The following is a 55000-nucleotide window of genomic DNA, read 5'->3' as shown; positions in this document are numbered from 1 at the left end:
CCTGCTCCCCACCTCTCCCCGCCCCTCATCTCTCCCCTTCTCTCTCCCCCCTCTCTCTCCCCCCCCCTCTCCCCCCCTCTCTCTCCCTCCCTCCCTCCCCCCCTCTCTCCCCCCCCCTCCTCCCCTCCATTAGCGTAATGGAGGGGGGGGGGGTAGTTAGTGTGTGTGACGCTGCATGCTGCCTCCCCCACCACAACGCACGTTGGGGGAACAGATCCAACGGGTCTGCACTTGGTCTAGTAATTTTATATGTTTCTATAAGATCCCCCTCATCCTTCTAAACTCCAGTGAATACAAGCCTAGTCTTTTCAATCTTTCCTCATATTACAGTCTCGCCATCCCAAGACAGTATCCCGTACCTGCCTTTTCTCCAAGAGAGAGAGGAGAGAGAGAGAAAGAAGGAAAGAGAGAGGACTGAGAGAGAGAGAGAGAGAGACTGAGAGAGAGAGAGAGAGGGAGAGAGAGAGGGAGAGAGAGAGATATATATATAGAGAGAGAGGGAGAGGGATAGAGAGAGAGAGATTTGGAGAAAAAAAGGGTGTGAGAGGGAGAGAGAGAGAGGGAGAGATAGAGAGAGAGAAAGAGAGAGACAGAGAGAGAGAGAGAGAGAGAGAGAGAGAGAGAGAGAGAGAGAGGGACAGAGACAGAAAGATAGGGAGAGACAGAGAGAGAGAGACAGACAGACAGACAGAGAGAGAGTGCTGGAGTAGTTCAGCAGGTCAGGCAGCATCTAGGGAGAGAATGAATGTATCGAGACCCTTCTTTGGTTTAGTTTAGTTTAGAGATGCAGCAGGAAACAAATCTTTCACCCGGTGGAGTCCGCGCTGACCAGCTCATTAGGGGATGATTTAACAATTTTGCGGAGGCCGATTAATCTACAACCCTGAACGTCTTCGAAATGTTGGAGGAAACTGGAGCACCCGGAGTAAAAACCCACACAGGTCAAGGGGAGAACGTACAAACTCCGCACAGACAGCACCCGTAATCAGGATCTAACCTGGTCTCTGTTGGTGAGGCACAGAATGATATAACGGTTTCTTCCGCCATTAACACACCCAATATGTGCTAGTAATGTCCTGTTTGCCAGCTTGTTGACCCTCTGTGTTCCCCTCCTGCAGGGTTTAGGAGCCGTTGCTGTGGACGGAGAGACGGGGACGTGAGCGGCCATTGAGGGCGGCCAGGGTGCCGGTGAGCCCCCCATCTGCTTGGTGTGCGGGCTGAGCTTCGAGGGGCTGAGCTTCGATGGAGGACCACATGACGGGGCACAACAAGGAGAAGCGTTATGAGTGCGACGTGTGTGGCAAGGCCTGGCAGAGCCCGAGCAAGCTGGAGATCCACCGGCGGGTGCACACGGGAGAACGCCCCTTCAACTGCTCAGAGTGCGGCAAGAAATTCACCTGCTCCAGCAACCTGCTGCAGCACAACCGCGTGCACTCCGGCGAGAGGCCCTTCACCTGCTCCGACTGCAGCAAGAGCTTCACACGCTACAGCCGCCTGCTGCACCACATCCGAATGCACTCTGGCGAGAGGCCCTTCACCTGCTCCGACTGTGGCAAGAGCTTCAAGACAGCGAATGACCTGAAGATCCACTGGCGGGTGCATACCGGTGAGAAGCCCTATGACTGCTCCACCTGTGGCAAGAGCTTTGCCCGGTTGTGGGGGCTGCGGGAGCACCGGCGGGTGCACAGCAGTGAGCGGCCGTTTACCTGCTCCGACTGCGGCAAAGGCTTCAAGTCGTCGCCGGACCTGAAGGTGCACAGACGCCTGCACACCGGGGAGCATCCCTACACCTGCAGCGACTGCGGCAAGGGCTTCACCCGCCTCAGCACCCTGCTGGCGCACCAGCGCACCCACACCGGCGAGCGGCCATTCACCTGCACCCAGTGCGGCAAGAGCTTCACCCACTCCACCAGGCTGTTGGAGCACCAGCGCACCCACACCGGCGAGCGTCCCTTCACCTGCGCCCAGTGCGGCAAGGGCTTCACCCAGTCCAGTCACCTGCTGTTCCACCAGCGCACCCACACTGGCGAGCGCCCCTACACCTGCGCCCAGTGCAGCAAGGGCTTCACCCAGCCCAGTCACCTGCTGTCGCACCAGCGCACCCACACCGGCGAGCGCCCCTACACCTGCAGCGACTGCGGCAAAGGTTTCACCTGCTCCACCAAGCTGCTGTACCACCAGCGGGGGCACGCCGGTGAGCGGCTGTTCCCACTGTGACAAGAACGCATGGGGGCTGAGGGAGCACCAGCGGATACACACCGGAGAGAGACCCTTTGTGTGTGATGAGTGTGGAAAGGGTTTCATCCGCATGACCAGCCTGTGGCAGCACTGGTGTGCCCACAGTGGTAAGCGTCCCTTACCCTACCCTACCTGTTCATTCTCTCCAGAGATGCTGTCTGACCCGCTGAGTGACTCCAGCATTTTGTGTCCTTTTTTGCAAACCAGGATCTACAGTTCCCTGTTTTTAAACATAGAAACATAGAGAGGTGCATAAGAAGGCCATTCGGCCCTTCGAGCCAGCACCGCCATTCATTGTGATCGTGGATGATTGTCCCCAATCAATAACCCGTACCTGTCTTCTCCCCATATCCCTTGACTCCACTAGCCCCCAGAGCTCTATCTAACTCTCTCTTAAATCCATCCGCTGTGGCATGGAATTCCACAAATTCACAACTCTCTGGGTGAAAAGGTTTTTTCTCACCTTAGTCTTAAAAGGCCTCCCCTTTATTCTAAGACTGTGGCCTCTGGTTCTGAACTTGCCCAACATTGGGAACATTTTTCCTGTACCTAGCTTGTCCAGTCCTTTTATAATTTTATATGTTTCTATAAGACCCCCCCCATCCTTCTAGACTGCAGTGAATACAAGCCTAGTCGTTTCAATCTTTCCCCATATGACAGTCCCACCATCCCAGGATCAATCTCGTGAACCTACGCTGCACTGCTTCAATCACAATGATGTCCTTCCTCAAATTAGGAGACCAAAACTGTACACAATGCTCCAGATGTGGTCTCACCAGAGCCCTATACAACTGCAGAACTTCTTTAATCCTATACTGAACTCCTCTTGTTATGAAGGCCAACATTCCATTAGCTTCCATGCTGAGAGAATGGAGCAGCTGGGCTTGTACACTCTGGAGTTTAGAAGGATGAGAGGGCATCTCATTGTAACATATAAGATTGTTAAGGGTTTGGACACGCTAGAGGCAGGAAACATGTTCCCGAGGTTGGGGGAGTCCAGAACCAGGGGCCACAGTTTAAGAATAAGGAGTAAGCCTTTAGAATGGAGACGAGGAAACACTTTTTCTCACAGATTGTTGTGAGTCTGTGGAATTCTCCACCTCAGAGGGCGGTGGAGGCAGGTTCTCTGGATGCTTTCAAGAGAGAGCTAGATAGGACTTAAAAATAGCGGAGTCGGGGGATATGGGGAGAAGGCAGGAACGGGGTACTGATTGGGGATGATCAGCCATGATCACATTGAATGACGGTGCTGGCTCGAAGGGCCAAATGGCCTTCTCCTGCACCTATTGTCTATTGTCTTTCTTCACTGTCTGCTGTACCTGCACGCCAACTTTCAGTGACATTGCTGCCTCGCCGGAGCCACCGACCCTCGCTGCCTTCCCGTTTATCTGCTGAGCGGCACCTCCTACGCTTCACCCGTGTGCCATTCCACTCCCCGCGGGCCTCGACCAATGACTCTGCAGCTCTGGCCACTCCACCGCTCACCTGTGGGCCGCAGCCGTCTCCTTACCAGAGTCCTTGGCTCAACACCGGGCCTGGAGTCTCCACGCAGCAGATTCTCACACCACGTGTCTGACTGTGCGTGGTCTTAATGCTCCCCCTCCTCCAATAGGGAACCTCAATATACATCAGACAGTAGCTGCAGGAGTAGGCCATTCGGCCCTTGGAGCCAGCACCGCCATTCAATGTGATTGTGGCTTGTTATCTACAATCAGTACCCTTACCACCAGGGTCACTTACGATGGCAGCTCCACCGGCAGTCTGTTCTTTCTTTCATCTTTTTTTAATTTTTAGTGTTTGTTAAAAGTTTGTTTTAATGTTCTCCGGTTTGGCTAATGTGGGGGGAGGAGGGGATCGGGGAAAACCTTTTTTCAAGTTCTTACTGATTTTCGCATCGCATTCTCCGGACGCTCTGCGGCTTTCCATGGGTGGAGCTGGAGGCCTCCTCGGCCTTCCATGGGTGGAGCTGGAGGCCTCCTCGGACTGTCGTGAGCCCCATCGGACTTAACATTGAAGCTGATCCCGTGCCTGGGATCGCAACCACCGTGGAATCAACATCAAGGGCTCACAGTCTCGGGTGAGGCCGAGTCGGGAAGGTCCAACGTTGCGGAAGGTTTGACCAGCCCCGACGCGAGGTTGGATTGCGCGGCGTGGTGAGCTGACATACCCCCGATGCAGGAGCTTGTTCGCCTCGACGTGGAGGGCCAAAATGCTGCCGGCTACGGGAGTCAAGGTCGTGCCCTCAACGGAGGGCTCGAGGCTCCCGACCGTGGAAGAACAAAGGGATGAGACTTGAACTTTATTTTGCCTTCCATCACAGTGAGGATTTGGGAGGAGCCACCATGGTGGATGTTCATGTTAAAATGTGTTTTGGGTGATCTGTTACTTTTTATTTGTATGACTGACTTGTTGCAAAACAGACTTGGCAAATAAAGTACTATTCTGATTCCGATTCTGATTCTGATTTCCATTACTCCCCCAATCTGGCAACCTCTCATTCCCCTTACTCCTCCAAGCTGGCTACCTCCAATCCCTTACAGCCCAAAGCTGGCTGCATCCCGTCACTTACTCCCCATCCCATTCCCCTTAATCCCCAAAACTGGCAACCTCCCATCCCTTACTCCCCCAATCTGGCTATCTCCCATCCTTTACCCCCGCAAGCTGGCTACCACCGCACTGTGACAGGCTGTGGGTCGGCAGCGCCCACACACATGGAGCGAGTGAAGCGGGGCCGCAGCTCCGGGTAGAGAACACACGGGGCTATTACCCCAGCAACATCCCCGCCAGCTGCAGCAGAGTTGGGGACAGTCTGCTTCCTCAACCCACCCAGAGTCACTGACGCCTGCACCCACACGGGACAATCACACCCCCCCCCCCCCAATTCCCCCCCTGACGGGATGATTCACCCACCCCGCCACACAGGGTGATTCCCCCCTCACCCACGGGGTGATTCACCCCTCACCCCAGACCCCCACACCCCCCCCGACCCCCACACACGGGGTGATTCACCCACCCCGACCCACACACGGGGTGATTCACCCACCCCGACCCATACACGGGGTGATTCACCCACCCCAACCCCGACACACACGGGGATTCGCCCCCAAAACCCCGATCCACACGGGGTGATTTACCACCCCCACACGTGTGCCGGGCTCAACCCATGTCCACACGTATTGGCCGCCGTGTTTCAGCCCCGGGAACAGACGGCTCGGGGTCCGCGAGTGTGGAACGAGTCAGCGTGAAGTCCGGATGCTGGGACAGAAGATGGGCCGGCTCTACTGGCAGCCATTGTAAGCAAAGATCCTATAGATTGTAAGTGCTTACCTGACGTTCACCGCTTGTACTCCAGATGGCGTTGCGTAGCAACAGTACGGGTCACGGGTCGTGACCTCGACTGCCGTGCTGCCTCCCTATAGACAGGTGTTTAAGAAAGAACTGTAGATGCTTGAAAAATCGAAGGTAGACAAAAGGGGTGATTCAGAAACTCAACACGGGGTGATTCACCCCCTCAACCCATGAGGCAGCACCCACCCCAACCCCCACACACGGAGTGATTCAACCCCAATAGGACCCCGTTTCGGGTTCACCCCCCAGCCCAGACCCCCACACGGGGTGATTTACCCCTCCCCTCATGTGCCGGGCTGTCTGTATTGGCCGCCGTGTTTCAGCCGCGGGAACAGACGGCTCGGGGTCCGCGAGTGTGGAACCAGTCAGCGTGGAGTCCGGATGCTGGGGCAGAAGAGGGCCGGCTCTAGGGCCATGAAAGCAAGGACCTATAGATGAAATTGGACCTGAAGTCAATTGTACTCCATACCGTTGGGGTAGCAACAGTACGGGTCAACCTCGACTGCCGTGCTGCCCAGGTGCGAAAAAAAAATTCGAAGGTAGACTAAAGTGCTGGAGAAACTCAGCGGGTGAGGCAGCATCTATGGAGTGAAGGAATAGGTGACGTTTCGGGTCAAGACCCTTCAGACTGATGTGGAGATGGAGGGGCGGGGAAGAAGAAAGTAAGAGGCGGAGACAGTGGTCCGTGGGAGATCTGGGAAGAGGAGGGGAAAGGGAGAAAGCAGGGACTACCTGAAATTGGAGAAGTCAATGTTCATACCGCTGGGGTGTAAACTACCCAAGCGAAATATGAGGTGCTGCTTCTCCAATTTGGCGGGACTCACTCTGGGCATGGAGGAGACCCAGGACAGAAAGGTCGGATTTGGAATGGGGGGGGGGGTTGAAGTGCTGAGCCACCGGGAGGTCAGGTTGGTTACTGCAAACTGTGCGGAGGTGTTGGGCGAAGCAATCTCCAAGCCTGCACCTGGTCTCACCGATGTAGACCAGTTGACACCTACAGCAGTGGATACAATAGATGAGGTTGGAGGAGGTGCAGGTGAACCTCTGCCTCACCTGGAAAGACTGCTTAGGTCCTTGGATGGAGTCGAGGGGGGAGGTAAAATGACAAGTGTAGCATTTCCACGGAAGGGGGTGGTTTGGGTGGGAAGGGATGAATTGACCTGAGATTTACAGAGGGAGCGATCTGCGGAAAGCCGAAAGGCGAGGAGATGGGAAGATGTGGCCAATGGTGGCATCCTGTTGGTGGCGAAAATGTGGGAGGATTATCTGTTGTACGTGACGGCTGGTAGGGTGGAAGGCGAGGACAAGGCGGACTCTGCCCTTGTTACGAGTGGGGGGAGGGGGTGGGGAGTGAGACCCAACATTTCCCCAACCAATCCCAAGCACACATTTACAACAGGACCTAGCTCCTTCTGCAAAAATCTCATACATATTAACAATTGAAGGCCATCTGGACATCAACTTCTATTCAACCGCTTCCCAGGCCACAGACTCTCTAGAGCCATGATCCTCATGGTCTTGACAGCTTTTGCAAAAGATGACAAGCAGGTTTTACAGAAGCAGAAATCCTACATTTTGTCAAGTACCCAACATTTCTGACATTATCAATCTTGTTGAGTCTCATTGGCTGTAACCTAGTCACTGAGCCCGCAGCTAACAATGGCCTGTTTCTTTTAACATTGTTCTTTTTTTGCTTATTCTCGGCATTTGCTTTGTTCTGTCATTTTCACACCTCTCCCTTCCATATCTCTAGTATCCCTCTTCCCTGACTCGGTCTGAAGAAGGGTCTCAACCCTTTTCTCCAGAGATGCTGTCTGACTTGCTGACGTATTCCAGTTTTTCGTGTCTATCCTCTTTTTTCCCTCTCTTCCCTGTGCCTCACCTGAACGGGGCCCGATTCCCCGTCTTCCCCTTTCCCCAATATCCCTTTCTCTGGCTTCACATTTTGTTCATTGTCTCTCACAGCTTTTCCCACCTCTTCCCACTGTTCTTCCCATCTCTGGCCTTTGTCCTCCCATCAGTCAATCACCCCGCTCCCCCTCACCTGTATCCATCTATTACTTAAAGATGGACACAAAAAGCTGGGGTAACTCAGCGGGACAGAGAAGCAGCATCTCTGGAGAGAAGGAATGGGTGACGTTCGGGTCAAGACCCTTCTTCAGACTGGATAAGGATAGGGGTTATTGGGTGAGAATGTGAAGCTGGTGTGACTTGGGTGGGGGAGGGATAGAGAGAGAGGGAATGCCGGGGCTACATGGAGTGAGATGAATCAATATTCATACCACTGGGCTGTAAGCTGCCCGAGCAAAATGTGAGATGCTGTTCCTCCAATTTGCGTTTAGCCTCACTCTGACAATGGTGGAGACCGAGGATAGAAAGGCCTGTGTGGAAATGGGAAGGAGAATTAAAGTGTCCAGCAACCGGGAGATCAGGTTGGTCCAGGTGGGCTGAGCGACTGTTCCGCAAAATGATTGCCCAGTCTGCGTTGGTCTCACTCGCCGATGTACAAGAGTCCGCATCTTGAACAACGTATGCAGTAGATGAGGTTGGAAGAGGTGCAAGTGAGGCTTTGTCCCACCCTCACCTCTCTTCCAGCTTCCTTCCCCAACTACACTCAGACTGAAGAAGGGTCCCGACCCGAAAACTCACTTATCCGTGTACTTGAATTAAACATCATACCCAATATTATGTATCTGTACACTGTGGACAGCTCGATTGTAGGACCCCCACACCTTTCATAGAAACCTAGAAAATAGGTGCAGGAGTAGGCCATTCGGCCCTTTGAGCCTCCGCCGCCATTCAATATGATCATGGCTGATCATCCAACTCAGTATCCTGTACCTGCCTTCTCTCCATACCCCCTGATCCCAGTAGCCACAAGGGCCACATCTAACTCCCTCTTCAATATAGCCAATGAACTGGCCTCAACTACATTCTGAGGCAGATAATTCCAGAGATTCACCACTCTCTGTGTAAAAAATGTTTTTCTCATCTCAGTCCTAAAAGATTTCCTCTATATCCTTAAGCTGTGACCCCTTGTTCTGGACTTCCCCAACATAGGGAACAATCTTCCTGCATCTAGCCTGTCCAGCCCCTTAAGAATTGTGTACGTTTCTATAAGACCCCCCCTCAATCTTCTAAATTCTAGCGAGTACAAGCCGAGTCTATCCAGTCTTTCTTCATACGAAAGTCCTGACATCCCAGGAATCAGTCTGGTGAACCTTCTCTGAACTCCCTCTATGGCAAGAATATCCTTCCTCAGATTAGGAGAACAAAACTGTATGCAATACTCCAGGTGTGGTCTCACCAAGACCCTGTACAACTGCAGTAGAACCTCCCTGCTCCTATACTCAAATCATTTTGCTATGAATGCTAACATACCATTGGCTTTCTTCACTGCCTGCTGCACCTCCATGCCTACTTTCAATGACTGGTGTACCATGACACCCAGGTCTCGTTGCATCTCCCCTTTTCCTAAACGGCCACCATTCAGATAATAGTCTACTTTCCTGTTTTTGCCACCAAAGTGGATAACCTCACATTTATCCACATTATACTGCATCTGCCATGCATTTACCCACACATCCTGCCTATCCAAGTCATCTTGCAGCCTCCTAGCATCCTCCTCACAGCTAACACTGCCCCCCAGCTTTGTGTCATTCGCAAACTTTAAGATGTTGCATTCAATTCCCTCGTCCAAATCATTAATATATATTGTAAATAGCTGGGGTCCCAACACTGAGCATTGCGTTACCCCACTTGTCACTGCCTGCCATTGTGAAAAGGACCCATTTACACCTACTCTTTGCTTCCTGTTTGCCAGCCAGTTCTCTGTTCACATCAATACTGAACCCCCAATACCGTGTGCTTTGCGTTTGTATACTAATCTCTTATGTGGGTCCTTGTTGAAAGCCTTCTGAAAGTCCAGATACACCACATCCACTGGTTCTCTCTTATCCACTCTACTAGTTACATCCTCGAAAATTCTATAAGATTCGTCAGACATGATTTACCTTTCATAAATCCATGCTGACTTTGTCCAATTATTTCACCACTTTCCAAATGTGCTGCTATCCCATCTTTAATAACTGACTCTAGCAGTTTCCCCACTACCAATGTTAGACTAACTGGTCTGTAATTCCCCGTTTTTTCTCTCCCTCCCATTTTTAAAAAGTGGGGTTACATTAGCTACCATCCAATCCTCAGGAACTACTCCAGAATCTAAAGAGTTTTGAAAAATTATCACTAATGCATCCACTATTTCTGGGGCTACTTCCTTAAGTACTCTGGGATGCAGTTGATCTGGCCTTGGGGATTTATCGGCCTTCAATTCATTCAATTTACCTCATTACTTCCCAGCTAACCTGGATTTCACTCAGTTCCTCCATCTCATTTGACACCCGGTCCCCTGTTATTTCCGGCAGATTATTTACGTCTTAGTGGAGACAGAACCAAAGTAGTTATTCAATTGGTCTGCCATGTCCTTGTTCCCCATAATCAATTCACCTGTTTCTGACTGCAAGGGACCTATAACCATATAACAATTACAGCACGGAAACAGGCCATCTCGGCCCTACAAGTCTGTGCCGAACAACTTTTTTTCCCCTTAGTCCCACCTGCCTGCACTCATACCATAACCCTCCATTCCCATCTCATCCATATGCCTATCCAATTTATTTTTAAATGATACCAATGAACCTGCCTCCACCACATCCACTGGAAGCTCATTCCACACCGCTACCACTCTCTGAGTAAAGAAGTTCCCCCTCATATTACCCCTAAACTTCTGTCCCTTAATTCTGAAGTCATGTCCTCTTGTTTGAATCTTCCCTATTCTCAAAGGGAAAAGCTTGTCCACATCAACTCTGTCTATCCCTCTCATCATTTTAAAGACCTCTATCAAGTCCCCCCTTAACCTTCTGCGCTCCAAGAATAAAGACCTAACTTATTCAACCTATCTCTGTAACTTAGTTGTTGAAACCCAGGCAACATTCTAGTAAATCTCCTCTGTACTCTCTCTATTTTGTTGACATCCTTCCTATAATTGGGCGACCAAAATTGTACACCATACTCCAGATTTGTCTCACCAATGCCTTGTACAATTTTAACATTACATCCCAGCTTCATTTGTTTTAACTCATCTTTTTCACTTCACATATCTATAAAAACTTTTGCAGTCAGTTTTTATGTTCCCTGCCAGTTTTCTTTCATAATCTATTTTCCTTTTCCTAGTTAACCCATTTGTCCTCCTCTGCTGGACTCTGAATGTCTCCCAGTCCTCGGGTAGGCTGCTTTTTCTGGCTAATGTGTATGCTTCATCTTTTGTTTTGATACTATCCCTGATTTCCCTTGTTATCTACGGATGCACTACCTTCCCTGATTTATTATTTTGCCAAACTGGGATGAACATAAGAGATTAGTATACAAACTTAAAGCACACGGTATTGGGGGTTCAGTATTGATGTGGATAGCACAATGACACGCAGTGACTGGTGGGGTACCACAAGGCTCAATGCTGGGACCCCAGCTATTTACAATATATATTAATGATTTGGACGTGGGAATTGAATGCAACATCTCCAAGATTGCGGATGACACGAAGCTGGGGGGACAGTGTTAGCTGTGAGGAGGTTGCTAGGAGACTGCAAAGTGACTTAGATAGGCTGGGTGAGTGGGCAAATGTTTGGCAGATGCAGTATAATGTGGATAAATGTGAGGTTATCCACTTTGGTGGCAAAAACAGGAAAGTAGACTATTATCTGAATGGTGGCCGATTAGGAAAAGGGGAGATGCAACGAGACCTGGCTGTCATGGTACATCAGTCATTGAAAGTAGGCATGCAGGTGCAGCAGGCAGTGAAGAAAGCGAATGGTATGTTAGCATTCATAGCAAAATGATTTGAGTATAGGAGCAGGGAGGTACTACTGCAGTTGTACAGGGTCTTGGTGAGACCACACCTGGAGTAAAGTTGTTCGGCACGGACTTGTAGGGCCGAGATGGCCTGTTTCCGTGCTGTAATTGTATATGGATATTGCATTGAGTTTTGGTCTCCTAATCTGCGGAAAGACATTCTTGCCATAGAGGGAGTACAGAGAAGGTTCACCAGACTGATTCCTGGGATGTCAGGACTTTCATATGAAGAAAGACTGGATAGACTCGCCTTGTACTCATTAGAATTTAGAAGATTGAGGGGGAATCTTATGGAAACGTACAAAAATCTTAAGGGGTTGGACAGGCTAGATGCAGGAAGATTGTTCCCGATGTTGGGGAAGTCCAGAACAAGGGGTCACAGTTTAAGGATAAGGGAGAAGTCTTTTAGGACCGAGATGAAAAAAATCTTTTTCACACAGAGAGTGGTGAAACTCTGGAACTCTCTGCCACAGAAGGTAGTTGAGGTCAGTTCATTGGCTATATTTAAGAGGGAGTTAGATGTGGCCCTTGTGGCTAAAGGTATCAGGGGGTATAGAGAGAACGCAGGTACAGGATACTGAGTTGGATGATCAGCCATGATCATATTGAATGGCTGTGCAGGCTCGAAGGGCCGAATGGCCCACTCCTGCATGTATTTTCTCTGTTTCAATATAACAATTGTTGTAGTTCATCCATGCAGCGTTTAAATGCCTTCCATTGCATATCCACCGTCAACTCTTTAAGAATCAATTGCCAGTCTCTCTTGGCCAATTCACGTCTCATACCCTTAAAGTTACCTTTCTTTAAGTTCAGAACCCTTGTTTCTGAATTAATTATGTCACTCTCCATCCTAATGAAGAACTCAACCATATTATGGTCACAACCATATTATGACCCAAGCAGTCGTTCCAGGTGCGACAAAGGTTCACCTGTATCTCCTCACAACCTCATCTACTGCATCCGCTGCTCTAGATGTCAGCTGATTTACATCGGGGAGACTAGGCGGAGGTTGGGCGATCGTTTCGCCGAACACCTCCGCTCAGTCCACAATAACCTACCTGAACTCCCGGTGGCTCAGCACTTCAACTCCTCCTCCCATTCCCAATCCGACCTCTCTGTCCTGGGTCTCCTCCATTGCCAGAGTGAGCAACACCGGAAATTGGAGGAACAGCACCTCATATTCCGCCTGAGTTGCTTACGTCCGGATGGCATGAACGTTGAATTCTCCCAGTTTTGCTAGCCCTTGCTGTCTCCTCCCCTTCCTTAACCCTCGAGCTGTCTCCTCCCATCCCCCTGCCCTCGGGCTCCTCTTCCCTTTTTCCTTCCTTCTCCCCCCCAATCAGTCTGAAGAAGGGTTTCGGCCTGAAACGTCGCCTATTTCCTTCGCTCCATAGATGCTGCTGCACCCGCTGAGTTTCTCCAGCATTTTTGTGTACCTTCGATCTTCCAGCATCTGCAGTTCCTTCTTGAACATATTATGGTCACTCTTGCCCAAGGGGCCATGCACAACAAGACTGCTAACTAACCCTTCCTCATTACTCAATACCCAGTATAGAATAGCCTGCTCTCTCGTTGGTTCCTCTACATGTTGATTTAGAAAACTATCCCGCATACATTCCAAGAAATCCTCTTCCTCAGCACCCCTGCCAATTTGATTCACCCAATCTATATGTAGATTGAAGTCACCCATTATAACTATTTTACCTTTGTTGCACGCATTTCTAATTTCCTGTTTGATGCCATCCCCAACTCCATAACTACTGTTAGGTGGCCAGTACACAACTCCCACTAAAGTTTTCTGCCCCTTAGTGTTTCGCAGCTCCACCCATATCGATTCCACATCCTCCAAGCTAATGTCCTTCCTTTCTATTGTGTCAATCTCCTCTCTAACCAACAACGCTACCCCACCTCCTTTTCCTTTCTGTCTATCCCTCCTGAATATTGAATATCCCTGGATGTTCAGCTCCCAGCCTTGGTCACCCTGGAACCATGTCTCCGTGATCCCAACTATATCATAGTCATTAATAACTATCTGCACATTCAACTCATCCACCTTATTACGAATGCTCCTTGCATTGAGACTCAAAGCCTTCAGGCTTGTTTTTACAACACTCTTACCCCTTATACAATGATGTTGAATTTCCCTGTCTGTCTCTCACTCTGAAACAAGCTAAAAGTTTATATCAGCAGAGATAAGCAATGTTCAATATTGAAGGCTGAAATGGTTTCAGATAGTGAGGATTGGTGAAGAATAGCCTGAAACAAATTGTAACATTGTTAGCGATCAAAAAAGTATGTTGTGCACAGTGTGTATAATCATTGTTTAAGAAGGAACTGCAGATGCTGGAAAATCTAAGGTAGACAAAAATGCTGGAGAAACTCAGCGGGTGAGGCAGCATCTTTGGAGCGAAGGAAATAGGCAACGTTTTGGGCCGAAACCCTTCCTCAGACTGAGGTCTGGTGTGTAACAATTGCCCTTTTTCTTCTGCAACATTGGTGACGGCTACATTATAAAAAGGTGACAGTGTTCACTAGGATTTGCACACAATTGAATCAATAGATCTTATTTTGTTCAGCTAATCCATTATTTGTCAGTCATAACTTGCAGAAGAAATCGTCAGTCTCTTCATAAAGGCAAGAGTGGGCATGTTGCTATAGAAACTCCTCAGAGGAAAGACCCTTGTAGGAAAGGAAACATTTCCTAATCTAATCAAATCCATTAAACAAATAAAATACAATATCGGCCAAACTATATTGCCAAGTGCAGGAACAATCTTTGAAGTTGTGGGGAGGCGTCTGAATGCCCTACGGCTACAGATATGCATGGAGGGTTGGCATTTTCTTCATTATTGATAGTACAACCTGAATTCTGAAGAATTCCGAAGAACATAGTGAGGCCAGGAAAAACTTGCTTTATTTTTATCGAAAGGCACAAATGTGTCAAGACTTTCTTTAAAATCACTTTAAAATGGTTTTAAGTTTTTGTACCAGTGGCAGCCAGCTGGTATTGTGAGCAGTCAGCTGTGTGCAGCTTGGCTCACTTTTGCATTTTCACTTGGGTACAGTATGAATGAGAAGATGCTGGTCTGCTCCTCGACAGGACCTGAGGATGCCGGTCGCCAAAATGGCCACCGAGGCCTACTACCATGTGGCTGCCGCGGCCGGCGGGAAGCGACGCTCGACCTGCTGACCGCCGTCAACAGCGAAACATCTGCTCGAGTGACGACTCTGCAGCCTGACCGCTGTCAACAGTGCCACCTGTGGTCGACTGGCGTCTCTGCAGCCTGACCGACGTCTACATTGCCTGGTCGATTGGTGTTACTACAGGCTCCAGTTTCAAGCACAGCTACTCCAACCACTTTGGACTTTGCTGTTTGCTCAGCGTAATTTTTTTTCCCCACTGTACACTGTAATCACCTAGCTTAATATTACTATTAGTTTCTTGTTGTATCTGCATTGTTGCCAACTTTCTCAGTTCACGATCGCCTGCTGGTTGACGTGACTGGTCTACACCTCATCCATCTTGCAGCTTTTGCGTTGGTCTCCTTGCACCACTCGGTGTACCTCGGGATGGCCCACAGCCAGAGCGTCGACTGCGCCTGTGGACCCCACACCAAGAGCTGCCCTCGACAATGCTAGTGCAGTTTCCGGTAGAAGGTGAGCGCGCACTATTTCTTTTCGACGTCTGCCCTCACGGTCTGCCTGTAGGTTTACGAGTCAGGCTGCCACGTTTTGTCGGCCTCCTCGCTTTCCTGCCTCCGGTTCGGGAGGGGGGGGGGGGGGGGCGGGCGGTCCTGTGGCGGCACCCAGTAATTGGGCCACTAGCTACACAAACCCTCAGCAGTCTGGGGTAGGGTCACGTGACTGGGCAAGGGCAGAGAGGAGTTGTCATGGGGGCATAGGGGTGTGGCCTGGTATATATAACGAACCCTGGGACAATCCTCTCTCTATCTTCGTTTAAGAAGGTACTACAGATGCTGGAAAATCGAAGGTAGACAAAAATGCTGGAGAAACTCAGTGGATGAGGCAGCATCCATGGAGCGAAGGAAATAGACAACGTTTTGGGTCAAAGCCCTTATTCAGACCAGTGTAAGTCAGCGGAACCATCTAGGCTACACCATTACATTATAAATAAAGTTATTATTATTATTATTATTACACCATTACATCAATGACCCCATGGACGTCCCTGGCCAGTACCTGCTCCGAAAGCAGTGGACTATCCACAACCACTTGAGGACAGGCGCCGGATGCTATGGAGTAGCAATGAAGAGGTGGGGCCTCGTAGACAGCACCTCCTGCGAGTGTGGGGACCCAACACAAATAGTGGAGCACAGTCACAAGTTGCCCCAAACACCGGTTGGCCGCCGAATGGTGAACGAGGTCTGATTGCCCTGGATGATGACACGTTGGCCTGGCTCGCCTCAATGGAGCTGCAGGTCTAAAAGACATACGACAGAAGAAGACTGATGTGAGGGTGGGGGCGGGAAGAAGAAAGGAAGAGCTGGAGCCAGTGGGCTGAGGGAGAGCTGAGAAAGGGAGGAGAAAGTAGGGACCACCTGACTACCTGTCAGCTGCTCTACATCGGTGAGACCAAGCGTAGGCTTGGCGATCGCTTCGCTGAACACCTCCGCCTGGTCCGCAATAACCAACTTGATCTCCCGGTGGCTCAGCACTACAACCCCCCCTTCCATTCCGAATCCGACTTTTCTGTCCTGGGTCTCCTCCATGGCCAGAGTGAGGACCACCATAAATTGGAGGAGCAGAACCTCATATTTCGCTTGGGCAGTCTGCACCCCAGTGGTAGGAACATTGACCTCTAATTTCAGGTAGTCCCTACTTTCTCCTCCCTTTCTCAGCTCTCCCTCAGCCCACTGGCTCCACTTCTTCCTTTCTTCTTCCCCCCCCCACTGCACCCTCACATCAGTCTAAAGGGTTTTAACCCAAAATGTTGCCTATTGCCTTCGCTTCATAGATGCTTCCTCATCCTCTGAGTTTCTCCAGCATCTTTGTCTACCCTCTCTCTTCTCTATTTTACTTCGAGAAAACCAGCTCTTCTCTCCAGGGGTGAGTGTCCTTCCACCTCATCATGGGCTCAACTCGAGCCCATGAGGCAACAGCCTCGCAGCAGCATCAACAACTTTGTGTTAGAGGACCAACGTGCATGTAAACCGAACCCTTTACACCTGAATAAAGTAACCCATTTGTTCACCACGTTTGGCGCCTTACAATATTAATTATAATATTTTTATATAATATAATTATACATAATTATATATGATTACAGTTATATTCATGGTATAATAATATATGGTTTAAATAGACTGCAACACGGAAATAGGCTCCCCATGATGTAATATGGATATTGGACACCAGATGGCGCTTACTTTTTCGATCTAATTTTCCAATTAATTTAATTAATTAATGTGCAACTTTTGACACTGACGAGTTACGACTTCCTTCTCAATTATATTTGATTTAAATCTGCAAAATTTAATGTAGTTCCAAGACATGGGTCACGAAAGGTGATTATATTACAAGGTGAGGGGATCAGAGGGTACGGAGAGAAGACAGATACGGGATACTGAGTTGGATGATCAGCCATGATCATATTGAATGGCGGTGGAGGCTCGAAGGGCCGAATGGCCTACTCCTGCACCTAATTTCTATGTTTCTATGATACAAGGAGTGAGAGCGTGTGTGAAAAGATAATGCGTGTGAGAGATAACGTGTGTGTGAGAGAGCGAGCGTGTGTGAGTGCGTGCGAGAGAGAGCAAGGTGTGTGTGTGTGCGTGTGTGTGTGCGTGAGAGCAAGAGGGAGGGTGTATGAGATAGAGAGAGCAAGACAGAGGGTGTGTGTGTGTGTGTGAGAGAGGGAGAGGGTGTATGTGAGGGAATGTGCGTGTGTGAGGGAACATGAGAAAGAGGAAGTGTAAGTGTGTGAGAGAGAGTGACAGAGAGAGGGGGTGTGGGAGAGGGACGGAGGAGATGTGGGGAAGGGGGAAGCTATTTATTTCTGCCTGGGAGAGGCACCGTAGGGAAGGGGTGTCGAGGTTGTGTGTGAGAGACAGGGAGCGAGAGAGGGAGTGTGTGAGGGAGAGGAGGGGAGTGCAGGGTGGAGAAAATTTGGGAACAAGTGGGGGGCGGGGAGAGAGAGGAGAGAGAGGGTAGATGGGCACGTGCAGCTTCAAGAGACATTGGTCAGGTAGCATTTGGAGTATTGCATACAGTTCTGGTCACTCCATTACAGGACTGATGTGGAGGCTTTGGGGAATATGCAGAGATGGTTAACCAGAATGGGTTAAAAACAAGGAACTGCAGATGCTGATTTACTAAAAAAAAAAAGGACACAGCAGGCAGCATCTCTGGAGAGAAGGAATGGGTGATGTTTCGGGTCGAGACTGAAGAGGGTCTAAACCAGAAAGCACTGGGCCCGCCGGTGCTGCCGCAATCCCTGCAAGCTGTCAAGCTCACCGCAGTCATGGCCACTGGTGTGTGTGCACGCGCTGATGAGACGGGGCGTGGGAAGCCATGGCAAAGCACACTCCACACAACGGGCTGGGGAAGGGACGGTCGCCATCGTGCAGCCGCTGGTGGGACAGCAGGCTGTTGGAGCGGGCAAAGCCCTTGCCACACTAGGTGCTGGTGTAGGAGCACTCGCCAGTGTGGGTGCGCTGGTGCTCCAGCAGGCTGTTGGAGCGGATGTAGCCATTGCCGCAGTCACTGCAGGTGGCGGCCCGCTCCCCGGTGTGCAGGCGCCTGTGCACCTTCTGGTCCCTGGACGACTTGAAGCCCTTGCCACAGTCGGAGCAGGTGAAGGGCCTTTCGCCGGAGTGCACGCGGTTGTGCCGCAGCAGGTTGCCGTAGCGGGTGAAGTTCTTGCCACAGTCGGAGCAGTCGAAAGGGGACGTTCTCCCGTGTGCACCCGCCGGTGGGTCTCCAGGTGGCACGGACTCTGCCAGGCCTTGCCACACATGTCGTACTCATAACGCCTCTGCTTGTTGTGGTCCTCCATCGAAGCTCATCCCGCACACCGAGCAGATGGGGGAGGGGCCTCAACGGCAAACTGGCCACCCTCAATGGCCGCTCACATCCCCGTCTCTCTGTCCACAGCAACGGCTCCTAAACCCTGCAGGAGGGGAACACAGAGGGTCAACAAGCTGGCAAACAGGACATTACTAACGCGTGAACAATACGGAAGACGGAGGATTATTTCATTCCAAAAATGAAGAAAGATTCTAAGGGCAGTAGGAGGCAACCGTGGCTGATAAGAGAAGTTAGGGCTAGAATAAAACAAAAAGGAAAGTATAACACAGCAAAGAGTAGCCGGGGGCCAGAGGATTGGGAAACTTTCATAGGACAACAGAAGGAAACAAAACGGGCAATACAGGCTGAAAAGATGAAGTACGAAGGGAAGCCGGCCAAGAATATAAAGGACGATAAAAGCTTCTTTAGATATGTTAAGGGAAAAAGAGTAGCAAAGTCAAATTTGGGTCCCTTGAAGGCAGACACGGGTGAAATTATTATGGGCAACAAGGAAATGGCAGAAGAGTTGAATAGGTATTTCAGATCTGTCGTCACTAAGGAAGACACAAACAATCTCCCAGATGTACTGGGGGAAAGAGGATCTAAGGGGGTAGAGGAACTGAAATAAATTTTCATTAGGCAAGAAATAGTATTGGGTAGGCTAATGGGACTGAAGGATGATAAATCCTCTGGACCTGATGGTCTGCATCCCAGTGTCCTAAAATTAGAGCACATGGTATTGGCGGTAGGGTGTTGACATGGATAAAAAATTGGTTGGCAGACCGGAAGCAAAGAGTAGGAGTGAACGGGTCCTCTTCAGAATGGCAGGCAGTGGCGAGTGGAGTGCTGCTAGGCTCGGTGTTGGGGCCGCAACTGTTTACCATATATATTAATGATTTGGAAGAGGGAATTAGGAGCAAGATTAGCAAGTTTGCGGATGACACAAAACTGGGTGGCAGTGTGAACTGTGAAGAGGCTGTTAGGAGGTTGCATGGTGACCTGGACAGGTTGAGTGAGTGGGCAGATGCAGTATAATATAGATAAATGTGAGGTTATCCACTTTGGCGGCAAAAATAAGAGGGCAGATTATTATCTCAATGAGGTTAGGTTAGGTAAGGGGGAGGTGCAGCAAGACCTGGGCGTCCTTGTACACCGGTCACTGAAAGTTGGCTTACAGGTACAGCAGGCAGTGAAGAAAGCTAATGGAATGTTGGCCTTCAAAACAAGAGAATTTGCGAGTCAGTGTGGGGGAAGTGGTGCAAGGGATGAGGGGGCGCTGAGCATCCAGGAACCACGTTGAGCTGCCCTGCGCCATAACGTCAGCCTCACACACAGACGTGCGTACAACCGGCGCCCTGACGTCACCGCCAATCCGAGGGGGATTGCCGGCCCGCCCCCTGCCATTGCACAGTCACGTGGTGTGGGGGCGGCATGCATCATGGGAAAAAGATCACAGTGCTGGAGTCACTCAGCGGGTCAGGCAGGGTCTGTGGAGAGAAGGAATGCGTGACGTTTCAGGTACAGACCCTTCTTCAATCTGATGGGAGGTACAGAGATAAGGATGTGTAAGGATTGAAAACCGGACAAAGGGAATACAGTTCAATGAAATTGTAGAATAGACCATTGTTGGATAGATCAAAGGGAGGCCACCATCACAGTCAAAAAGGCCCAACAGAGGGTGTACTTCCTGCGGCAGCTGAGAAAACACAATCTGCCGCAGGCAATGATGGTTTTATACTGCCATCGTGGAGTCTGTCCTCACCTTCTCCATCATGGTCTGTGTAACCGCTGATGCTCCCGCCGCCCCCATGCATTCTTCAAATGCTTCCAGCAGTGGGAGCAGCCGCTCGTCGGCGTGGGCCCGCCGGTGCTGCCGTAACTCCCACGAGCTATCAAACGCCTCACCGCAGTACAGGAAGTCGTAGGGTTGGCCACTGGTGTGAGACAGGGCATGGGAGGCCATGGCAAAGCTCTCTCCACACACCACGCTGGGGACGGGACGGTCGCCAGCGTGCACCTGCTGGTGGAACAGCAGTTTGGAGGAGGTGGTGTAGCCCTTGCTGCCCTGGATGAAGGTGTAGAGACGCTCGCCAGTGTGGGTGCGCTGGTGGGACAGCAGGCTGGAGGAGCGGGTGTAGCTCTTGCCGCACTGGGTGCAGGTGTAGGGGCGCTCGCCGGTGTGGGTGCGCTGGTGGGACAGCAGGGTGCCGGACAGGGTGAAGCCCTTGCCACACTGAGTGCAGGTGTAGGGACGCTCGCCAGTGTGGGTGCGCTGGTGCACCAGCAGGCTGCTGGAGCAGGTGAAGCCCTTGCCACACTGCGCGCAAGTGAAGGGGCGCTCGTCGGTGTGGGTGTGCTGGTGCTCCAGCAGGCGGATTGAGCGGGTGAAGCCCTTGCCGCACTGGGCGCAGATGTAGGGGCGCTCCCCGGTGTGGGTGTGCTGGTGCTCCAGCAGCCGGTTGGAGCGGGTGAAGCCTTTGCCGCACTGGGTGCAGGTGTAGGGGCGCTCGCCGGTGTGGGTGCGTTGGTGGGACAGCAGGTTGCTCGAGTGGGTGAAGCCCTTGCCGCAGTCACTGCAGGTGTAGGGGCACTCCCCGGTGTGCAGGCGCCTGTGCCTCTTCAGATGCGTGGACGACTTGAAGCCTTTGCCGCAGTCGGAACAGGTGAAGGGCCTCTCGCCAGAGTGCACGCGGCTGTGGAGCAGCAGGTTGGCGCAGCTGGTGAAGCTCTTGCAGCACTCAGAGCAGTCGAAGGGGCGTTCTCCCGTATGCACCCGCCGGTGGGTCTCCAGCTGGCTTGGCAGCTGCCAGGCTTTGCCACACACATCGCACTCACAACGCTTCTCCTTGTTGTGCCCCGTCATGTGGTCCCGCATCGAAGCTCAGCCCCTCGCTCAGCCCGCACACCGAGCAGATGGGGGAGGCTCACCAGCACCTTGGCCGCCCTCAGTGGCCGCTCATGTTCCCGTCTCTCCGTCCAAAGCAACGGCTCATAAACCCTGCAGGAGGGGAACACAGAGGGTCGACGATGGCAAACAGGACATCACTAACACGTGAACATTACTAGCGCTTGAAGGGCGGTGGGGGGGCAGGGGATAGTGGGGGGAGGGTGATAGGAAGGGGTGAAGGTGAGATGGGGAGAGGAGGGGGTGAGGGGAAGGGGAAGCAGTTGTGATCAAGGACAGTCAAACGACCGCGTCGAGCCGCCCTCCCGCACGGCCTGTGCTGTGACTGCCTTTGCGGCAGAGAATTCCAGATTCACAACTCCCTGTGTTAAACAGTTTTTTTCTCATCTCAGTCCTAAATGGCCTACCCCTTATTCTTAAACTGTGACCCCTGGTTCTGGACTCCCCCAACATCGGGAACATTTTTCCTGCATTTAGCCTGTCTAATCCACTAAGAATTTTATGTTTCGATAAGATCTCCTCTCATCCTAAATTCCAGCGAATACAAGCTCAGTTGACCCATTCATTCATCATATGATAGTCCCGCAATCCCGGGAAATAACCTGGTGAACCTATGCTGCACTGCCTCAATAGCAAGAATGTCCTTCCTCTAATTTGAAGACCAAAACTGCACACAATACTACAGGTGTGGTCTTTAGGACCTTGATAGCAATGTCATCACGGATTTAGTAGTGCTGGACTTTTCTAAAGCATTTGATGTATTCCCACACCAGAGACTGCTTCGAAAGCTTGATTTTTACGGTGTTCCAACACGATGGATTTCCAGTTTTCTGACAAATTGTCTACAGCACGTGTGTGTGAATGGACAAAGCTCTGATTGGCGTCCAGTGTTGAGTGATACACCTCAGGGCTCAGTACTTGGCCCACATCTGTTTTTGCTTTACATAAATGACATCCATGAAAAAGTCACAAGTACGATTAGACTATTCGCTAATGATTGTTTGCTGTACCAACCAATTATGTCAGCTGATGATGAAGATGCTCTCCAAAAAGATCTCGATACTATGGTTGAGTGGTCACAACAATGGGGCATGCAGTTCAACCCTTCCAAATGTGAAACTATGCGTGTCACCAGAAAGAGGAATCCAGGCAAAACATCATAGAAACATAGAAAATAGGTGCAGGAGTAGGCCATGGTGACCGATTGGGAAAGGGGGAGATGCAGCGAGACCTGGGTGTCATGGTACACCAGTCATTGAAGGTAGGCATGCAGGTGCAGCAGGCAGTAAAGAAAGCGAATGGTATGTTGGCTTTCATAGCAAGAGGATTTGAGTATAGGAGCAGGGAGGTTCTACTGCAGTTATACAGGGTCTTGGTGAGACTACACCTGGAGTATTGCGTGCAGTTTGGGTCTCCAAATCAGAGGAAGGACATTATTGCCATAGAGGGAGTACAGAGAAGGTTCACCAGACTGATTCCTGGGATGTCAGGACTGTCTTATGAAGAAAGACTGGATAGACTTTGTTTATACTCTCTAGAATTTAGGAGATTGAGAGGGGATCTTATAGAAACTTACAAAATTCTTAAGGGGTTGGACAGGCTAGATGCAGGAAGATTGTTCCCGATGTTGGGGAAGTCCAGGACAAGGGGGTCACAGCTTAAGGATAAGGGGGAAATCCTTTAAAACCGAGATAAGGAGAACTTTTTTCACACAGAGAGTGGTGAATCTCTGGAACTCTCTGCCACAGAGGGTAGTTGAGGCCTGTTCATTGGCTATATTTAAGAGGGAGTTAGATGTGGCCCTTGTGGCTAAGGGGATCAGGGGGCATGGAGAGAAGGCAGGTACGGGATACTGAGTTGGATGATCAGCCATGATCATATTGAATGGCGGTGCAGGCTCGAAGGGCCGAATGGCCTACTCCTGCACCTAATTTCTATGTTTCTATGTTTAAATTCCATTTGGAATGTTTTTGGAGGACCAAGAAACCAACAAGGACGCTGCACTGCCGCCTCCCGCCGTCAGGAGGCGCTACAGTCGGAGGGCCAGAGACGTTGCACCGCGGCCTCCCGCCGTTAGAGACGCTACACTCGGAGGGCCAGAGGACGCCCAGACCTCGGGCTCTGGTTCCTCGGTTCCCGGCTGCATGACCGTTCTCGGGAAGGGGGGAGTGGGTGGGGAGAGGGCGCGGGGCCGAGCGGCGGCTGCGGTTGTTCCCACCTGGAAGGTACACAAAAATGCTGGAGAAACTCAGCGGGTGCAGCAGCATCTATGGAGCGCAGGAAATAGGCGACGTTTCGGGCCAAAACCTTGTACCCTTCTTCAGACTATTCCCACCTGAGCTGCAGGCGATGAGCGGAGGCCACGTCCCGTCGACCCACCTCACGTGACCTGCGACCAGGTCCCGCCCCCCCAACTGACGGGCAGCGCTAGCGACCAATGGGTGCAGGTTCCGCTTTCTCCCAGACGTCACAATGCATCGGTTCCCGCCCACAGACGTCACAAAGAATCGGTTCCCGCCCGCTCCTTGCGTCCGACCAATCAGAGCCGCGTCCCCACCGCAGGTGACAATGTCCTATAGATCGAACCGTAGCCCCGCCCCTCGGACAGACAGCACGTTCCGCCAATCGGAGCCGCCCATTCCGCCCTAGCAACGGTTGGCACGACGCGGCCGGCCCCGCCCCCACGGCTCCTTCACCACGTCGGGGGGGGGGGGGGGGATGGAGGGGAATCAATCACAGCAGCTGCAGAGGCTTCAAACCTGAAATAAAACCTCAAAGGGAGCCAGACTACAAGATGCTGCAGTAACTCAGCGGGATGGGCAGCATCTCTGGAGAGAAAGAATGGACGATGTTTGAGGTTGAGACCAAAGTTTTGGAATAACTGATTGGAAGGCGTTTGCAGCCCAGGCCACCCTTGACTCCCACACGGACATTGATTCCTATACATCCTCTGTTTAAGTATGTTGCAAAACTTACCTTCAGCGGCGCTGCAGTTCTGCTGCTACCCAGGTGCGCAACTTTGGCGCCTTTGAGAGGGGGCGGGTTTAAAACGCCGTTTTCTCTAGGCTATTGAAATCGAGGTTGTTCAGCTGCTTAGTTGCTCATGAAAAATCGCTGCGACATTCGTTCACTGCAGTTATTTTAAAAATAAATTGGATTATTTAATTGCTGTAGTAGATTAAAAATCATCCTCTAAAGCCGCGTACGCAGACAACGGGACAGATCTCACGTAGGGGACAAGGCAAGGGTAAGCTGTTTATTTTGACATTAAAAAGTGCTTCTTAAGATCCCTTTATTCAAAATTTTAAGTTGCGAGAGGTGACTTGGGGGCCGATCTGAACCGGCAGCGTTTTTCATGCCGACATGGAGTTCAAATTCACTGCAACCGCAACGTTCCAAGCCATCGCGTTCCAGAAAAACCGACTCGCAAGCTGATTTAAATGGCCATTAATTTACAACAATTAAACACTAAATTCCTTCCATTTGGCCTATAAATTAATGACAATTAGATTTAAAAATCATGTTTTATTGTGAATTCTTGTGTGAATGTTCTTTGGACCTTAGGCTATTAGAAAATGTTAATCTTTTCTTAAGAAATGGATAGATGTTTAGATCTAGTAATTGAATTTTGGAATTAGCTACAATTGGGTAACTAACTAATTATATGCTTTAATTTCAAGTCATCCAAGTAAGATTGTTTAATATTTGTTTCAGAATGCTTCAATCTATAATAACTGAAAATCTATTTCAGTTCTCTTCATTTTTAATAAAGTTATGGCCATTTGACTGTCCTTGATCACAGCTTTTGTGTTAAGTCAATGGAAAAGCAATAGGGAACAAGATTCTAATTTCCGAGTATGAAAATGGCCATAATTTTTTTAATACTGAAGATATGAAAGTGAATTAGGTGTCAAATTAAACTTCTTTTTATGCTTTATCTGATGGGATAAATTGCAGACTTGATTTTTTAAATCTCAACATTTTGTAACATTGCTACTCTGTTCTGGACTTTATAAACTGCACCATCAACAGTGTCACCTCCCTCAAATGGGTACCATATTCCCGAATCAGAAGCCATGGATGAACAGCGAGGTCAGGCTACTGCTGAAAGCACGGGACACCACTTTCAGGTCAGGCGATGCCCGAGCCTACAGTTCATCCAGGGCTAACCTGAAGAGGGGCATCAGGAAGGCCAAGCACTGCCATAACCTCGGGATTGAGGAGCACTTCAACAACAACTCCGACCCCCGACGCATGTGGCAAGGCATCCAGGCCATCACGGACTACAGACCCTCCAACATCACCCCCACATCCAGCAACGCCTCCTTCCTTGAGGAGCTTAACCACTTCTATGGCTGCTTTGACAGGGACAATCTAGAGATGGCCATCAAGGCTGTGCTCCCTGCCGATCACCAACCCCTCACACTCACCCCTTACGATGTGTACATGGCACTGATAATGCACGTAAGGCTGCTGGCCCTGACGGCATCCCCGGGCGCGTCCTCAGGGCCTGTGCTGCGCAGCTGACAGACGTCTGGACTGACATCTTCAACCTGTCACTTGCCCAAGCAGTTGTGCCCACTTGCCTTAAAGCCACCTCCATCGTGCCGGTGCCAAAACACTCCACTGCGGCAAGCCTCAACGACTTCCGCCCAGTTGCACTTACCCCCATCATCACCAAGTGCTTCGAGAGGCTGGTCCTGGCACACCTCAAAGGCTGCCTACCCCCCCACATTGGATCCCTATCAGTTTGCCTACCGCAAGAACAGGAGTACGGAGGATGCCATCTCAACGGCACTTCACTCCGCCCTCTCCCACCTCGACAACAGAGCCACTTGCGTAAGAATGCTGTTCATCGATTACAGCTCAGCATTCAACACCATTATACCATCAAAACTGATCACCAAACTCGGTAACCTGGGCATCGACCCCTCCCTCTGCAACTGGATACTGGACTTTCTAACCAACAGCCCCCTCCTCTACTCCTTCTTCACCTACGACTGCACACCTGTACATGGTACTAACACCATCATCAAGTATGCAGATGATACAACGGTGGTCAGCCTCATCAGCAACAACGATGAGTCGGCCTATAGGGAGGAGGTCCAGCTCCTAGCAGCATGGTGCGCTGACAACAACCTGGCCCTTAACTCCAAGAAGACCAAGGAGCTCATTGTACACGCACGCACACCCCCATCTACATTAACGGGACGGAGGTTTCCAGCTTCGGGTTCCCGAGGTTCAACATCTCAGATGACCTCTCTTGGACCCGCAATACCTCAACTCTGGTCAAGAATGCTCACCAGCGTCTCTTCTTCCTGAGGAGACTGAAGAAGGTCCATCTGTCTCCTCAGATCCTGGTGAACTTCTACCGCTGCACCATCGAGAGCATCCTTTCCAACTGTATCACAGTATGGTATGGCAACTGCTCTGTCTCCGACCGGAAAGCACTGCAGAGGGTGGTGAAAATTGTCCAACGCATCACCGGTTCCTCGCTCCCCTCCATGAGTCTGTCCAAAGCAAGCGTTGTCTGCGAAGGGCGCTCAGCATCGCCAAGGACTGCTCTCATCCTGTGAGGCGGAACTTCTACGCTCCTCCCACCAGCTACTATGACTGTACCATCGAGATATTCATCCTTTCCAACTGTATCACAGTATGGTATGGCAACTGCTCTGTCTCCGACCGGAAAGCACTGCAGAGGGTGGTGAAAATTGAGCCAGCACTGCCATTCAACGTGATCACGTCTGATCATCCACAATCAGTACCCCGTTCCTGCTTTCTCTCCATATCCCTTGATTCCGTTAGCCCAAAGAGCTAAATCTAATACTCTTGAAAACATCCAGTGAATTGGCCCCCACTGCCTTCAGTCGCAGAGAATTCCACAGATTCACAGCTCTTTGGGTGAAAAGTTTTTCCTCACCTCAGTCCTAAATGACCTACACCTTATTCTTAAACTGTGGCCCCTGGTTCTGGACTCCACCATCGGGAACATTTTTCCTGCATCTAGCCTGCCCAATCCCTTAAGAATTGTATTCGTTTCTGTAAGATCTCCTCTCATCCTTCTGAATCCCAGTGAATACAAGCCCAGTCTTTCTTTCATCATATGTCATTCCCCCCACCCCGGGAATTAACCTGGTGAACCTACACTGCACTCCCTCCATAGCAAGAATGTCCTTCCTCAAATTAGGAGACCAAACCTGCACACAATACTCCAGGTGTGGTCTCACCAGGGCCCTGTACAACTGCAGTAAAACCTCCTTGCTCCTAAACTCAAATCCTCTCGCAATGAAGGCCAACATGCCATTAGCTTTCTTCACTGCCGGCTGTACCTGCATGCTTATATTCAGTGTCTGATGTACAAGAGGGTCTCGTTGTACTTCCCCTTTCCCTAATCTGACACCATTCAGATAATAGAGTGCTGGCGTAACACCTTACACTTATCTCTGTGTCTCCCTCACCTGTGACTCTCCAGAAATATTGCCTGTCCCGCTGAGTTACTCCAACATTGTGTGTCTTCCTGTGAAGAACATGGATAGGGGATGTTTTTTGGGTCACAACCCTTCTTCAGACCTGAAACATCACCTATCAACGTTGATCAGCGATGCTGCCTGACCCATTAAATTACTCCAGCTCTCTGTGAAACGTCACCTATCTATGTTCTCCACAGAAGCTGTCTCTAGCACCTTGTGTATTTTTGTGCATGAACTAGTGTCTGCAGTTCCTTGTGTCGAACAAAGATAGGCACAAAGTGCTGGGGAAAAAATATGGGCAACGTTTAAGGTTGGGTCACTTGGCTACTTGACAAACTTTGTTCGAGTTGAGAAATGTTGTTCTCTGATTTTAGTTAACTATCCAACAACCCACCTCCCTTTTATTGATTGCAGTATGAATATTGATTTCTCTAACTTCAAGTAACCCTTATGTAATGAGCTGACTCAAACACATTAAGATACAACACATCCGTATCTGCATCAACCCCAGAGATCTTAACACTGCCATCAAACTCCCGCACTACCCAATGTGAACGATGGAAGAAGTTGCCGCCCAGATATTGCCTGCGCAGCATGCAACATGCGCAGTACGCCAATCCTCCTGCACCATTCCCGTTTCTAATGACATTTGAAATATTTCTGTCATAGCACCTGCTATTTCTACACTAACTTCCCTCAATGCCCTAGGGAATATTCTGTTAGGACCTAGAGACTTATCCACTTTTATATTGAAAAAGTGTGTGCATGCCACGATCTAGGCCTGGTTTACTTTGGATGCGCTGTCCAGAAACTTGGCCTCACTGACGAGCCCACTCAACAGCTACTCTCTCAATACGAAGAACTGTTTAACGGTAAGCTTGGCACGTTGCCTGCCAAATACCACATTGCTGTTGTGGTTAGGGAGGAGGGAAATGAGAGATATAGACGGTGATGTGGAGAGATAAAGTACAATGAATGAAAGATTTGCAACAAAGTGTAGTCAAGATAGCTATTGGAGTCGGTAGGTTTGTAGTAGATGTTGGTGAGCAGTCTGTTTCCTATGATGGAGACGGTGAGATCTAGAAATGGTATGGAGATGTCAGGGATGGTCCGCGTGAATTTGAGTGCAGGATGCAAGTTAGTGGTGAAGTGGATGATGTCAGTGGGTTCTGCATGGGTGCAGGAGGTAGCACCAATGCAGTCGGCACATGTAGTTTGTGTGGAGTTCATGTGTGTAGTTCATGTGCACAATACACAATAGGTGCCATTCGGCTTTTGAGCCAGCACCACCTGTGATCCTGGCTGATCATCCACAATCAGTACCCCGTTCCTGCCTTTTCCCCATATCCCTTGACTCCGCTATCTTTAAGAGCGCTATCCAACTCACTCTTGAAAGCATCCACAGGATCGGCCACCCTGCCTTCTGAGGCAGAGAATTCCAGATTCAAAACCCTCTGTTTTTCTTCATCTCCGTTTTAAATGGCTTCCCCCTATTCTTAAACTGTGGCCCCTGGTTCTGGACTCCCCCAACATCGGGAACATGTTTCATGCATCTAGCGTGTCCAAACCCTTAATAATCTTATCTACATTATTACTAAAACTCTCATCTTCTCCTCTTCTAGGTTGCCTTGTTTTTTTAATTTGCGCAAAAACGGTACCTCATATTGTTAGGATTTTTGCCACGTTTCTCACCGTTCTCCTCTGCTCCAAGCTCACCGAATTTTGTTCGGATCGGTGAAATAATACAGAAGTTATGAAGGATTTATAAATCGTGAGATCAGCAGATTAGTCTTCTCGCCTGTCAGTAACCATGACGGTAACGCACCTTCTGACACCCGCTGTCAATCACCGGGGCGAGGAGAATAAATTCCCCGGAGGCGGTGCTGAGTCCGTGAGCTGCGCTGAGTGTGCCACAAGCCATGCTGAGTGAGTCCACAAGCCGTGCTGAGTGAGTCCACAAGCCGTGCTGAGTGAGTCCACAAGCCGTGCTGAGTGAGTCCACAAGCCGTGCTGAGTGAGTCTGCAGGACAATCACACCCCCCTCTTCAGCCCCCGACAGGCCCTGCCTCAAGCCGTCCCCCACCCCCGGCTGCAGGACACTCGCACCCCCCCTCGACAGAACCCGCTTCAAGTACAAAGAACGGAGAACAATGAGTGATCCTAATATCATGATGGAAGAGAAGCATCATGATCAGGCTCTATTGCAGATTCAAGACAAGCTTGAGAATTACAACAAAACAATAGAATGCTTTCATTTGCCACGAGCAAGAACTGGAAGGATGCCTCTTGATAATGACAATGCAGAATTGCTGAAGGAATTGCAATACAATAGGACTGAACAACAGCAATTTGTTGAGGAGAATGAGCCTCTGCTGAATGCTGAGCAGACAGCAATGTATTACCAGGTGTGCAACTGCTTGAAAAGGAACCTTCCTTCAATGTTTTTCATTGATTCACCAGGAGGAACTGGAAAAACAATTATCACTAATTTGATGCTTTCCAAAGATAGTGGTCAAGGTGATGTGGCTATTCCTGTAGCATCCTCTGGGATAACAATTAAATTAATGCATGTTGGACGATCTGCACGTTCTCGATTCAAGATACCCATCCAAGTGACCGACGATACATTCTACGACATTAACAAGAACTCTAACACGGCCGCTTGATGAGGTAAGTGAAACTCATTGTTTGGGATGAGTGCACGATGATTAGTAGGGAGAGCTTTGAAGCGGTGGACAGAACTCTGCGAGATGTATGCACCAACACTAAGCCTTTTGGCTGCATTTTATCATGTGTTGTAATGATTTTCGACAAATCCTTCCTGTAGTAAAAAGGGGAAATGATGCTGATGTTGAAAATTTCTGCATCAAGAAATCCTACTTGTGGACACTTCACCAATTTTCAATTGCAGAGGAATATGCGATTGAAAGAGGGAGAATAGACAATAGGTGCAGGGGTAGGCCAGTCTGCCCTTCGAGCCAGCACCACCATTCAATGTGATCATGGCTGAACATCTCCAATCAGTACCCCGTTTCTTCCTTCTCCCCATATCCCCTGACTTCGCTATTTTTAAGCGCCCTATCTAGTTCTCTCTTGAAAGCATCCAGATAACCTCCCTCCACCGCCATCTGAGGCAGAGAATTCCACACTCACCACTCTCTATGAGAAAAAGTGTTTCCTCATCTCCTTTCTAAATGGCTTACTCCTTTTTCTTAAACTGTGGCCCCTGGTTCTGGTCTCCCCCAACATCGGGAACATGTTTCCTGCCTCCAGCGTGTCCAAACCCTTAACAATCTTATATGTTTCAATGAGATGCCCTCTCATCCTTCTAAACTCCAGAGTGTACAAGCCCAGCTGCTCCATTCTCTCAGCATATGACAGTCCCGCCATCCCGGGAATTAACCTTGTAAACCTAAGCTGCACTCCCTCAATAGCAAGAATGTCCTTCCTCAAATTAGGGGACCAAAACTGCACACAATATTCCAGGTGTGGTCTCACTACTCACACCTGTAGTACAACTGCAGAAGGACCCCTTTGCTCCTACATTCAATTCCTCTTGTTATAAAGGCCAACATGCCATTCACTTTCTTCACTGCCTGCTGTACCTGCATGCTTACTTTCATAGACTGATGAACAAGGACTCCCGGATCCCGTTGTACTTCCCCTTTTCTCAATTTGAAGCCATTAGATAGTAATCTGCCTCCCTGCCTTTTGCTACCAAAGTGGATAACATTTATCCACATTAAACTGCATCTGTCATGCATCTGCCCACTCATCCAACCTGTCCAAGTCGCCCTGCATTCTCATAGCACCTTCCTCACAGTTCACACAGTCACCCAGCTTTTTGTCATCTGCAAATTTGCTAATGTTACTTTGAATCCCTTCATTTAAATCATTGATGTATATTGTAAATAGCTGCAATCCCAGCACAGAGTCTTGCGGTACGCCACTAGTCACTGCCTGCCATTCTCAAAGGGACCCGTTAATCCCCACTCTTTTTTTCCTGTCTGCCAACCCTTCTCTATCCATGTCAGCACTCTTCCCCCAATATCATGTGCCCTAATTTTGCCCACTAATCTCCTATGTGGGACCTTATCAAATGCTTTCTGTAAGTCCAGGTACACCACATCCACTGGCTCTCCCTTGTCCATTTTCCGCGTTACATCTTCAAAAAATTCCAGAAGATTAGTCAAGCATGATTTCCCCTAACATTAGCTACCCTCCAATCCACAGGAACTGATCCTGAGTCTATAGAACATTGGAAAATTATCACAATACATCCACCAATGCATCCACAAACCAACATGTAGAGGAACCAACGAGAGAGCAGTCTATTCTAGATTGGGTATTGAGTAATGAGGAAGGGTTGGTTAGCAGTCTTGTTGTGCGTGGCCCCTTGGGCAAGAGTGACCATAATATGGTTGAGTTCTTCATTAGGATGGATTTCTAGAGCCACCTCCCTGAGGACTGGGATACAGACCATCAGGTCCAGGGGATTTATCATCCTTCAGTCCCATTACCCTACCCAATACTATTTCTCGCCTAATGAAAATTTCTTTCAGTTCCTCTACCCCCTTAGATCCTGTCCTCCAGTACATCTGAGAGATTGTTTGTGTCTTCCTTAGTGAAGACAGATCCGAAGTACCTGTTCAACTCTTCAGCCATTTCCTTGTTGCCCATAATAATTTCACTCATGTTCGCCTTCAAGGGACCCACATTTGACTTTGTTACTCTTTTTCCCTTAACATATCTAAAGAAGCTTTTACTGTCCTTCTTTATATTCCTGGCCAGCTCCCCTTCGTACTTCATCTTTTCAGCCCGTATTGCCCGTTTTGTTTCCTTCTATTGTCCAATGAAAGTTTCCCAATCCTCTGGCTTCCGGCTACTCTTTGCTGTGTTATACATCTTTTTCTTTTAGTTTTATTCTACCCCTAACTTATCTTGTTAATGAGGGAACTAATGCTATTCACTTCCCAACAGAATGCCTCGATTCACATGAGATCTTTGGATTACCACTGCACATATTGGTGTTGTAAAAGGGATCTCCAATAATGTTAATGAGAAACTTGAAACACCCAAGGCTATGTAATGGAACGAGGATGATTGTGGAAGAGTTACACAATAATCTGATTGTTGCAAAAATCAAGATGTGAGCCTTCAAAGATAACATTGTTCTCTTACCTAGGATAATGCTCAATTTGACAGAAGGCAAACGCATTCCCCTTCAGCAGAGCCAATTCCCCATTCAGTCAAGTTTTGCCATGACGATCCATAAAGCGCAAGGACAAACCATGGAGAAGGTGTTGATATACCTTGAGAAACTGGTATTTCAGCTTGGACAACAATGTGTCGCTCTTAGCCGAGGAAAGGTGAAGGAAACTGTCAATTCTTTCCTGAAGAATGGAACATCAACCAAGCATGTTGTCATTAAACGCGTGCTTGCTTGAACGATGACTTCTGAAGTAAATTCTGGGGGTGGAAGATTGGAACCTTCACGTGGACCGCCCTGTTTCGACGAATGCAATCAACCCAGCGTGCACAATCAAATAAGATCAAATAGAACAAGTTGTCCTGCAACTTTAGGCTGTGCACGCCAAACGTAAGAAGAAGAAGTAAATTCTCAAATTTTCTTCAAGTTAAATTTTGACCACTCAATATGTCTCTATATTACAATTGTGTGTCTTTTTATCCATCAACAGCAAAGAGACATCGAGACGCAGTGAGCAGCAGAACGCAACAAGAGATGTGCAGTAGGAGGCCATTCGGCCCTTTGAGCTGATCGCCCCAATCAATAACCCGTGCCTGCCTTCTACCCATATCCCTTAATTCCACTAGCCCCTAGAGCTCTAACTCTCTCTTAAATCCATCCAGTGATTTGGCCTCCACTGCCCTCTGTGGCAGGGAATTCTGTGGAAGTCAGCAGTGTATGACCATGTGTGCAACTGCTTGAAAAGGAAGCTTCCTTCAACATTTTACATTGATTCACCAGGAGGATCAGGATAAACATTTATCACTGATTTGATCCTCCCCAAAATTAGGGGTCACAATATTACCCATAATAATTTCACCCGTGTCTGCCTTCAAGGGAACAACATTTGACTTTGCTACTCTTTTTTCCCAGGCCTTGCCACATATGTTGCACTCATAACGCTTCTCCTTGTTGTGCCCTGTCATGTGATCCTCCATTGAAGCTCAGCCCCTTGAAGCTCAGCCCGCACACCGAGCAGATGGGGGGCTCACCGGCACCCTGGCCGCCCTCAATGGCCGCTCATGTCCCCGTCTCTCCATCCACAGCAACGGCTCCTAAACCCTGCAGGGGGGGAACACAGAGGGTCAACAAGCTGGCAAACAGGACATTACTAACGTGCTTCACGGTGGAAGGGGAGAGGGCAGGGGGGTGAGAGTTGGGGGAGGGGGAGGAATGGGGTGAAGGAGGGAGTGAAGGGGGATGGACAGGAGGGGGTGAGTGGGAGAAAGTGGGGGGAGAGCAGGGGGCGTGAGGGGGTGAAGGGGAGGGAGAAGAAGGGGGATGGAGAAGAGGGGGCTGAAGGGAATGGGGAGGGGGCTGAAGGGGGATGGAGAGGAGGGGGAGAGGGGGAGGGGAGGGGATGAAGGGAAATGGAGAGGAGGGGTGGAGGATGAAGGGGATGGAGAGAAGGAGGGAGGGGTTGAAGGCGGATGGAGAAGAGTGGGTGACAGGGAGGGGAGAGGGTGAAGGGGATGATGAGGGGAAGGGGGTGAAGGGCAGGGTCCAGTGTAGCAGGGGCAGCAGCTGCTCAGCAGAGGCCACAAGCCGGGTGAACTTGGCACTCATGTCCTTGTTCACCACCGCCACAAACCCTTCAACCTCCCCTCTGGAGCCATAGGGGTGACGGTAACTGTTATATTCCGGACTGCAGAATGAATAACAACTTAGACTCAGGCTGCACAAGATCACGAGAGAGATTTATTACCCACCATTCCCTGCTTATATACAACACCAACTCATTAACATATACATGAATATGCATGAATACATTACAATGCTCTCCTTTTTTAAAGTATTAAATCTAAGTACACAGTTACAATTTTGTTGTTGTGATACTTAATTTAAACTAGCATTCATGAAATCTTAAATGATAACATCATATATTTATTTTATATATTTGCACATTTTCATTTTACCTATACAGTGAGTTACTTAATTTACAAACCTAATCTGACTCCTGGTTTGCATATCCTGCCTGATCATCTAACAGTAACAGGTGTAACAGGTTTAGGCGTTGACTCAACTGTTGGCTTGTTTGGCTCTGTTTTAGTACCCTGACTTTGACCAGAGGAACCTGTTTCTTTGTCTGTACTAACTGAACTTTGTGTTTCAATCACAGTGGTCTCTTCCAACTCAGATAAAGACTCAGGGATTAGGACTTCATGCTCAGTTGTTGGTTCATCTTTAGCTGGAATTATTTGATCAACATGAATACTTTTGATCCTATCTCCAACTTCAACTAAGTATGTTTTTGTTCCACACATTTCCACCATTTCCCCAACATCCCATTTGTCTCGACTGGACTTGTTGGCAGGAGTGAGAACACAAACCTGCTTATCTGGCTTGAAATACCTCTCCTTTTTGTGGGAGTCATAATGGCGTTTTTGACTTAATTGTTTTTGTTCAAATCTCAAAGCTAAATTAGGTTGAACTAGACTTAGGCGGATTCTTAGCCTTCTCTTCATCAACAGTTCTACAGGTGAATAACCTGTAGTTGTGTGTGGTGTGGTTCTGTACTTCAGCAAGAAACTAGCCAAACGATGTTTCGTGCTGAGCTTTGAACTACCCTGCAAAACATGTTTCTTGAGAGCATCTTTGACAACTTTAACAGACCTTTCCGCCACCCCATTGGAGGCTGGATGGTCTAGGGGAACAAGTGTGTGTTTTACACTATTCCGCTGCATGAACTCTTTGAACTATTCTGAACGAAACTGAGGCTCGTTATCAGACACAAGTTCTTCTAATAAACCATGGCATGCAAAAATGAATCTCAACTCATCTATGGTACACTCAGTAGTAGTGCTTGATCCCACAAGGCAGAGTCCTACCGACTGCGAAGGGCCGTGAAGGACGCAAAAAGGAGGTACAGGGACAAGATGGAGTCACAGATGGAGCAGCAGGACACCAGGCGCCTGTGGCAGGGGCTACGGATTGTAACCAACTACCGGAGCACCCCACCCTCATCCGCAAGTGCCGGCACCTCCCTAGCTGACGACCTGAACTCCTTTTACGCTCGTTTCGAGATGGGCAACACCACCCCAGGTCTGATGACTATCGACAATACCGCCAGCGGGCTGGCTACCGAAGCTGAAGGGAGGAATGTGCACACATTCTCGCTCTCCGAGCACGACGTGAGGAGGGCTCTGACACGGGTGAACACGAGAAAAGCTGCAGGCCCCGATGGCATCTCGGGGCGAGTACTCAAGTCCTGTGCTACGCAGCTAGCTCCGGTGCTCACTACAGTATTGAACCTCTCCCTGGACAAGCCTGCTTCAAAAAAATCCATCATTGCACCGGTACCAAAAAATGTCTCCCCAGCCTGTCTGAATGACTACCGTCCGGTGGCCCTTACCTCGGTAGTCATGAAATGCTTTGAGAGGCTGGTGAAGAAACACATCTGCGCCTTCCTCCCTCGGAACATGGACCCGTTGCAGTTCACATACCATCAAGATGGGAGGGAATACATCGAAGTCCCTCACCCTGAGCACAGGATCGCCCCAGGGTTGCATCCTCAGCCCCCTATTGTACTCCCTGTACACACATGACTGTGTGGCTAGGTTCAGCTCCAACTCAATAATTAAGTTTGCTGATGACACAGTGGTGGTGCGCCTGATCTCAGACAACGATGAGAAGGCCTACCGGGAGGAGGTGGCTGATCTAGCACTCTGGTGCCAGGATAACAGCCTCCTCTTGAACATCAAAAAAACAAAGGAGCTGATCATGGACTTTAGGAGGGCACATCATCTGAGGACGTACACTCCATTGAGGATAAATGGGGATCCTGTGGATAGGGTGAACTGTTTTAAATATCTGGGAGTCCACATCTCTGAGGATATGACATGGACATCACACGCCTCAGCACTCGTGAGTAAGGCAAGGCAGCGCCTTTACCACCTCAGGCAATTGAGGAAATTCAGAGTGTCTCCGAGGATCCTCCAGTGCTTCTACTCAGCGGCGGTGGAAAGCATCTTGTCCGGGAACATTACCATCTGGTTTGGGAATTGCTCTGCCCAGGACAAGAAGGCTCTGCAGAGAGTAGTGCGTTCGGCCGAACGCACTATGGGAACTTCACTCGCCCCCCCTGCAGGAACTATACATCAGAAGGTGCAACTCCAGAGCCAATAAAATCATGAGAGACCCCTTCCACCCCTGCAACGGACTGTTCCAGCTGCTACGGTCAGGCAAACGCCTCAGTTTCCATGCTGTGAGAACGGAGAGGTTGAGAAGGAGTTTCTTCCCAGAGGCCATTCGGACTGTAAATCTCACCAGGGACTAAATTTACTGAACGTTTTTCCTTCCAATATTTAATATGTAAAAGAATATGTGTGTGTTTATGTGTTTATAGTTTGGTTGTTTGTTTGTTTGTCTTTTTGCACAAAGTCCGCGAGCATTGCCACTTTTCATTTCACTGCAGATCTCGTATGTGCATGTGACAAATAAACTTGACTTGACTTGACACATGCTTCACCTCAATCCATTTGGAATGACTATCTACTTGTACCAGAAAGTGATCATTACCCTTTTCACAAAAATCTACATGAAAAGGTCTACTTGGCCATGACCAGTGTTGCAGTGGTGTTTTTGGTGGTTTACTCAGGCAATTTTGGCAGACGCTACATTTGCTCACCAGTGACTCGATGTCACTGTCAATACCAGGCCAATACACAAAACTTCTGGCAATTGACTTCATGCTCACAATGCCAGGATGTTCGGCATGAAGTGCGTTCATCATTTTGTTTCTCAAAGACTATGGTACAGGGGTGGGGTGTATGGTTTTGTTCGTCTTTTATTATTTTAATTTTAATCATAAAATGAACATGTTTAAAATACCAAGGAGTAAAAAAGATTCAATGAAATAATCCTCCCCGACTGACGGCCACAATTAAAACATAAGTAATGCGACTCGAGAATGTACATTAAACTCGCACAAAAAGCAGTCGCAACAAAGTCATTAAAAGGTTAGTTAACATTAGAATTAACTTTTTTTTTTCATTTTCTTGAAGTTAGTACTTTGTAGTTAGATTTTTACAAAATAATGTACATTTTGAAGTATATCTAATTGATGTTTCTTGGATGCGGCCTTATTAGATAACAGCTAACTTAATGCGGCATTCCAATATGAAAAGGTTCCCCACCCCTGCTCTGGTACAATCACTCTGTAACCCCACTTAATGCATCCCTGCTCACATGATAATTCATGGCGTCGATTATAGAAAGGCTTCAGCTCTGAGTTCAGAACTGAGTTCAATCCACTATCGATTTCAGTCCATCCGTTCAATGTCTGTTCATAGACCCACTTCAGGACAGTGTCTTTCTTTGTTCCTGCTGCAATTTCTGTTGCAGTCACTGGAAAGTCTTCATCTACAACTTGCAGTATGTAGATTGAGTTCTCACTTCCTAGAGTTCTCATGGGACAACCGGGACAACGCATCTGCAACTGCGTTGTACTTGGAGCTTCTGTACTCCACCTTGTAGTCATACTGGGACAGCAACATTGCCCAGCGCTGCATCCTTGATGCCGCCATGGAAGGTATAGCTGACTTGGGACCAAGTATCACTAGTCGTGGCTTGTGATCAGATCAGTCACTAGGGTGAATGGTCTGCCGAGAAGAAACTGATGGAATTTCTTGATTCTGAACACGATGCTGAGTGCTGCCTTTTCTATTTATGCATAGTCGCGTTCACTCGATGACAGGGTGCGGGATGCAAAAGCAATAGACTTTTCCTGTCCGTCATTCATTATGTGGGAGATCACTGCACCTACACCATAACTTGAAACATCACAAGCAAGTTTCATCTCGCGTGTCGTATCATAGTGAACAAGAAGTTTGTCACTTGTCAGGTTTTCCTTGCAAATGTCAAATGCACGTTGTTGTTCCTTTCCCCACGTCCATTGCAAGCCAAAGTAAGGCATAAGTGTTAGCTGTTAATTGGACAAATCATCCTCAGCAAATTAACAATCTCTTTGAAAGGGAGTGGGTGTTTAAGCTGTCAGGACATTTTATTATTTGCCAAAATATACATCTCAATAGCATAATGATAGAAAACTTACTTTTCCACACACCACTCGTAAGTCTGGAGATTTTTTTTAATGATAAATTTAGCTTCAGAAGCGTTTTCTTTTTGCATTTCCCAATGTCGTCTGCAATCTCAAGTTTGTGGACGACACAACCCTGATTGGACTGATCCAGGATGGGGAGAAATCTGCCTACAGACAGGAAGTGTCACAGCTGGCGTCCTGGTGCCGTAGCAACAACCTAGAGTTCAATGCTCTTAAGACTGTGGAATTGATTGTAGACTTTAGGAGAGCCCCCCCTCCCCTCACCCCACTCACCATCAACAACACCACAGTCATATCTGGAGTTTTTTAAGTTCCTGGGAACCGTCATCTCCAAGGACCTTAAGTGGGGGGCTACCATCGACTCCACAGTCAAAAAGGCACAACAGAGGATATACTTCCTGCGGCAGCTGAGGAAGCACAATCTGCCACAGGCAATGATGGTCCAATTCTACACGGCCATTGTAGAGTCTGTTCTCACCTTCTCCATCATGGTCTGGTTTGGCTCAGCCATCAAGCACGACACCTGGAGGCTGCACGTCCGATCAGCAGAGAAGATTATTGGCTGCAACCTTCCCTCCATTGATGTTCTGTACACTGCAAGGGCCAGGAAGCGAGCGGGCAAGATCATCTCTGACTCCTCTCACCCTGGCCACAAACTCTTTGAATCACTTCCTTCTGGAAGGCGACTCTGGACTGCCAAAGCTGCCACAGCCAGACATAAACAGTTTTTATCCAAGAGTAGTTGCTCTACTCAACAGCCAAAAACTGTAGCCTCCCTTTGATCTGATATTTTGTTGGTTCACATGCTTGATCAATGGTGTTTTATCATTAATAATTTAATATTATTTGTTAAGCACCTTATTAATATTTATATGTTCCCAAGACATCATAAAACAGGAGTCATTAAATACACTAAATTCACACGTATGTCAAAACCAAGCAAATAAAGTTAATAAACAATTCAACACCTCACTGGTCTTGTGGGAATAGATATGTCTTCAGGAGCACAGCAAGAAGCAAATTTCACTTGCATGTGCAATTCATTCCACAATCTCGGAGCCGACAAGCAAACGGTCCCCTTTTCCGCTTAGTCTGGCTCAATCAGTAACAGCTGATAACCTGAGAGAGCTCTCACAGTTTGACCCTCAGATTTAGGACCACAATTATTTACAGCGCAAAAAAAGAATTTTAAAACAAATCCTTTGAACAGCAGGTTTTTAACAAAAGGTAAATAAGTTTTATTATTTTAATGTGTTTCCTGAGTCATTAACTGTCACTGTATGTCATGCTGGAGGGAGCACCAAGCAAATTCCTTGGCCTATGTGGCCAATAAACTGGATCTCTTGATAGCTGCACTGCCGTGTCGTCACGCCCTTTGAGCCGTTGACCTTTCAGCTCTCGCACCCCCCATATTTCTCCTCAAATTCTGCAGTAGCAACACCCCGATTTCCACATTATTTACAGCGCAAATATTTACCATTTTGGCGGTTTTTAACAAAGTGGTCAAAGGTAAAAACTATTTGTGCTTACCATAAGGAACTCTTGTGCGAAGTTCAGAGTCATCAAGTCATTCAAAGAATCAGTGCAATCATAGTAAAATAACTTGCAGTCTTTTTACTAAGTGAGAACATGTTACAAAACTTACCGTTCAGCGGCGCCTTGCAATTCTGCCACTGTATGCCGTGTGCGCGTGTTCTGGCCCCTTGATGCAACCCCCCCCTATTCAAGCAGTAGCAACATTATTTTGTTTTCAAATGAAATTTTATAGAGGGGTGCAATCAAGTTAATAATTGCAGGGGGGGTTACAATACTTACCTTCAGGGGCGCTGCAATTCTGCCACTGGGGTGTTGAGGGGGGGGGGCAGGGTTAAAACGCGGTTTTCTCCGACCTGGTCCTGGATTATATTTTGTTGGAGTGCAAGCATTAGTTGAAGAATCATTCCGGCAGCCGTTCTGTGTGTTTTCAAAAATAAATTGCCCAACAAGTTAATCGCTGGAGTGATTTTAAAATCAGCTTCTGAAGCCGTCAATGCTGACAACGGGACGGATTTTACGTAGGGGACAGGTAAAAGAAAGTAGTTTATTTTCATGTATAAAAGTTTTTCTTAAGATGCATTTAATTCACATTTTAAGTTGCGAAACAGTGATTTTTTTTCCCGTACGAACTGGCAGTGTTTTTGCTGCCGATATGGGGGACTAAATCAACGCAACGTCCAATTGATTGCGTTCCAGAAAAACCCACTCACAAGCTGATTTAAATGGCCATTAATTTACAGGTATTAAACATTAAATTCCTTCCATTTGGCCTATAAACCCACGACAATGAGATTTAAAAATTATGTTATATTGTGAATTCTTGTGTGAATGTTGTTTGGACACTTAGGCTATTTAAAAATGTTAATCTATTCTTAAGAAATGGATAGATGTTTAGATCTAGTAATTGAATTTTATAATTATCTACAATTGGGTAACTAACTAATTATATGCTTTAATTTCAGGTCATCCAAGTCTGAAGAAGTGTTTCGGCCCGAAACGTTACCTATCTCCTTCGCTCCATAGATGCTGCTGCACCCGCTGAGTTTCTCCAGCATTTTTGTGTACCTTCGATTTTCCAGCATCTGCAGTTCCTTCTTGAACAAGATTGTTTCATATTTATTTCAGAATTCTTCAATCTATAACTGAAAATTTCTTTCAGTTCTCTTAATTTTTAAGAAAGCTATGGGCTTTTGACTGTTCTCGATCTCAGCTTTTGTGTTAAGTCAATGAAAAAGCAATCGGGAACAAGATGCTAATTTCTGAGTATGAAAATGGCCATAACTTTTTTAATACTGAAGATATGAAAGTGAATTAGGTGTCAAATTAAACTTCTTTTTATGCTTTATCTGATGGGATAAATTACAGACTTGATTTTTTAAATCTCAAAATTTTGTAACATTGTTACTTTTAGCAACAGTGGAAACCATTGGAATAAAAGCAACGTTAATTTGCTTTTCAATAAATATTTTATAAATGGCAAAGTATTACTGTATAGAATTAGCACAAAAATCCACACCGTCTTATCTTTAAAGATCGCAAAGTCAATAAATTGAAAGTGATTCCCAAGCTTTCTGCACAACAGCAGCTTAGAATGTTTTCAATACAAAACCAGTAAAATAACCCCCAAAAGATAAATATTTCATTTCTCATACAGCTAAACAAATCTTTATAAGAAATGGTACCTGAAATATCTCTTTGCTTAGCACTGTGTGCAAACAGCACATAAACAGTGATTGATAAGCCGATGACATGTAACATTGCCTAACCTCTAGTTTGACTTGCTCTTTGCCTGACATTTTCATTTTGTAAACGTGCTCAACATGGCTTCCCTGAGCTTCTTTCTTGCCACTTGACCTTGGCTTCTGCTTCAGCAAGGGAAGCTGCTTGATGATTGGCCGCAACGCCCCTCGGAGACTGCATCTGATTTGCCGCCGAGTTATCGGCACATTATGTGATTGGGCGCAGCCCCCTTGGAGACAGCGGCTGATTGGCCACCAAATAATTCGGCACAAAACATTGAAAAATTAGAAAAGAAAAAAATCGGAATTCCGATTTAAATCAGAAGAATATCATGCCTGTATTCTTTGTGTGAAATGGGGTCCGACTCGAGCCATCGTGCCCGCCAACTCATTGTGACGTCATCAGTCGAAGAAAGTCAGCTTAAAAGTTATTTTTAAAAAAAACTTTAATCACCAAAAAGTCATAAAATAATGCATCGAATCGTAAGAGAACCTGATCACGGGGAAAAATGCGAGAATATATAAACATTTTATCGTTGCCGCGTAGCGTTTTCACAAAAATATAAGACACAAACATATGACAGCTAGCAACCCCCGCCCGCGAGCTGTCAAACGCCTCACCGCTGTACGGGCAGTCATAGGGCTGGCCACTGATGTGCACGCGCTGGTGAGACAGGGCGTGGGAGGCCACAGCACAGCGCTCTCCTCACACTGGGCTTTGGAAGGGACGGTTACCGGCGTGCACCCGCTGGTGGGACAGCAGTCTGTCGGAGCGGGTGAAGCCCTTGCCGCATTGGTTACAGATGAAGGGTCGCTCGCCGGTGTGGGTGCGCTGGTGCACCAGCAGGCTGTGGGACTGGGTGAAGCCCTTGCCGCAGTCGTTGCAGGTGTAGGGGCGCTCGCCGGTGTGGGTACGCTGGTGAGACAGCAGTCTGTCGGAGCGGTTGAAGCCCTTGCCACACTGGGTACAGGTGTAGGGACGCTCGCCAGTGTGGGTGCGCTGGTGCTCCAACACCCCGGTGGAGCGGGTGAAGCCCTTGCCACACTGGTCGCAGGTGTAAGGGCGCTCACCAGTGTGGGTGCGCTGGTGCACCAACAGGTTGCTAGAGTGGATGAAGCCCTTGCCGCACTGGCCGCAGGTGTAGGGACGCTCCCCGGTGTGTATGTGCTGGTGTTCCAGCAGGATGCTGGAGCAAGTGAAGCCCTTGCCGCAGTCGCTGCAGGTGTAGGGCCGCTCCCCGGTGTGCAGACGCCTGTGGATCTTCAGGTTGGTGGATGACTTGAAGCCTTTGCCGCAGTCGGAGCAGGTGTAGGGCTGCTCACTGCTGTGCACCCGCCGGTGCCGCCATAGCCCCGACCACAGGGCAAAGCTCTTGTCGCAGGAGGAGCAGTCATAGGGCTTCTCGCCCGTGTGCACCCGCCGGTGGTCCTTCAGGTGATTCGCTGTCTTGAAGCCTTTGCCGCAATCGGAGCAGGTGAAGGGCCTCTCGCCGGAGTGCACGCGGTTGTGCCGCAGCAGTTTGTCGTAGCTGGCGAAGTTCTTGCCGCACTCCGAGCAGTCAAAGGGACGTTCTCCCGTGTGCAACCGCCGGTGGGTCTCCAGCTGGCATGCACTCTGCCAGGCCTTGCCACACACGTCACACTCATAACGCTTCTCCATGTTGTGCCCCGTCATCGGGTCCTCCATCGAAGCTCAGCCCCTCGAGGCTCAGCCCGCACACCGAGCTGATTGGGGGTGGGGGGGGGGCTCACCCAGGCCGCCCTCAATGGCTCCTCACGTCACCGTCTCTCCGTCCACATCATCGGCTCCTAAACCCTGTAGGAGGGGAGCACAGAGAGTCAATAAGCTGGCAAACAGGACATTACTAATGCTTACTAAATTAGAGATTAATAATAATAATAATGGATGGGATTTATATAGCGCCTTTCTAGATACTCAAGGCGCTTTACATCGCATTATTCATTCACTCCTCAGTCACACTCGGTGGTGGTGAGCTACTTCTGTAGCCACAGCTGCCGTGTGGCAGACTGACGGAAGCGTGGCTGCTAATCTGCGCCTACGGCCCCTCCGACCACCACCAGTCATTCACACACATTCACACACAGGCAAAGGTGGGTGAAGTGTCTTGCCCAAGGACACAACGACAGTATGCACTCCAAGCGGGATTCGAACCGGCTACCTTCCGGTCGCCAGCCGAACACTTAGCCCATTGCACCACCTGTCGCCCTAATGGAGCAGATGTGCTTGTATACTCTGGAGTTTAGAAGGATGAGAGGTTATCTCATTGAGACATATAAGATTGTTAAGGGCTTCGACACGCTAGAGGCTGGAAACATGTTCCCGATGTTGGGGGAGTCCAGAACCAGGGGCCACAGTTTAAGAATAAGGAGTAAGCCATTTAGAACGGAGACAAGGAAACACTTTTTCTCACAGAGAGTGGTGAGTGTGGAATTCTCTGCCTCAGAGGGCGGTGGAGGCAGGTTTTCTGGATGCTTTCAAGAGAGAGCTAGATAGGGCTCTTAAAAATAGCAGAGTCAGGGGATATGGGGAGAAGGCAGGAGCGGGGTGCAGGATTGGGGATGATCAGCCATGATCACATTGAATGGCGGTGCTGGTTCGAAGGGCGAATGGCCTCCTCCTGCACCTATTGTCTATTGTGAACATTGCTAGTGATTGAAGGGGCGGGGGGGGGGGGGGGGGGCAGGGCGTGAGAGGAGAGGGGGAGGGTAGAGGGTGGGAGGGTGAAGGGGGAATGGGGGATGGGGAGTGGGGTGAAGGAGGCCAGAGGTGGTAAGGGGATGAGGACGGTGGAAGTGAGGGGAGGGGGAGCAGGGAGGGTGGAGTAAGTGGGGTAGAGGGGGCAAGTGAGAGAATGAGGGAGTTGCACCGATCTGGGGGCGGCGAGTATCCGGGCACTGTGTCGAGCCACCCGCCCACAAGTCAGCCAGCTCACGACCGGCGCCCTGACATCACCCCCAATCCGAGGGGGAATGACGGCACCGTGTTGGGGGGTGGCATGCATAATGGGAAGAAGGTCACACAGTGCTGGAGTAACTCAGCGGGTCGGGCAGCGTCTGTGGGGAATGTGGATAGGCAAAATTTGCCCTTCGAGCCAGCACCACCATTCAATATGATCATGGATGATCATCCAGAATCAGTACCGTTCCTGCTTTCCCCATGTATCCCCTGATTCCATTAGCCCACAGATAAATCTAACTCTCTCTTGAAAACATCCAGTGAATTGGCCTCCACTGCCTTCTACGGCAGAGAATTCCAGATTCATAAACTCTCTGGATGAAAAGGTTTTTCTTCATCTCAGTCCTAAATCGCCCACCCATTATTCTTAAACCGTGACCACTGGTTCTGGACTCCCCGACATCGGGAACATCGACAAGTAGCCAAATGTCCTGAAACATTGCCCATATTTTTTCCCCAGCACTTTGTGCCTATCTTTGGCAGACACAAGGAACTGCAGATGCTGGTTCAAACACAAAAAGACACAGTGCTGGAGTAACACAGCAGGCCAGGCAGCATCATCTCTGGTCAACGTGGATAGGTGACGTTTCAGGTCTGCAGACGGGTTATGACCCAAAAAACTTCCTTTTTCCGTGTTCTCCAGATGCTGCCTGACCCGTTGAGTGACTCCAGCACTCGGTGACCTTCTTCCCATGATGCACCCCGCCCCCCACGTGACTCTGCGCAATGGCAGGGGCGGTGACGTCAGGGCGCCGTGTGTGCAGATGATGTCGTGACGCAGGACAGCGTCTGCGGTGCCCGGGTGCTCGGCGCCCCCCCACACCCCTCACCCCCACGCCACCTCCTACCACACCCCATTTCACCCCTCATCCTTCTGCGATCCAAGGATGAGACCCAGCCAACTCAACCTCTCCCTGTGGGGTGGTGGGGGGTGAGGTGGTGAGGCGGGTTGTGGGAGAGGGGGGTCTGTGGGAGAGGGGGGGAGGGAGTGCTGCTGACGAGGGGGGGGGTGGAGTGCGGGGGATGAGGGGGGTGAGTATGTGAGCATGTGAGGATGGAGGGGAGGGGTGTGTGAGTGAGTGGGTGAGGGGATGCACGTGGTGGGGGGTGAGGGGTCAGGGGGTGAGGAGGTGTGGGATGGGGTGAATACGTGAGTGGGGGAGGGGTGTGCGAGGTGAGGTGGGTATGGGTGGGTATGGGGTGTGGGTGAGAGGGGTTGGGGGAGGGGTGAGGGGGGCTGCGGGGTGTGAACGGGCTGAGGCGGGTGAGGGGGGGTGTGTGGGGTGAGGGATGAGGGCAGATTGGGTGAGGGTGAAGTGGGCGAGGGGTGTGAGGGAGTAGGAGGTGAGAGGGGGTGAGTTAGGGGTTGAGGGGGGGGTGGTAGGGGGGTGAGATGGGGTGAAAGGGGGTTGAGGAGAGGGTGAGAGGATGAGGGGGGTGATGGAGGAGGGGGCGATGGAGGAGAGGGGTGAGTGTGGTGAGGGGGTGAGGGATTAAGGGGTGGAGGGGAGGAGGGGAGGAGTGGATAAGGGTGAGTGGGGTAAGGGGGTGAGGCAGGTGAAGGGGGTGTGGGGAATGAGGGGTGAGGAGTGAGGGTGAGGGGGGAAGGGTGAGGAGGAGGGGTGGAGGGGATGAGGGGAGTGAGGATGAAGGTGGGTGACGAGGGGTGAGGGGGTCAGGGGGGGTTGGGGTGAGGGGTTGAAGGGGGAATGAGGGTGGTGAAGGGGAAGGGGGGTTGAGGGGGTGAAGGTGGGGATGAGGGAGGAGGGGTGGGTGAGGGGTGGGAGAGGGGTGAGAGGGTGACTGGGGTGAGGAGGGTGGTGAGGGAAGGGGGTGAAGGGAGGGGGAGGGGGGGGCGGTTGAGGAGCATGAGGGGTGAGAGGCGGCAGGGCTGTGATGGGATTACATAGAAACATGGACACATAGAAAATAGGTGCAGGAGGAGGCCATTCGGCCCTTCGAGCAAGCACCGCCATTCATTGCGATCATGCCTGATCGTCCCCAATCAATAACCCGTGCCTGCCTTCTCCCCATATCCCTTGATTCCACTAGCCCCGAGAGCTCTATCTAACTCTCTCTTAAATCCATCCAGTGACTTGGCCTCCACTGACCTCTGTGGCAGGGAATTCCACAAATCCACAACTCTCTGGGTGACGACGTTTTTTCTCACCTCAGTCTTAAATGACCTCCCCTTTACTCTAAGACTGTGGCCCCTGGTTCTGGACTCGTCCAACATTGGGAACATTTTTCCTGCATCTAGCTTGTCCAGTCCTTTTAAAATGTTATATGTTTCTATAAGATCCCCCTCATCCTTCTAAACTCCAGTGAATACAAGCCTAGTCTTTTCAATCTTTCCTCATATGACAGTCTTACTGTCCCAGGGATCAATCTCGTGAATCTACGCTGCTCTGCCTCAATCACAAGGATGTCCTTCCTCAAATTAGGAGACCAAAACTGTACACAATGCTCCAGATGTGGTCTCACCAGAGCCCTATACAACTGCAGAAGAACCTCTCTGCTCCTATACTGAAATCCTCCTGTAATGAAGGCCAACATTCCATTAGCTTTCTTCACTGCCTGCTGTACCTGTAAGCCAACTTTCAGTGACCGGTATATAAGGACGCCCAGGTCTCGCTGAACCTACCCCTTACCTAACCTAACCCCATTGAGATAATAATCTGTCCCCTTGTTTTTGCCACCAAAGTGGATAACCTCACATTTATCTATATTATACTGCATCTGCCACGCATCTGCCCACTCACTCAACCTGTCCAGGTCACCCTGCAACCTCCTAACATCCTCTTCACAGTTCACACTGCCACCCAGCTTTGTGTCATCTGCAAACCTGCTAGTGTTGCTTCTAATTCCCTCTTCCAAATCATTAATAAATGGTAAACAATTGCGGCCCCAACACCGAGCCTTGCGGCACTCCACTCGCCACTGCCTGCCATTCTGAAAAGGACCCGATCACTCCTACTCTTTGCTACCTGTCTGCCAACCAATTTTCTATCCACGTCAACACCCTACCCCCAATACCATGTGCTCTTTTTAGTCACCAGTCTCCCGTGCAGGACCCTATCAAAGGCTTTCTGAAAGTCTGGATACACTACATCCACTGGCTCCCCTTCATTCATTTTACTTGTCACATCCTCAAAAAAATCCAGAAGATTAGTCAAGCATGCTGGCTTGGACTAATCCTTTTACTGCTATCCAAATGCCCCATTATTTCCTCTTTAATAATTGACTCCAGCATCTTTCCCACCACTGAAGTCAGGCTAACTGGTCTGTAATTCCCAGTTTTCTCTCTCGCTCCTTTCTTGAAAAGTGGGATAACATTAGCTATCCTCCAATGCACAGGAACTGATCCTGAATCTATTGAACATTGGAAAAGGATCACCAATGCGTCCACTATTTCTAGAGCCATCTCCCTCAGGACCCTGATGGGATGCAGACCATCAGGTCCAGGGGATTTATCATCCTTCAGTCCCATTAGCCTACCCAATACTATTTCTCGCCTAATAATTTACATTTGTATTTCAGTTCACGACCCCGACCCTTTAGATCGTGTGTCTCTTGTGGTGAGGTGTGTGAGGGGGTTGAGGAGGGGAGGGAGGCGAGGAGGGGGGAGGGCGGGAGGGGGGGGGGGGGGGAGGGGGGAGAAAGGGGGTGAGGGTGAGGGGAGGGATGGAGGGAGGAGAGGAGGGTGTGGGGGTGAGGGAGGGGGGTAGGGGGGATGAGGGAGGGGGGTGAGGGGGTGAGGGTGAGAGAGTGTGGGGGATGAGGGAGGGGATGAGGGGGGGAGGGAGGGGAGGGTGAGAGGGTGGTGTGGGGGGGGTGAGAGGAGGATGAGGGGGATGAGGGGAGGAGGGGATGAGATCAGGGGGGTGGTGAGGGGGGGAGATGAGGGGGGGTATGAGGGGGGTCGGATGAGTTGAGGGAGTGGGGGGGGGGGTGAGAGGGGGGTAGCGAGGGGGGGAATGGGGGGGGTAGATGAGGGGGGAGGGGGGATAGGGGGGGAGGAGGGGGGGGGAGTGGGGGGGGTGAGATGGGGGGGAGGGTGAGAGGTGTGTGGGGGTAGATGGATGATGAGGGGGGGGGGGGGGTGAGGTGAGGGGGAGATGAGGGGGGAGGGGGGGGGGTAGAGGGGGGGGGGGGGTAGATGAGGGGGGGGGGGGGCGGTAGATGAGTTGAGGGAGATGAGGGGAGGATGAAGAGTGAAGGGGGGGGGGGTAGATGAGGGGGGGGTGAGGGGGGTAGATGAGGGGGGAGGGGGGGTAATGGGGGGGGTAAATGAGGGGGGGAATGAGGGGGGGGGGGGGTAGATGAGGGGGGGGGGGGGGGGGTGAAGGGGGGGGGGTGGGTGAGATGAGGGGGGGGATGAGGGGGGTGGAGCCGCCGCACGGACCTGGAGCCGCCGACTCGCCGTCTCGCCCACCGATCCTAGAGCTATAACATCTTTGGTCTCGCCAACCGACCGCCATCTGTCACTCGTCCGCCCAACGCCGTTACGTCTTCCCCCCCGCCCACCGTGCGCCGTGACGTCCGCCAGCCCCGCCCACCGTGCGCCGTGACGTCCGCCCACCCTGCGCCGTGACGTCACCGCCTATCCGAGGAAGAACTGTCAAGATGGCGGTTTAATTTTAAATGTGAAGTCGGCACCAACCAAAGATCTTCTAGCGGAGCTGAGCAACAAGATCTTTGTCCCGCTGCCGGAGTGACGCAGCGGGGCAGACAGACGGACGGGCAGCGTCTGTGGAGAGGAGCAACTGGGCGGCTGTGGTTTCAGCTCCACACACTGCTGCAAACTGAAGATAAAGACAAAAAATGCTGCAGTAACTTTGTCACAATAGAGTGTGGAAACAGGCCCTAAGTTCAGGTAGGAACGTTACAAAATTTTGAGATTTTAAAAATCAAGCCTGTAATTTATCCCATCAGATAAAAGCATTAAAATAACTTTAATTTGACACCTAACTCACTTTCATATCTTCAGCATGATAACGGTTATGGTCATTTTTATACTCGGAGACTAGCATCTTGTTCCCTATTGCTTTCCCATTGTCTCAACACATAGCTGTGTTCCTAAAGAGTCAATTGACATAAAACCCCAAAACTTTCTTAAAAAATAAGAGATCTGAATGAAATTTTCGGTTATTATAGATTGAAGCGTTCTGAAACAAATATGATACAACAATGTTACAAAATTCTGAGATTTTAAAAAATCAAGCCTGCAATCTATTCCATCAGATAAAGCATAAAAAGAAATTTAATTTGGCACCTAATTCACTTTCGTATCTTCAGTATTAAAAAAGTTATGGCCATTTTCATACTCGGAAATTAGCATTCTGAAACAAATATAAAAGATTTTACTTGGATGACCTGAAATTAAAGCATACTAGACCAAGTGCAGACCCGTTGGGTCTGTTTCCCCAACGGCATATTGGGGAAACAGACCCAATGATGGAAGAGGGACAGAGGGGTAGGAGGAAGGGGGCGGGTGGAGAGAGGGATGGGTGGTAGAGGGGTGAGGAGAGGGAAACATAGAAATTAAGTGCAGGAGTAGGCCATTCGGCCCTTCGAGCCTGCACCACCATTCAACCCAAACATAGCTATATTTAAGAGGGAGTTAGATGTGGCCCTTGTGGCTAAGGGGATCAGGGGGTATGGAGAGAAGGCAGGTACGGGATACTGAGTTGGATGATCAGCCATGATCATATTGAATGGCGGTGCAGGCTCGAAGGGCCGAATGGCCTACTCCTGCACCTAATTTCTATGTTTCTATGGCATTTGCGGGGGGGGGGGGGGGGATGAGGCATCACACTCACATTAACCACCCCCCAAACACACGGATGGGGGGGAGAGAGAAGAGGGGAGGGACGGGAGAGGAGGAGGAGGAAAACGGGACAGATTTGGGAGGGAAAGGAGAGCGGGGTAGGGGGTGAGAGAGGGGGAGGGGGAGAGAGCTGTGGGGGAGGGGGAAGGGGGAGAGGTGGAGAGTGGGGAGGGAGGAGGAAAGGGGTAGGGGGAGTGATGGAAGAGGGACAGAGGGGTAGGAGGAAGGGGGCGGGTGGAGAGAGGGATGGGTGGTAGAGGGGTGAGGAGAGGGAAACAGAAATTAAGTGCAGGAGTAGGCCATTCGGCCCTTCGAGCCTGCACCACCATTCAATATGATATGATATATGATATGGCTGATCATCCAACTCAGTATCCTGTACCTGCCTTCTCTCCATACCCCCTGATCCCTTTAGCCACAAGGGCCACATCTAACTCCCTCTTAAATATAGCCAATGAACTGGCCTCAACTACCTTCTGTGCCAGTGAATTCCAGAGATTCACCGCTCTCTGTGTGAAAAATGTTTTTCTCATCTCGGTCCTAAAAGATTTACCCCTTATCCTTAAACTGTGACCCCTTGTTCTGGACTTCCCCAACATCTGGAACAATCTTCCTGCATCTAGCCTGTCCAACCCCTTAAGAATTTTGTAAGTTTCTATAAGATACCCCCTCAATCTTCTAAAATCTAGTGAGTACAAGCCGAGTCTATCCAGTCTTTCTTCATATGAAAGTCCTGACATCCCAGGAATCAGTCTGGTGAACCTTCTCTGTACTGAAGAAGGGTTTCGGCCCGAAATGTTGCCTATTTCCTTCGCTCCATAGATGCTGCTGCACCCGCTGAGTTTCTCCAGCAATTTTGTGTACCTTCTCTGTACTCCCTCTATGGGAAGAATGTCTTTGAGCATTGGGCATTGTGACATCACACGATGGAACGTTCACCAGGGGCTGGGGCTGGGGCTGCTTCTATGGGTGAGATGCCAGTTTTCTTTTGAAATATTGGGGGGGGGGAGAAGGGATTTGATAAAAAATGTGTACATAAACATGACGAAATGTAATCAGGAGCGGATACTTTGAAAAAAAAGTGAAATCTCTACCGAAATGGAAAAGATCTCGGCGATTCTGCATCTGGTTTCGGAGTAGCAAGGAATCAAAGGAAGAAAGTCGGCTGGCGGCCGGCAGCCAGACGCCGGATGCCAGATGACGGACCGCGGCAGGCACACAGTTTTAATATATAACTAGACCAAGTGCAGACCCGTTGGGTCTGTTTCCCCAACGGCGTTTGCGGGGAGTGGCGGGTGGGAAGGCTGCAGCATCACACTCACATTAACCACCCCCCAAACACACAAGTGGGGGGAGGGGGGTGAGAAGAGGGGAGGGAGGGGAGAGGGAGGGAGGAGGAGGAAACGGGACAGATTTGGGAGGGAAAGGAGAGTGGGGTAGGTGCTGAGAGAGTGGAATGGGTAGAGAGATGTGGGGGAGGGGGGATGGGGGGGAGGGAGGGGAGGAGAGGGGGGGGGGGGGTGATGGAAAGAGGGGACAGAGGGGATAGGGGGAAGGGGGTGGGGGAGAGAGGGAAGGGGGGGTGGGGTAGAGAGGGAAGGGGGTGTGGGGGGAGAGAGGGGTGAGGAGAGGGAGAGGGGGAGGAGAGAAGGGGAGAGAAGTGGAAACATAGAAATTAGGTGCAGGAGTAGGCATTCAGCCCTTCGAAGGTGATGGAAAGAGGGGAAGGAGGGGAGGGAGGGGTAGCGGGAGTGGTGGAAGAGGTCAGGGGGAGTGGTGGGAATAGGGACAGAGGGGTAGGGGGAAGGAGTGGGGGAGGGGAGGGGAAGGGAGGGGCAGAGAAGAGGGGTGGGGGAGGGAGAGGGGTGGGGTAAGGGGAGAGAAGTGGAAGAGTGGGGAGGGAGGGGGGAAGGGGGAGTAGTGGAAGAAGGGGACAGAGGGGTAGGAGGAAGGGGAGGGGGGAGGAGGAAGGGGAGGGAAGGGGAGAGGGGTGGGGGTAGAGAGGGGAGGGGGGCGGGGGAGGAGAGGGATGGGTGGGAGAGGGAGAGGGGTGAGGAGAGGGAAACATAGAAATTAGGTGCAGGAGTAGGCCATTTGGCCCTTCGAGCCTGCACCACCATTCAATATGATCATGGCTGATCATCCAACTCAGTATCCTGTACCTGCCTTCTCTCCATACCCCTGATCCCTTTAGCCACAAGGGCCACATCTAACTCCCTCTTAAATATAGCCAATGAACTGGCCCTCAACTACCTTCTGTGGCAGAGAATTCCAGAGATTCACCACTCTCTGTGTGAAAAATGTTTTTCTCATCTCGGTCCCTAAACGATTTCCCCCTTATCTTTAAACTGTGACCCCTTGTTCTGGACTTCCCCAACATCTGGAACAATCTTCCTGCATCTAGCATGTCCAATCCCTTAAGAATTTTGTACGTTTCTATAAGATCCGCACTCAATCTTCTAAATTCTAGCGTGTACAAGCCGAGTCTATCCAACCTTTCTTCATATGAAAGTCCTGACATCCCAGGAATCAGTCTGGTGAACCTTTCTCTGTACTCCCTCTATGGCAAGAATGTCTTTGAGCATTGGGGCATTGTGACATCACACGATGGAACATTCAACCAGGGGGGCTGGGGCTGGGGCCTGATTCTATGGGTGAGATGGTGTTAAATATTGGGGGGGGGGGGGGGCGGGCGAAGAAGGATTTGATTAAAAAATGTGTACCATAAACACGACGGAATGTAATCAGGAGTGGATACTTAGAAAGAAAAGTGAAATCTCTAACGAAATGGAAAAGATCTCGGCCATTCTGCGTCTGGTTTCGGCGTAGCAAGGAATCAAAGGATGAAACATAGAAAAACATAGAAACATACGAAAGTAGGTGCAGGAGTAGGACATTCGGCCCTTCGAGCCTGCACCGCCATTCAATATGATCATGGCTGATCATCCAACTCAGTATCCCGTACCTGCCTTCTCTCCATACCCCATGATCCCCTTAGCCACAAGGGCCACATCTAACTCCCTCTTAAATATAGCCAATGAACTGGCCTCAACTACCCTCTGTGGCAGATAGTTCCAGAGATTCACCACTCTCTGTGTGAAAAAAGTTCTTCTCATATCTCGGTTTTAAAGGGATTTCCCCTTTATCCTTAAGCTGTGACCCCGTGTCCTGGACTTCCCTAACATCGGGAACAATCTTCCTGCATCTAGCCTGTCCAACCCCTTCAGAATTTTGTAAGTTTCTATAAGATCCCCTCTCAATCTCCTAAATTCTAGAGAGTAAAAACCAAGTCTATCCAGTCTTTCTTCATAAGACAGTCCTGACATCCCGGGAATCAGTCTGGTGAACCGTCTCTGCACTCCCTCTATGGCAATAATGTCCTTCCTCAGATTTGGGACCAAAACTGTACGCAATACTCAAGGTGTGGTCTCACCAAGACCCTGTACAACTGCAGTAGAAACCTCTCTGCTCCTATACTCAAATCCTTTTGCAATGAAAGCTAACATACCATTCGCTTTCTTTACTGCCTGCTGCACATGCATGCCTACCTTCAATGACTGGTGTACCATGACACCCAGGTCTCGCGGCATCTCCCCCTTTCCCAATCGGCCACCATTTAGATAATAGTCTGCTTTCCTGTTTTTGCCACCAAAATGGATAACCTCACATTTATCAACATTATACTGCATCTGCCCAACATTTGCCCACTCCA

At 49.6% G+C, this 55000-nt stretch overlaps 2 protein-coding genes across 2 annotated transcripts; one reads left to right on the top strand and one right to left on the bottom strand.

Moving 5' to 3' along the window:
* Positions 1–1031: 1031 nt before the first annotated feature.
* Positions 1032–4720, top strand: LOC129695174 (zinc finger protein 239-like). The gene has a single exon (XM_055631946.1). The coding sequence runs from the start codon at positions 1243–1245 to the stop codon at positions 2215–2217; it is 975 nt and encodes a 324-aa protein (XP_055487921.1). The 5' UTR covers positions 1032–1242; the 3' UTR covers positions 2218–4720.
* A 13768-nt stretch (positions 4721–18488) lies between these two features.
* On the bottom strand, positions 18489–49993 carry LOC129695175 (zinc finger protein 883-like). The gene is made up of 4 exons (XM_055631947.1): positions 49864–49993; positions 43265–44297; positions 20285–21333; positions 18489–18625 (listed from the first exon to the last, which is right to left on the bottom strand). Exons 2-4 carry the CDS (start codon positions 44166–44168, stop codon positions 18584–18586), a joined length of 1995 nt encoding a protein of 664 aa, XP_055487922.1. The 5' UTR covers positions 44169–44297; positions 49864–49993; the 3' UTR covers positions 18489–18583.
* Positions 49994–55000: the final 5007 nt, after the last annotated feature.

This window comes from Leucoraja erinacea, unplaced genomic scaffold (genome assembly GCF_028641065.1).
Source record: "Leucoraja erinacea ecotype New England unplaced genomic scaffold, Leri_hhj_1 Leri_972S, whole genome shotgun sequence".
NCBI lineage: Eukaryota > Metazoa > Chordata > Chondrichthyes > Rajiformes > Rajidae > Leucoraja > Leucoraja erinaceus.
This window is presented reverse-complemented; position numbering and strand designations above follow the sequence as displayed.

Excerpts from the sequence above, each read along its gene's own strand:
- LOC129695175 (XM_055631947.1), bottom strand. The coding sequence starts at position 44,168 with ATGGAGGACCCGATGACGGGGCACAACATGGAGAAGCGTTATGAGTGT. Across the intron at positions 21,334-43,264 it reads CTGTAACCAATGCGGCAAGG|CCTGGCAGCTGCCAAGCCAG; the intron begins GCTTCACCCGCT and ends TGTGTGGCAAAG. Across the intron at positions 18,626-20,284 it reads CACAGACCATGATGGAGAAG|GGTTTAGGAGCCGTTGCTGT; the intron begins GTGAGGACAGAC and ends CCCCTCCTGCAG.
- LOC129695174 (XM_055631946.1), top strand. The coding sequence starts at position 1,243 with ATGGAGGACCACATGACGGGGCACAACAAGGAGAAGCGTTATGAGTGC.